This window comes from Erigeron canadensis, chromosome 1 (genome assembly GCF_010389155.1).
Source record: "Erigeron canadensis isolate Cc75 chromosome 1, C_canadensis_v1, whole genome shotgun sequence".
Taxonomy (NCBI): Eukaryota; Viridiplantae; Streptophyta; class Magnoliopsida; order Asterales; family Asteraceae; genus Erigeron; species Erigeron canadensis.
Window position 1 is genome coordinate 23,437,369 of NC_057761.1, and position 72,089 is coordinate 23,509,457.

General features: G+C 36.8%; 4 protein-coding genes across 4 annotated transcripts; 3 read left to right on the forward strand and 1 right to left on the reverse strand.

Moving 5' to 3' along the window:
- The first annotated feature begins 12,809 nt into the window (after positions 1 to 12,809).
- On the forward strand, positions 12,810 to 13,403 carry LOC122578378 (protein RESPONSE TO LOW SULFUR 3-like). Its single transcript, XM_043750330.1, has one exon. It carries the CDS (start codon positions 12,904 to 12,906, stop codon positions 13,246 to 13,248), a length of 345 nt encoding a protein of 114 aa, XP_043606265.1. The 5' UTR covers positions 12,810 to 12,903; the 3' UTR covers positions 13,249 to 13,403.
- A 2,872-nt stretch (positions 13,404 to 16,275) lies between these two features.
- Positions 16,276 to 16,731, reverse strand: LOC122587433. Its single transcript, XM_043759602.1, has one exon. The coding sequence runs from the start codon at positions 16,729 to 16,731 to the stop codon at positions 16,276 to 16,278; it is 456 nt and encodes a 151-aa protein (XP_043615537.1).
- Positions 16,732 to 31,689: 14,958 nt separating this feature from the next.
- On the forward strand, positions 31,690 to 32,220 carry LOC122587456 (uncharacterized mitochondrial protein AtMg00860-like). Its single transcript, XM_043759637.1, has one exon. It carries the CDS (start codon positions 31,690 to 31,692, stop codon positions 32,218 to 32,220), a length of 531 nt encoding a protein of 176 aa, XP_043615572.1.
- A 21,852-nt stretch (positions 32,221 to 54,072) lies between these two features.
- Positions 54,073 to 54,789, forward strand: LOC122587464 (F-box protein At3g07870-like). The gene is made up of 2 exons (XM_043759649.1): positions 54,073 to 54,076; positions 54,275 to 54,789. Exons 1-2 carry the CDS (start codon positions 54,073 to 54,075, stop codon positions 54,787 to 54,789), a joined length of 519 nt encoding a protein of 172 aa, XP_043615584.1.
- Positions 54,790 to 72,089: the final 17,300 nt, after the last annotated feature.

A 72,089-nucleotide genomic window follows, 5' to 3' on the forward strand; every position in this document is an offset into this window, starting at 1 on the left:
GATATGTAATGATATGTATTCTAATGTCGCAAAACGATCTTTATAACGTTTTAATTAGACAAATGCTTTCTAAACCTTGTGTATTCTTACTTAGCTAATTCGTTAACTAACACTTGTTTCTTGAAATGTGTTGTCCCCTCAGGTTTAGCAAGCTAAAGGTTGTTGATGAAATAAGGAGAGGCATGGGTAGATAGCAAGTGATGATGACATTAGTTTACCCATAGTTGCTACTCCATCTAGACTTTGATTTATGTTTTTGCAATTTTTAGATTTGGAATGTTTGATGATTGGTTGCTTTATGTTGGGCAATCAATGGGTTTCCATTAGACTTATTCAATGATGTGATGAGTAACACCTTTTGAAAGAATAAACCAAACTGAATTTTTCTGGTTTGGACTTTTAAACGTTTTTCCGCTCTCTTTGACACCGTTAAGTGAAAAATTTTGGAAATCCATATTTTTAAATGTTGGGTGTTACAAGTTGGTATCAGAGAAATGGTTTAAGTGAACCAAGAACTATAGGTTTACCATAGGAATTGGACTTAAACCGATAGAGGACATGTAGGGCTTAAGTAGGTATGCTTAGCCATTGGAATGAAATGCTTTAGGATGGGTTTGGGACTGAGTGAGGGTGTAGATTGAGGCAGGAATGTGTTTATATGTTGCTAAAATTTATGTTAAGTAGCCTTAATCTCTTTGTTCTCACTTTAACCTTTGCTAACCGACGTCATTGCATTGTAGACATCATGGTTAACACTCGTACTAACAGTCGACGTGAGAGAGCAGCTCCAAGCAATGCCCAAACTGATCAAAATGGGGCTGGAAATGGTGTTAACCAAAGGCCTCCTCGAATGCCACTTCCAGGTGTACAACTCACTAGGTCAGAAATTGATCGGGCAAACCCAGTGATTGAGCAGATTCCTACCCGAGCTGAAATGCACGAGGAATTGAGGGCTATTCGAGCTCTTTTGTTAAGGAATGAGAAGGAATTGGCTCAATTGAGGGCTGAAAAAGAAGCAAGCTTGCAAAGGAACGAGCACACGGATGGAAACTATTCCAATCGCTCGAATCGTGTTGAGATATCTGCTGGAGGGTCATTGGTTGCTCCTAGTAATGTGGTAGCTGAAGGGAATGGTGTGGAAAATGGGGTGGAGCCTCGTGTTGTGGTTGCTCATCGTGTCCACAACTTTAAGTATGAAAGTTTCAAGAAGTGTGGTGCTAAGAAATTTGATGGCACACTTGATGCAGTGGGTGCAATGGAATGGTTGGCTGCAATGCAATGGAGATCAGCTACGGTTTCCTTGACTCCTGAGGTGCTTGCTGCTATGCCTTGGGGTACATTCAGGGAAAAGTTTCTGGAAGAATATGTGGGTACACGTGAGTTAAGGTTGATCGAGAAGGAATTCAGGGCTTTGAATGCTAAGCCAGGTGCCATAGGTGAGTATGCCCGCTCATTTACAAAAAAGCTCCAGTTTGTAGGTCGTATGGTACCCAGAGAGATAGATCAGATCGAAGCTTACTGTGATGGTCTTCCTGCCAGCTATCGTGGCCTCTGCAGGCAACATACTACGTTGTCTGCTGCTATCAAGGAGTCTAAGAGATTGGATGATGATTTTAAGTCTGAAAAAGTGGCTACAAAAGATCATGATAAGAAGTCCGGGTTCAAGAGGAGGTTTAATGGGTCTTCAAATTCAGAAAAACGGTTTAAAGGAGGTTCTTCCTCCCATAAAGGTAAGGATGATAAGAAGATTGCTCCATGGTGTTCAGCTTGCAAGGCCTCACACAACGGGTCATGTTCTGAGAAGACAAAGAGATGTGACAAGTGTGGTATGACGGGCCATGCTACCTCAGTGTGTAAGGATAAGACTCGTTGTTACAAGTGCCAGGAGACGGGCCATTTGATTGCAGATTGTCCCGTGAAGAAGAAAGAAGATGAGAAGAAGAAAGATCAGCCCAAAGCTAAGTCTCGTGCCTTTCAGATGACTACCGACCTTGCAAAGGAAAATGATGAGGTAGTAAGCGATACTTTTCTTGTTAATTCAAAACCTGCTTCTGTTCTTTTTGATTCGGGTGCAAATAGGTCTTTTGTGTCTACCTTATTTGCTCTTAAACTTGGAAGAGTTACTACTCCTCTTGATTGCTCTATAGAAGTAGAAGTTGCTAACGGTACTATTAGTGATATACGTGTGGGCTACGATGATTGTTCTATTGAGATTGAAGGTCGTGCCAGTCCGGTCCAACTATTACCTACTACTCTTACTGGCTTTGATGTAGTGATAGGTATGGACTGGTTATCTCAAAAAAATGCCACCATTATTTGTTCCCAAAAGATCGTGAGTTTTCCTACTCTTGATGGTAAGATCATTTCTGTGTATGGTGATAAGAAAAGAGGAACCATAAAGATCATCAATATGATGAAAGCTCTCAAGTGTATCCGACAGAACAAGAGTCATTTTCTTGCCTATGTCATTGATGCACGAAAAGAAAAGTCTTCCATTTCTAATGTTGAAGTAGTTTCTGAATTTTCTAATGTGTTTCCGGATGATCTTCTCGGTATTCCTCTTGACCGTGAGGTCACTTTTCAAATTGAACTCGTACCCAGTGCCACTCCTGTTGCAAAAGCACCATATCATTTAGCTCCTACAGAAATGAAAGAGTTCATGTCTCAGCTTCAAGAGCTACTTGACAAAGGTTTCATACAACCAAGTTCCTCGTCTTGGGGAGCTCCGGTTCTCTTTGTCAAAAAGAAAGATGGCTCTATGCGCATGTGCATAGACTACCGTGAGCTGAATAAGCGAACGATTAAGAATAAGTATCCTCTCCTGCGCATTGATGATCTCTTTGATCAGCTTCATGGTGCTTCCTACTTCTCTAAGATCGATTTACGGTCCGGTTATCATCAATTAAAGGTCAAAAGGGAAGATGTATCCAAGACAGCTTTTCGTACATGTTATGGGCACTATGAGTTTCTTGTCATGCCATTTGGGTTGACAAATGCTCCAGCCGCTTTTATGGATTTAATGAATCGGGTATGTCGCCCATTCTTAGATCATTTTGTGATTGTTTTTATTGATGATATCCTGATTTATTCTAAGTCTAAATAAGAGCACCGTGAGCACTTAAGAGCCGTCCTTGAGGTTCCCAGGGAGAAGAAATTATATGCTAAGTTCTCCAAGTGTGAATTTTGGCTTCGAGAAGTTCAATTTCTCGGGCATGTCGTCTCTTCCGAAGGTATTAAAGTTGATCCCTCAAAGATTGAAGTTGTCTCTAAATGGGAACAGCCAAATACACCCACTGAGATCAAGAGTTTCCTTGATTTAGCGGGTTACTACCGAAGGTTCATTCAAGATTTCTCTCGTATAGCTAAGCCCATGACATAATTGACAAAGAAAGGGGTGAAGTTCGTGTGGGCTGAAGCTCAAGAAAAGGCTTTTCAAATGTTAAAGACCAAGTTATGTGAAGCTTCAATCCTCACCTTACCCGAAGGTACCGATGATCTTGTTGTTTATAGTGATGCTTCTATTTCAGGTTTGGGTTGTGTTCTTATGCAAAGGGAAAAGGTTATTGCCTATGTCTCACGTCAGTTGAAGCCTCATGAAAAGAACTACCCGACCCATGATCTAGAGTTGGCTGCTGTGGTGTTTGCTTTGAAGTTGTGGAGGCATTATTTATATGGCACTAGGTGTACCTTGTACACCGATCATAAAAGTTTGCAATATGTTTTCACACAAAAGGAAATGAATGTAAGACAACAGAGATGGATGGAACATCTGAAAGATTATGATTGTGAGATTAAATATCATCCCGATAAAGCCAATGTGGTGGCGGATGCGTTAAGTAGGAAGGTGCAGAATTTCTCTTGTAGATTGATGAGCATGGTCGTTCAAGCCAAGTCGGGGCTACTTGATCGTATCAAGGAAGCTCAAGTGAAGGCTTTGATGAAGGATAACATTGATAAAGAGAGTATTGGAAAGAAGAAATATCTTGCCATGGAAACGAACAGCCGTGGTTTCCAAATGTATAAGGGTCAAATTTGGGTACCATTGCTTGATGGTAATCGAGAATTGATCCTGGAAGAAGCTCATAGGTCAAGATATTTCAGTTCACCCCGGTGTTACAAAGATGTATGCAGATTTGAAGCCTATCTATTGGTGGCCAAACATTAAGGGAGAAGTTGCCCATTTTGTTGAAAGGTGTTTGACTTGTGCACGTGTGAAAACTGATCATAAAAAGCCATATGGAATGTTGCATCAGTTGGAAATTCCGGAATGGAAATGGGATCATATAACTATGGATTATGTGACTAAGTTACCAAGGACTCCTAAAGGTAATGATATGATATGGGTTAGTGTGGATAGATTGACGAAGAGTGCTCATTTCCTAGCAACACGTCAAGATGTACCCTTAGCCAAGATGGCAAAGATGTACATAGATGAAATTGTGTCCAAACATGGTGTACCACTATCTATTGTTTCAGATCGAGACTCGAGGTATGTATCTAGTTTTTGGAAAAGTCTTCAGCGAGAATTAGGTACTAGAGTAAACTTGAGTACCGCCTATCATCCTCAATCTGATGGGCAAAGCGAAAGAACAATCCAAACGTTGGAGGATATGTTGAGAGCTTGTGTACTAGAGTATATGGTGGAGCATGGGATGATTATTTGAAACTGATTGAGTTTTCTTATAATAATAGCTATCATGCAAGTATTGGAATGCCACCATTTGAAATGCTTTATGGTAGAAGGTGTAGGACTCCAAGTTGTTGGATGGAGCCCGGTGAAAAGCAAATTACGGGTCCTGAAATTGTAGAGATCACAGCTGAAAAAGTTAATGTTGCCAAGGAAGCACTTCGTGTGGCTAGAGAACGACAGAAAACGTATGCTGATAAGAAAAGAAGGTCAATTGAGTTCAAAGTCGGTGATTTGGTGATGCTGAAAGTCTCCCCTTGGAATGGAGTTATTCGTTTTGGTAAGAAAGGAAAGCTAAGTCCACGATTCATTGGACCATTTAAGGTACTTCAATGCATCAAGGATGTGGCTTATCGATTGGAATTACCTCCTGAATTAGATGGAATTCATAGTACATTTCATGTATCTTATTTGATGAAGTGTTTGGCGGATGAATCTAGTGTTATTTCCATTGAAGATGTAAGCATTGATCTGAGTAAAAGAATGATTGAGGAACCGGTAGCCATACTTGGAAGGAAGCAAAAGAAGCTACGCCGGAAATTGATTGACCTAGTGTTGATCAAATGGAAGCACACTCATGGTGAAAGCATGACATGGGAAACCGAATCCGTGATGAAAGAAAAGTATCCAGAATTGTTCATTTCTGAAGTGATTCCAAGGACGAAATCCTCTTAAGGGGGAGGTAATTGTAACATCTCAAACTTTCCGTGTTTGACTATTTGACCTTTCGTTAGTTAACGTTAGGTTCATTAGGTTATATGTCCTATATGTGATTAAATGATCTAATGCTTATATGTTTAATGTGCAATAATGTGAATGTGATGTTTAATGAAAGTAATCAAAGCGACGTTAAGTAATTAGGTGCTTGTTAGTGTGTTAAGACTCCCGGTAGAAAGATAAACTAAGAAAGTTAAGTTTAGAACTTGAGGGGTCCTAAGTGTAAGATTTGTAATGGGTGGCCAGGGATTAGATGGCAATTAGGAAGCCCTAATTTCCACAAATCTGCTGTAACGTGTGTGTGAGAAAAGCCCTAGCCAATCCCCTTCCCTCTCCAAACAAAGATCCATTCGTTTCGTGCCGTTTCGATCAAGGATTGTTTAGATCTTGAGTCCCCTACGTCAAGTGCAGGTAATATAGATGATTTCCCTTGATTTGTGATCATATGATTCAACTTTATGGATTTAATTCAGTTCTTAGTGTTTGGAGTATGGACGGGGGTTGTTGATTATCATTTGTGATTAATTAATCAAGTTTCGATAGTAAGAATGGTTGTTTAATGTGACCTAATGATCCATTTTTGTTAACAACTCGTTCATGGAGTAATTGATGGGGCTAAATTATCAATTAGGTCTTAAAAGAGTCTTCTTTTTGGTGTAATAGTCAAAAAGGGACTATTATCTGGAGTGATGGTAATTATAGAGTATGTGACACGTATTTAGACTGTAGGTCAGTTTAGTTTCGTTATACTCATAAATCGGTCCTATGTTGATTATAGGTAGTCGAGAATACTTGCAAAGCTCGGTAACTTACGATTATCAATTGTTGTACGCTTCTACGAGGTAAGATACACTATTTTGACACGCTAAGGGTTCAACAAAAGCATGGTTTTCGTATTATAACTTCCTTAATGGTATTTTGTTACTTATAAGTATTCGGGAGTACACGGGAGGTTATATGGGCTATGCAAATGACCAATGAGGCCTGAAATGTAGTCCCAACGATATGTGATGTTGTCTTATGAAATGAAATGCAATGTCTTATGATGAATTGATTTATGACACTTGTTGATGAGTATTGAAATGTGCATGTTTGTATGGCTTGTTCATCTAGTTTACTAGACTTTTTAAGTTGCCATGTCACGTGCACGTTTAAGGGCCCAAACGTAAAGATGTATAAATGTGATGATTGTTTAGGTTGTGTAAACACCTAAACTATATGTGATGTGAAATCGAGCTCGTAAATTTAACGTGAAAATGTTAAGCTTAACCCGTACTTGCCCTAGCCCGGTTAAGTGCGTTGATGTGATTGCTCGGGTGGCTTCTTACAACGAGGTATAACGTGAAGAGTAATACGGGAGATGTTACCAGCCCCATTGTCATTGAACATACGGATTACTCCTGGAATTGGCTTGCCATTCCTTAACGACATTGATGGACAGCTGTAAGGTGTGTTCATCTAGTCGGGTGTGACTTCAGTTACACTTAAATGATGTTATGATGTGTTATGTGATGATGTTAAAGATGTTTAGGCACAATTAGGGTGACCTATTTTGTATGAAAGATGATGAATGAGATGATATGTGATGATATGTAATGATATGTATTCTAATGTCGCAAAACGATCTTTATAACGTTTTAATTAGACAAATGCTTTCTAAACCTTGTGTATTCTTACTTAGCTAATTCGTTAACTAACACTTGTTTCTTGAAATTTGTTGTCCCCTCAGGTTTAGCAAGCTAAAGGTCGTTGATGAAATAAGGAAAGGCATGGGTAGATAGCAAGTGATGATGACATTAGTTTACCCATAGTTGCTACTCCATCTAGACTTTGATTTATGTTTTTGCAATTTTCAGATTTGGAATGTTTGATGATTGGTTGCTTTATGTTGGGCAATCAATGGGTTTCCATTAGACTTATTCAATGATGTGATGAGTAACACCTTTTGAAAGAATAAACCAAACTGAATTTTTCGGGTTTGGACTTTTAAACGTTTTTCCGCTTTCTTTGACACTGTTAGGTGAAAAATTTTGGAAATCCATATTTTTAAATGTTGGGTGTTACAGAAACTCATTTCTTCCAAAATAGGATGAAAATCAAAACATGAAGTAATATTTCCCAAGGAATATATATATCTTCATGTCTTCAATGTCTTTTTTCTACCAAACAAAAATGAGTTTTGATAGGAAAACCTAATAAATAGGCATACTCATTAACCTATCATTAATTAGTAAATATTTATCTTCCAATTTTACCCTCTATATATCATTTCCAATTTTTTTTCACACCTAGTGATATTCATGTGTCAATATTTTTAGGTTAATGAGTTATGTTAATTTATCATTTTTCATAGATTATTAAATCAATCTTAAAATCAATTAAAAAAAAACTAATCATATAATGACATTTGAAAGAATTAAAAAGTAAAATTAAGGAAAAAACTTAATGGAATCCACATATAAATATTTATAGGATTTTTTATGAATTAATAACTTTTTATATAAAACACTAAAAGTTTTAGTGTATTAAACTAAATGAAAAGAATATTGTGTAAAATAGATGCGAACCATTATTCATTCATGTAGTGAAAGCAATTGTGGAATATAACCAACATAAAGTTATGGTAAGGGTACTTCCTAGTTAGCTCAAGTGGTTGAGCAATTGCCTTACAAGCAAGAGGTCTTGGGTTCAAGAGTTGGGAAGTACATAGGAAGTCTTTCTATGAAGACTTGACTTGGGTATACCCAGGTTCAAGTCTGAGGGGGCAGGGTTTATCCCTATTGATCGTCGTGCCTTTGGACGGATTAGTAGGGGGTTTTCCCCCCATCGGGTATTTGAAATAGGCATTTCTACTTCGAGGGAGCTCTCTAGCGCGGACCCGGTTAAGACAACGTATGCTAGACCTCCCGCTGTCGAATCGCGACACGAAGTTCTCAAGCGAAATTCACATTTCAAAAAAAAAAAGTTATGGTAAGGAAAACACTTGGTGACCTTAAGGTTGCAGGTTCAATCCTTTAAGGTTCCCGTTACCAATGAAGTCTATATCGACATATGAAGTTTAAATACGCGGGTTAGATCCTCCAGATTGCCCAGATCATGTAGGATTATGATGGAGGTATTGTACCGGCATTATATGACTTATTCGGGATGAGTCGATGAGTATCCAATTGTGGTACCAGGGCTAAAGTTCTCTCTATTACCCTAATATATAACCTAAGTGAAATGGAAACCAATATGGCAAATTAATACATTCATTGAACACCATTAAAAAGATAATAATATGTGCAAGAATTCTTCTCAATATGTCTATCTTCGTTGTAGTTGATAATACCTAATAATAAATAAATTGTCAAATTTATTTAAGTACAAATATTAGTTGGTACTTCATTTTCTATATCTACTGGAACTTTAAATTCTCATATATGTATTATTTAAAATACTTATAATATGAACATAAAACTTTGATGTCAATTCATAATTGTTGAAAGTTCTCAATTTAGTACGATATAATTACTATTTGTGTTTTTTATTAACATGAATTACTTAAGAATTTAATATATAGTAATTTTGTATTTAGTAATTTAGGGAATAAAGCTAAAAAAGGTAGATGATTTAAACAAAGTTATCTAAGGGCTAAAATTCAACCTTGTTCTTCATCCAAGGGCCATGACTTATTTAAAATTGAATTTAGGAGGTTGTTTTATTGTTATTGAGAGATATATATAGAAATAGTAAGCAAATACTAAATCATAATTTCATTTCATTCTTTGTCTCGGCTTCTTCGGTATACATCATTTTCCGCCTTCAGAAAAAACCTTAAATATCGTCATTCATTCACTCAATAGATATATCCTTCATAAACAGATGAGGTCTTCATCTTCCATCCTTGTTCCTCCATCAACAAAAATATAAATAATGTTATGTATTAGGTAAGATTTCTTTGAACTTTTATATCTTTTTAAAAAGAATTCAAGTATAAGGATTTATATAAAATGTATGTTAATAAGTTTCTTAACAAGCTAACCTATGATTATTGTCTCTTATTCGTGTTTGAGAAAAATAACAAAATTAATTATCGTGTTCGTTTTTTACCCTAAAAGTTTTGTATCTTAATAGGTTTTGTATTACATGTTATCTAAGTTTTAAACTCATTCAAAAGAGTTTTATTTTTGTTGTTTTTTGTTTCTTAAAATAATAACTAAAATAAGGAAAGAAAGAAGATAGAATAAAATAAAGGTAATGTATAGTTAATCTTTTCATATGAGGTCTGAGGGCAACGCCCTTAAGAGTGGGGTCTAAGGGACATAGCCCATTGTTGACATTTTTAATTTTATTTTATTTTCGTTAATTATTTAGGTGAAAATTTCTCTAAAATTTTATTTACGACATTTGAGAGGTTAGTTTTGAAATTTTGAAAACACTTGTAAATAATCGTTTTCAGTCTCGTTATTAATCTCATCTTCTTCATTCTCGTCATTCTCTTCTTTAGTTCTTTTCTCTAAAACACATATACACCGAAAATTCTCAATCTCTAATTGTATCTCCGTTGAATAATTTGAGTAAACTCCTAAATTTGATTTAATTTGAAAGTTACTACACGCCTTCAGAGATTTTTGTTATTCGGTTTGGCTTTTTGTTCGTTTGACTGTATATCGTTAACAGGAAACATAATACTGGAACGAAGCAAGACTATTAGATCATCCCTATTGGGGCTAAATTTGTTCGGTCGGTCATGAAATTTAGGTGGGGCTCGTCCAAAACTTCACCAACCCGTTCATCTTATCCAACATGCGTCGGCTAATAATTTATTATATTTTGGTAGGGACAGACTGCAATAACCATGTATTATATTGTAAAAACTTTATTTTGTATTTACACGTTGTTTTAACTTTTAAACTTATGACTTGATTTACCTATATATTATAATAAAAAGAAATTTAATAAGTAATTATCATATTCCTATCACTAAAGTAATTTAAATATTTAAGGTGAAACTCAAAACTTTATGAATATTTTATAATTTATAATTTTTTTTATTTTATGATGATAAAGAAACTTTTTAAACATAAAAGTGATTTAATTAATTTGAAAAAAGGAAATGTAAATTATAAAAGATTATTGTTGGATTTAGTTGGGTTAGATAGTTTTTAGAAAAAAAATTTAGTTTTTTAATAAATATTGTTGGTGAGTTAGTTTGTGAATGTGAATAGTCTTAACCCAGCCCTAGTTAATTATTTATTTATGGGAAATATTAATCCTCCTAACTAGTTGGTCTAAAAATCATCCTAACAACAAGATGATAACATGTGAAAAAATCAGGAGGCAATACTTGAAAAGAGAATTAGTGGATACCACTTGTCACCTTCTTAATGTATTAGGAGGATTATTAGACTACCCACGTCAGTGAACCAATCCAACTCAATCTTCAATTAAAAATTAATTTCTCCCTCTTCCACCTATACAACCCAATCTAACTCAAATTTCTACTCCCATCCACAACCCAACCTAAACCAATTTTTTATTATATTAAAATGATTTATTATTTTATAATATTAAAACTTTTTATTATAAACTAAAATAAATACATTACTTTTATGGCAAAAATCCAAATTAAATAGTTTTATAAAAAAAAACATTTTTTTAAATAGCTCTGTTTTTAATAAAATTTATGTCAAAATGTTTGGAACGGAAAAATAAAAAATACTTTGTTTTTTATATTTTTAATAAAAGTTATAAAATATAAGATATTAAAGAAAAACTAATAAGACTTATAATTAATTATATACAATAAAATAATAAGAAAAGTCCTCCAATGAAATGTTGCCACGTGGCAAGTACGATGTAACAAACTCTCAAAACAACTAGCTCGTTTTCGAGGCTTCGTCCTTTTGAGTTTTTTATAATTTAATCTTCCACAATACAAACTAAGGTTCACTTATAAAGGTGTTTGCTTTGGAAGATTTATCATTTTATTTTATTTATATATATATATATATTTTTTTTAAAAGTAGTTACGTAACAACATTTTTACGTTTTAACTTATTCAGTTATAATGGTCTTGAAAAACGTCATCACATGCGTGCAATAAAATAGTACTAAACATTTTTCTTTTTTGGAATAGCAATAAAATAGTAACATTCTTGACCTCCACACGTTGTCTTCTGGACTTCTGGTATATTCCGGACACCCGCACACCCACCTTTTCACCACATAATTTTTTTCAAGTGGTAGATTTACAATGCCCACATTATTTTACCTTTCATTACATTACGTTACATTCCATTACGATATTTTTTTGAAAAAACACATACAAGTATAATGTATTGAATAAAAATTTAGTTTTACCAAATTCTGGAGTTGACAAAGTTTATAAGAGTAAAGTGATCATAAGTTTATATAACGTAATAATATATGAAATTTTGAATTGGTACAATGTGGGCTGTGGCAATGTTAAAAACTTGATAAAGTTCATATTTCATGACATTATCATGCTCTTTATACGTGGTAACATACTAATATACACAATCCGTGGATTACCAATGACACTAATCTAATCCACTTATTTACCTGTATTCATATTTTTTTCAACCTATTCCGATAATTCATATGCTTTTTTCAAGTTTAGCGTGTTATGATGTAATCAATGATAACATACAGTGAAATTTAGAATGCTTTGAAACGATGAATACGTACCATGGAACTTTTACCAATTATGTACGTAAAGTGAAAAATTTATCTTTCTTATGCCCGATTAATTAGTCATAAACTTCGATCATATTATTGGTCAAAAACTTGACTTTATATTTGTAAGCTTAATTCAAAAAGTAGATCTAACACATAGATTGTGACGGATTAAGATAATAAAAGTTGAATTTTAACATGTGTAATAAATTTATAATTACCAAAACAAATACAAAATATTTTATGCAAAAGATTCTTATTTATTAATTTTCACCGATTTATTCCACAACCAACATGTAAAAAAGTAAATCGCGTAATACTATAATCAAACAGATATCAATCGTGATTTGCAACAGCCACCGATTTTTATATTACATTTCTTTCCCCCATATTTCACGAAATTTGTGAATATTTCAATATTGAATAACACGTTACATATGAAGTAGTTGAATTTACCATTACTCCGAATTCAGCGGAATATATGACTTTTTGTTCAACATTCAAAATTTAAAAATGTCAACAAAAATCTGGGAGCCATGTTGAATCATTTCCAGCCACATAAAAAGATAAGAATAAAATAAGAACAGGGAGCATAAATGTAATACTTCAAAAACATCAAGGTCTAAACTGTAAACCAAACAATATACACCCAGATACATTGAACCTGGACACCCCCATTCCCCGCCTATAAAAACAACGTGTACCTCTAAACAGAATCACCAAAATAACAAACCAACACACACAAAATCTTTCCCTCTGCATTATTGTATAATTTCATAAAAAAAAAAAAAATCTATATATAATAAAAATAATATATAATGTCTCCAAGTATTGCGGTCCCGTCGGTGCAAACGGTGCGACGCACAACAACAACAAATGTGACGCAAGAAGAGATGTTGAAAAGGAGAAACGAGGAATTGGAAAGGGAATTGAAAAGGAGTTTGGAAAGAGAAGAGGAAATGAAACGAGAATTGGCGAAAACGTGGCAGAGGCTGCGCGTGGCGGAAGATGCGGAGGAGAGATTGTGTTCGCAATTAGGAGAGTTAGAAGCTGAAGCTGTGGATCAAGCGCGTGAGTATAGAGCGCGTTTGGTTACGCTCATGGAACAACTTTCTGTTGCTCAAAAAGTTATATCATCATCCGGGAGCGTTCAGGGTTTGTGATTATATATATGATATGATTATATTTACACATATATATTGTGAGAGAGAGATTGTAATTGTAATGTTTTTGTGTAATTTAGACGATGATGTGTAAATTGGTTTTTGTTAAGAAGGTTGATAATAATGGATCGTTTTTGAGATTCGTTATTTTGCAAGTCGTTTGAGATGAGTTAATATCGTGACATTTTGTATGTCGGATAGATTTTTATTTTGTTTTTAATTAAAGGTAAATATATATCATTTGTTTGTTTGCAAAATGGTGTCAAATAATTTTGTTGAATCTGTTTGTGTTCGTGATCTAAATTATTTTTTCCTAACGCTATTTTTCGGGTAATATGTTATGTAGGGGTCAGTGATTCGATTCGGGTCGGGTCAAAAATTAAATATTATTATAATAAATAAAAGTTTCAATCACTAAAAAACTAAACATTTGTCCAAGACAAGTAAACATTAAAAAGAACAAACGGTTGGTACCTGGTTCGATTCAATGAAGAAATTAGAGTTCAGTCTTTCGATCTTTAAGAACTTGGGCTAAGTTTTTTTAATTAACTAATAGGTTTTAGTTTGGGTTAAGTAATTTTGAATGAGCTTATGTAAAATGTAATGGATCAATTTTATTTGCTTAGTATATATAAAAAAGTTTTCACAATTAAAATGGAGGGTCGAAACCGAGTATATTGAAATTTTTCTACACGAAAACAATATACCCCTAAATCGCAAAAAAAAATTCGGGGGTCGGACGCCCCTCCCGGCCCCTATATAGCAACGCCCTTGATGCCAATGGCAAAAGTATAGTTGATTTCATCATCAGATTGATAATGGTTAAATGTTTTACAACACCATGTGGTAGATAAACGGACAACAACCTGTGTCGTTACCTCTTTCTGAATAACAAATCTTGTCCTACTAAAAATAAACCTCGTTACCTCTTTCTGAATAACAAATCTTGTCCTACTAAAAATAAACCTTTGATCCACAGGAGTAAAAAAATTGCTATGAACGACCCTTTTTACTATATTGAGAAATTACGACGAGACAAACTACCTAAATAATACTTCGCGAACCGATGAGATGCTGCCTTCGGAGTTGGTTGGAAGAAGCGTCGACAAGTAAATTGGTTTCACCTTAGAACAAAAAATAATATAAAAAAAAATGTTACACTTGCAAACAAAATAACAATGTTTACAAATATGTAAGACATCGATATAAACCAAAACTGTTTAACTCATTTTATTTTATCTCATATATTTTATAAACCAAAAATATATTTCATATTTTTATTCTCTTTCCTCGTGTTATTTTATACACATTGTGTAAGCAGTTTATTTTTTTATTTATAAATTTAACACTTGTAATTAAAGAAAGGGAAGTGATATATCTACAACTAAATTTAGCCATCCACAACAATCCATGCATTAAACAGTTGTACACTGTGCTATAAAATATATGTGATTGTTGTAGATGGTTAAAAATTGATGTAGATATATCACTCCCATTAAAGAAAGTTATATAACACACACGTCAAAATACCACAATTGTTATAAACTCGCTTGACAAGTTGACATAAGATAAACCACATAAATAAAAAAGGTCTGCCGATGTCGATATATAGTACGTGCAACACTAGCGGGATAAGTTTAGAACTACACAGTAAGTTTTGTTTACGAAAGAGGAGATATAATGATTCATCGGTTTCGAGTAACGATCTTGTGGGACGAGTCTGTGAACGAGAAAGAATCATGTTTAGCAAAATTCAAAAATTCAATAATGTAATTTATAAAAAAAGCTACATTTAACAAAATTTTAAAAATTAATTCTAATTCGTAAGTAGTGAATCGTGTGATCGTGTCAGGATTTTGGCATGTTTTATGAGGTTTTTTAAAGCCAATTTCATTATTTAATAACAACAAAAAGTGACAGAACTACCGAGTATTATTAAAATCAACGGGGTTTATGCCTTTACTCAAACTTGCCTATCATTTATCTTGTTATCAAATCGTAAAGAAATGAATAAATCCACAGAATATTCCAATTATCAACAGTGGCCTGTATTATTCACTCTAAGGGTGGAGGGAGTGGAGGGTTCATCCCTCTCATCTCCCTCTAATCATCCAATTAAATTACTCCATATCATTTCAACTCTTCAACCTTTTATTCAACCTTCTTTTAGTGGTAACCATCACTCTCAACATTTTCTTCACATTTTAATAATTTATCTTTAACATTATAAACTTTACATAATTAACCTTTTTAATTATAATTAACCAAGTATATAAAGAAAACACATACATTTCATTTAGCGATTAAAAATTTAAAGATACAAAACATAAAATAAAGTAAAAACACATACATTTCATTTAACGATTAAAAATTTAAAGAAACAAAACATAAAATAAAATAAAAACACATACATTTTATTACGAATAAAAAAAAACTACAAAAATAAATCGGCAATTAATGTTGGTTGAGCCATCGGGTCGTCAAGATGGGATAAATTTAGTCTCCCAACGTGCTCTGTAAGATCATATCGAAGACGATGATGAACATCTTCATCTTCTATCTCATCCATTGCATCGTGGTTATAAACCACTTGAACTCCCGTATCCATAATACTAACCGGTGATATTGCCCTTCCATCATCCTTTATAATCATGTTGTGCAATATAATACACACGTGCACGATGTTAGTAATCTTGTCGACCGTCATCGCTCGCATTGGCCGACTCAAAACCCCCATTTTCCTTTCAAAACACCAAAAGCTCTCTATACATCTTTTCTTGCCGATTATTGAACTTTCTTGAACTTCTTGTCATTTGTTTCAGTCGGATATGGCATTGCCTTGACATGAGTCGCCCACCTAGGATAGATTCCATTGGTAAGATAGTATCCCCGTTTGTAACGATGGCCGTTTACAGTAAAAGACGAGTCAGGAGCCGTCGAATTTCGCTCCCTTATATACAATGTCGATTGATTCAAGACATTTATATCGTTGAGCGACCCCGGAGGACCAAAAAAAGCATGCCAAATCTAAAAGTCTTGTGAAGCAATGGCTTCAAGCAAAACCGTGGGGTATGGATGATCACTTATCTTGTATTGTCCATTCAACGCTTTAGGACAATTTCTCCAAAGAAAATGCGTACAATCAAGACTTCCTAGCATTCCCGACATCTTGTGTCTCTGTTCATGCACTTCGTACAACCGGGAAACATCATGACTAGTTGACCTACGTAAGTACTCGTCATGATATAACTCGATGACCGCGCTACAACAATGATCAAGGCTTTCGCGAGAAGTTCTCTCTGCCATGCACAAGTAGTCATCAAAGTTATCTGGAGGGTTGCCCGTTCCAAGCTGTTCCACCGCGGATGTGCATTTTTGTATGATAGCTAAACTCTTTTTTCTCGACCGATCTACACGCTCTTGAAAGTAAACGAAATGTTGCTCAATATCACTAACAATCTTTAAAAACAACCTTTGACTCATTCGAAATCTTTCACGAAACTAAACCGGGCCAAACTTTGGCTTTTCAACAAAGTAGTCAGTAGTCACGCATAAGCGTTTCGGTTGAGCTTGTCGTGTCGTCTTCAACCGCGTCAAGAACACTTTGCAAAAAAAGTAAGCTACCACCCGTGGATAAATTCGGAAACGACAAAGGAATTGATAATTCCGAAGCCGAAAATATCTTGTCGTGTCATTTTACCCCCTGGAGCGTCCAAATTTACACTGGCAGTCCGTTGAAAATGTTTCATTTTGCCCCCCTTCTCCTTCAGCTCCCTGCGAGTTGAAAGCTCGCGCATCCGAGCTCGCGTCCATCTCCCTCGCTTGGTAGCCGAAACTCGCTTAACCCACCCAACTTTTCCCCATCTCGCGACCGAGCTCGCTGTCGGCTCTCTCCCCCCAAATGTTTACAAATATAATAATATAATCTAAGGGGTGAGTTATTTTGAGAACCCATAAAAAAAAACTCAAGAACCATTCTGTACCCAAATCATTCAAAATGTTTTATTTCAGAAACCGTAAATCGTTAGACGAAACAAAAAGCATGGGTAGTCTTAAAATTTCGTCCTCTTTCATTAGAGATCCAATTCGATATACTTTTGACGACTTTCTAATTTTCGTTTTCTGTTTGGTACTTACACATAACTTACACATGTGTAGGTTGAACTTACACATGTGTAGGTTGAACAAAAATTATGATTCGGAATGGGCTTCGCCCTTAAGGATATTCATAAACCAAAGCTAGTGTGGGTTATAGGTCATAGGGTGATAGGTCATAGAGGGTGATAGGTCATAGGGGGTGACCGGTGATGGGTGATCTACCTAACGGGCTCCGTCCTTAGCCGCTATGGCTCTGCCATGGACTGACGGGTTCCGCCCTTGGCCACCATGGCTCCGCCATGGATTGACGAGCTCTGTCTTTAACCTTCATTGTTGCGTACATATGTTCATTTACTAATTTACATGTGAAAACAATGATCCTACACATGTGTAGGTACACAAGTACAAGATGAAAAAATAACTAAAATTAAAAAGTTGTCAAAAGTATATCGAATTGGATCTCTAATGAAAGAAGATGAAATTTTAGAATTACCCATGCTTTTTGTTTTTTTTTAACGATTTACAATTTGTGAGATTAAACATTTTGAATGATCAGAGTGAATTTTATTATTTAATTGAAGAGAGAGAAAAAGAAAAAAAATGTGTGGCATAGAATGGTTTTTTGAGTTCTTTTTTATTTGTGGGTTCTTAAATAACCCTTTCTCTATAATCTAATAAATTACGCAAGTATAATGTAAAATTATGTTTTTCGCATCGATCTGGTTCCCGAATAAGTATGAGTAACAATATATTTTAATTATATTTTGTTGGAACCACGTTAGTGTGACCGTCACTGATCATGTATCATTCCTGATATGATAATTGACGATAACTGAAATCCCTATGTCTAGTAAATATATAATGGGCTTATTTACTCTTAAAGACGTAGTATAGGGTTTCACATTAGGTGATTGTAACTAAGAGGACTAATGGTACACACATTAAACATCAAAGGGGTTGATTGTGTAATTACTCTCATTATAAATAGAGGGTAATTAACCCTAAGTTAAGGTTAATCTCTACACACATAATACCCTAATTTTCGTGTGTCTCTCTTCTCTAAATTCGTGCATCAAGTTACATCCGAATTACTCATCTCATTAGTACTCAATCACCTTGTTATGGGACCCCGAAATCAATATCAATTTTGCTTTATGCTCTTACAGGTTTCACAGAACGATTGGGGATGTTTTATCATTCGAATCAAATCATGTTTATTCCAACATATTTTGTATACGGAAGAAACTAAGGTAAATAACAAAACTCATTTCGTTGACATAGGCATGAGCAGTAAACTAAAATTTTTAACTAATATAATTGTTACAATTCTCTTTAAAACAAATTATGTATTTGATACATACAATATATGTGTTTAACAAAACCGTAAATTGGTTTTTTTTAAAAAAAGGAAAGAATGATTATTATATTTTTGTGTAACGTGATCGAGCACAATCGGGTTTATATTCTATCAAACATATATGATTTGGGGAAAGGATTGACTCAAGTTACTCAACGACTAGTCAAGATCGCTTTAACTTGACTCATCAAGTTATTTGTAACTTAAGGGAATCTCTACCCATATATGTGAAGCCTTAGGGTGTTCGGTATGAGTGAATCAAAGAGAATGAAAATGTAATAGAGAATGAATATAGTGGGAAAGAGAATGAGTATTTGGAAAGAGAATTGATTCCGTCGTTTGGTACAAGCAGAGAATGAATATATAAAAAATACTAAATTTTAAATAATAATCAAATTTAATACATATAACATCACTAAAACAAAAAAAAAAATTAAAAGTTTTCATTCCCATCAATTCTCTACATTTCATAGAGAATTGAGGGAATGTAATCGATTCCCTATTCTCAATTCTTTCTCATTCTCCATTACAACCAAACATGAGAAGTGTTTCTCATTCCATTTCCACCTTTGCATTCTATTGTACCAAACATTGCATTATTGAATCAAAAGTCTCATAAAGTGGGGATGTTTTAAATAAAACGACATGTAGCATTGAATTCCACCCATCAATAGTGGCCTGGTTACACAAATAAAATGTCGATATGTGGTATTCTAGACCATCAATAATGAGCGCATTATTCTTTATTCGATAAGAAACAAGGGGGGAAAGTGTGATGGAAACATGGATTGGATGAGAAAAAAGAAAACCATGATTGTGATTGGACGAAAAAAGAGATCATTTATTTTGCAAAATATCCTTGAAAATGGATTATGGAAAAGATTACACGCAAACTGTCACCATTTGGCCACATTTTCCTTGTCGCGCTTTCTCATTCTCACTGTCATATATGATAAATAGTAATAGAGTAGTAATTACCTGAAAAAAAGTGAAACTTAATCTAATGAACTTACGTAAATGTTCAAAAATAAATAAGAAAAAAACAAAAAGAACTTGCATAACCCATATAGCTTCTTGAAGCTCAAGCCGAGGGGAGGATTCGCTCAAGTTATTTTCCTAACTTGAAATCTTGACCCTTGATTAAGATTCGAAGATTATCCTTAAATCTTGACCATTGATTTTCATTCAAATGTCAAAATTAGCCTAACATCATGTTAAGATAACTTGAGAGAATCTCATTCCGTTATAAAGACGGTTACATTTAATATGTAAGTTATTTATGCATTTATTAATTTGTTAAACATAACCCGATGTTATATTTATCATTTCCTTTAATTTAAATGTTTCCAACTTGCTCTAAAAAGTAATTTTGCAACTAACTTATATGTTTAGGGAATAAGCTACCTCTAACTAAAATTATAATTACAATAATCAAAGAATTATTAAGTTTAATACATGAGAAAATGTAAAACCAACATTTTATAAATCGTTAGCTAGAATTATTACATTTATTGTAAACTTCAATAAAAAAAGAAGAGTAACTAACAATCTGACACCCATTTAATGTTGTCTATGACAGATTTTGAGTCTTAATAGTTCAACTGTGTAAGGAAGAGTTGCACTGTACACAGTCTTACCTCAACCAATATAGAGAGGCGACTTCTATGTTCTATCTAAATGATAGAAAAGGACCTCTGGTGTTGTTAAATTGACACAAACCATTACTTATAGTTGGTTAAGTATTTGTTTTGTAGGTATTCTTTGGATATGAAGTATCAAGAATTGGTGCAGAGGGACTAAAGTTGTGCAATGCTGAAAGACACAAAGTTTGGACTAAAAGTGATCAAGACAAGGAGTTGGAGGTTAAAAGATGTAACTTCGAGTAGTATATATACTGGCTTACTTTAGGGATAGGGTTAACACAACAACCCTCATCTGCTATCAATCGATATTATATTTCTCTCTAATATTTTCTGTATTCATATATATATATATATCATATCGATATATGTATTCTTCTGTTTTCTAATAATCATCATTTAGATGATTATATATATGTAATAATAACTCTATAACATTTAATCTTTTTCATAATAATCATTCGTATAAATTCTGGTATTATTGCTTGATTCAAAATCGAATAATTTTTTTCTGGTTTCTGGTGATTTATATATTTTTACATGGTATCAAAGCCAAGTTCGGTGATTGTTGGTTATTGATTCGATTTATTTTCAGATCCGATTAGATCTAGGGCGTATTTCATCTGAAACCCTAGATTCTAATTGTTTTTGGGTTTTTTCGATTAACTTAAGGTTTCATCCGAAAACTTTGGTTTATATTCTTCCGCTGCTATCATTATTGTTTTGCCTCATTTTTTCCTTGACTAAGTGAATCAAGGAAAAATTAGCGTTTCTGGATTTCATATCAGATCCTGATTACTTCTCTTGACTAAGTGAATCAAGAGGAGAATTATGGTTCTTCTACCATCGGCATAAATAGCACTGTATTGTATTCTTGTTCCCTATTTTTTTTTGTGTTCGTGTTTGATTCTACTTTTACTTTCTTCTCGATCTGAATTTTTTTTTAGATATATATATATATATATAAAAAAATTTTCTTATCTCTTTTCACATAAAATCAATTAAGCTAATACTTGACCTGCCATCATACGAGTGGTTAGGAATCCTGTCACTAGCTTTTTTGAGTGATTGAGATTTATTTTCTTACAATTTTTTTTGGAGAAGAAGGTATCTGTGGTTTCTTCTGTGTGTTCTTGCTATTTGTGTTTCTGTGTACTCTGTGTTGTTGATTGGTTTCATTATCTGTTTATATTTGTTCTTATTTGGCTATCTGGTTTATTTTTGAGTTCTTTATTTTTGCTTGAAAGATTGTTTGTTCTGACTAGTATTGTTTACTTGTATTTAAATCTGGTTAAAAATGGTGAATACTCCACCTGGTTCTGTTCATGGTAATATTCCACCTGGTTCTGTTCATGGTAATACTCCACCTGCTTCTGTGCATAATGAAGAATCTAATAATGAACATGATTTTGAAACAACTAAGATAAGTAAGCTTGATTTTGGTGATCCTTTATATTTGCTTTCCAGTGATACTATTAGTACTCCACTAATTGGGTTTAAATTGCTTGGAACTGATAATTACAAAGTGTGGTCATGTGCTATGGAACTTGCTTTGCATACTAAAAATAAGATAGGATTTATTGATGGAACTTGCTTAAAATCCGAGGATAATCCTGTATTAGCTACTCAATGGGATAAATGCAATGCTGTTGTGCTTAACTGGATTCTAGGTTGTGTTTCACAAGAACTTTATCTTGGTCAAATTTTCTTAAAAAATGTTGCTCTTGTTTGGCAAGAACTTAAAGACACCTATGATAAAATAGATGGTTCAGTTATTTTTAATCTTCACCATAAAATTAATTCTTTGACTCAAAGTGGTGCCTCTTTATCTGAGTATTATCACAACTTGACATCTTTGTGGAAACAATATGATTCTATGATTACTTTGCCTGTTTGTTCTTGTGCTGCTTCTGCTACTGTTAAGAGTCATACTGATATGATGAGATTAATGCAATTCTTGATGGGTTTAGATGAAGTTTATATGGGTGCTAGATCTAATATTTTACTCAAAGACCCTTTGCCTTCTGTGAAAACTGCTTATGCTATTATCTCAAGGGAAGAGTCACATAGGCCTGGGCTTAATGACAAATCTAACCACTCTGCTAGTGCTTTTGCAGCTAAGTCAAATTTTTCAAAAAATCCAAACACTAAAAATGGTCCTTATAGACCACCTTTTGATTCTAAGAAAATTGTGGATAATCATTTTGAGTCTAAAAGAACATTTGATAATAACACAAGGAATTTTAGACCTCTTAATCCTAATTTGCAATGTACTCATTGTAACAGAATTGGTCATACCATTGACAGATGTTTTCAACTGGTAAATAAAAGGAATTTCAATCAAAATAATAGATTTACTAATAACAATGCACATGTTGACTCTTCCAAACCTTCTTCTTCTTCTTCTTCTTCTTCTTCTTCTAAATCTGCTGTTATTGATTCTGCTAATCTCTCTAATAATCCTACTTTAACCACTAATCAAGTTTCTAAGTTGCTTAGTCTTTTAGATGTTCCTTCTGGCTCTTCTTCTGGTCTGCATGCTAATATGGCAGGTATTAACAGATTTCCTTTGTGTAGTAGTTCTTGGTTTATGAGTTGTAATTCTATGTTACTAAAAGCTATAATTAAATGGATAATTGACTTTGGTGCAAATCAACATATGACTGTTTCTGATAAATATTTGACCAATGTTGTTGATATTTCTAAATTACAACTTAAAACAGGTCATCCTAATGGTACATCTGCAATTGTTCAAAAGATTGGTAATCTTGTTCTTGATAATGGGATTGTTTTGTATGATGCACTTGTTGTTCCTGAGTATTGTGTAAATTTAATGTCTGTCCATAAGTTATCTAGAGACAATAACTTGTTTATTGGGTTTGATCCTTCTGAATGCCACATTCAGGATTTACATCAAAAGACTATTATGGGGACTGGTAGTGAGCAAGGTGGTTTATATGTTTATGATGATGATGTGTCTAATTGCTCTTCTGTGGTATGCAACTCTGATCAGGCTCTTTCTGTGTTTGACAAAAAGCTGAATTTCCCTTCTAGTTCTATTGGTCCTTGTGATGTATGTCACAAGGCCAAGCAAACTAGGCAACCATAAGTCAAAAAAATTGGGGGATTTGATTCATCTAAATGTCTGGGGTCCTTATAAAGTTTCAAACAAAGATGGTTTTAAATATTTTTTAACTACTGTAGATGACTACAGTAGGGCTGTTTGGACTTTTATGATGAAAAGTAAATGTGAAGTTTATAATCATGTATCTATCTTTCTTAATATGATTAATACTCAATTTTAAATCAAAGTTAAAGTTGTCAGAAGTGACAATGGTTCTGAATTTGTTAACAAAGAAATTTCAAATCTGTTCACTTCTAAAGGAATTGTGCATCAAACTTCTATACCTTATACACATCAACAAAATGACATTGCTGAAAGGAAACATAGACACCTTCTAAATGTGGCTAGGTCTCTTATGTTTCAGGGGGGAATTCCTTTATACTTGTGGAGTGAATGTGTGTTAACTGCTACTTATCTTATTAATAGAACTCCTTCTTCTATTTTAAATGGCAAAACTCCTTTTGAATTGGTGTATGGTTCTGAACCTTCTTTACAACATCTTAGAGTTTTTGGTTGTCTTTGTTTTGCTACTAGGTTAAATATTTCTGACAAGTTTGATTCTAGGGCTGAAAAAAGTGTTATGATTGGTTATTCTAATTCTAAAAAAGGTTACAAATGTTTTAGTCTTGAATCAAAACAAATATTTTTTTCAAGAGGTGTTAAATTCTATGAGAATATCTTTCCTTTCACTATGAAGTCAAATGAATTTATTTCTAAAAACAGTTCTTTAAATCAATTAAATTTTTTTAATATGTATGATACACCAATTTGTGAGGACAATGCTAGTCCCAATGATGATGAAGGAGGCATAGATAAGAATGACCTAGTTGGAGGTGAGCTCCATCATAACTTAGGCAGTCCTTTGAGGACTACCAGTTTTGGTGTTGAGCATGCAATCAGTAGTCATGAGGATGATAATAATATTTCTGAGGGATCTTCTAGCAGCTCCTCTGATTATAATATTGATAATCTATTTTTAAATATTAATGAAACTGATGCTGAAATTGATAATCTTAAAAGATCAAATAGAAGTTCTAATCTTCCAAATAGATTAAAAGATTTTCAACTTGAAGGAAAAGTTAAGTATCCTTTAAAAAAGGTTGTCAATTATGCAAATCTTTCTCATGATCTTTTATGTTTTGCAATATCTTTACATAAAAGTTTTGAGCCTTCTACTTTTAATGAAGCTGTTAAGGATAATAATTGGGTTATTGCTATGAATGAGGAGATGGAAGCTTTACTTAGAAACAACACTTGGACTCTAACTAAATTGCCTTCTGGTAGAGAACCTATAGGATGCAAATGGATTTATAAAATAAAATACAAGTCTAATGGTGAAATTGAAACGTATAAGGCTAGACTTGTGGCAAAAGGTTATAGTCAAAGGGCTGGTATTGATTTTGATGAAACCTTCTCTCCTGTTGTTAAGATGGTTACTGTAAGATGTTTATTAACTGTGGCAGTGTCTTTTAATTGGCCTCTTTATCAACTTGATGTGAATAATGCATTCTTATATGGTGACTTGAATGAGGAGGTGTTTATGCAACCTCTTCCTGGGTATTTTCATAAAGATAGTAATTTGGTATGTAAATTGAATAAATCTCTCTATGGCTTAAAGCAAGCACCTAGACAATGGAATTATAAGTTGTGTTCTGCTTTAATTGAATATGGTTTTGAACAAAGTAAATCTGATTACTCTTTGTTTACAAAAAAGAATGATAATGTGTTTGTTGCCATGCTTGTTTATGTTGATGATATTGTCTTAACTGGTAATAGTCAAGATAAAATAGATAAAGTGAAGTTGTTCATGAATTCTAAGTTTAAAATTAAAAATTTAGGAAGGTTAAAGTATTTTCTTGGCATTGAAGTTCTTGAAAATAATTCTGGTTTGTGTTTATCTCAAAGGAAATATTGTCTTGAAGTGTTAAATGACTTTGGACTTCTTGGTTGTAAGCCTGTTCATACTCCATTTGAGATGAATTTGACTCTAAAATCTGATGGTTCAAGAAGCTTGATAACATAACTGTTTATCAAAAGTTAATAGGAAAGTTGATTTATCTAACTTTAACAAGACCATATATAAGTTATGTTGTGCAATGTTTGTCTCAATTCATGCATTCTCCCACTCAAGATCATTTGAATGCTGGATTAAGAGTTTTAAGGTATCTTAAACAAGCTCCTGGTAAGGGTTTGCGTATTCAAAAGTCTGATAATTTTACTTTATCTGGTTTTGTGGATTCTGATTGGGCTAGGTGTTTGACTACAAGGAAGTCAATCACTGGTTTTGCTATATATATGGGTAATAACTTGATTTCTTGGAAAAGTAAGAAACAAAACACAATTGCTAAGTCCTTTGCTGAAGCAGAATATAGGGATTTGGCAAGTGTGACTAGTGAAAGTATTTGGCTTTTGAACCTTATGAAAGACTTTGGTGTTGTAACAACCGTCTTATAAATGTTCTAATTAAGTTCTTGAAGCGTACTTTCGCCACTAGAACAGCCAGACAGTTCAATTTGATTAAGTTCTTAACGTGCTTTAGACCTCAATTATGTGCTTATATGAAGGTCAATTTGATCGTAAATCTTGATTGATATGACGAGTTCATAATTATGTGCAATGAAATATTAAAGTTCGGTTCATAAACGTTCATGTTCATTGAAGTTCTAGTTCAAAATGTTCGCAAATAGTCCTTGCATGTATGGAGTTCATTTATTATGGTAATGTATATAAAGAAAAGGAAGAGAACCCTAGAGGGAAAAACAAACATACTCCATCTTCTTCTTCTTTCTTCTTTCTCATTCTAGAAACACATAGTGCAGCCACATTTTCATACACTAAATTCATCCTTTGATTTGGTGTTGTTAAACCAAAATCATTTGTACTTTTAGCATCCTAGTGATAATCAAAACATATTTCCGGAATCAAATTTCAGGTAACAACAACAAATTATGAGTTTTTGATCAAATTAAAAGTGTACTTTTTCAAGTTCATGTTCTTGATGATTTGGTCCAATTTTGATATGAAATCATGTTAATGATTAATGGGTTTGTGTCTAAATGTGTTTAATAACTTTGGTGTGAACAAATTTGGGTCATAACATGCTTTAATCTACAAAACCCATTTTTGAAAGTTAAGGAAAACTTGTTCTTGATGTGCCACACCTTGTTCATGTTATAGATGATCTTGAAATCGTTAAAAGTGTTAATGGTTAATGTTATTGTGTGTATATGTACAAGTTCTATGTTCTAACAAGTCCCGTATTCGATCTAGATCTTTGTGTGATGTTCAAGTTCATGTTCAGCCCATTCAGGACCTTGGGACGATCCTGGAGGGACGATCTTGAGCCCAAGATCATCCTAGCCAGCCCTCTTGGTTCATGGTTCATATTCGTTCGATCTTGTGTGGTGTTGTGGTGTGGTTGGTACGTTTAATGGGTAATCGATCCTTTGGATTGGTTTAGCTCAAACAACTTATTCTTAAAATGATCATGTACCTTGTTCTTGTCCTTGGATCATTAGGACAATCTGCTTCAAGTCCATTAGGACGATCTTGAGCAAGTATAGCTAAAACGATCTTGTGCTTGGAACTTAAGACAACCTTGAAGTCTTGTGAACCTAAGACGATCTTACACCTTGTCAAATGAAACGATCTTGCATTCAAACCAGTAGGACGATCTTGTGCTAGTCCTGTAGGACGGTCTTGGGTCAGCCAGAACGATCTTGAAGTACAAAAACCCTAGGACGATCCTGAACATGTCCAATGGGACGATCTTGACAACAAAACCCTAAGACGACTTTTTGCATTCTTAAGACAACATGTACTTGTTCTATATCGTACCACACTTGATCCTTGAGAACATCATTATCACTTGATTAAACACATCAATGGCTACTATTTAATCTCAAAGCTAGTTCATGAGCCGATCTAAAACAACGTACAAAGTGCAAACCCTAATTAAGTACATTTAAGACATGTTCTATCTTGATTATCAAAGTACGAGTTCTATGAACAATTAAATCAAGCTCTAAAGGCTAAAGTTCATTATTAAAGACAAGTTCAACTCATTAGCACGATAAGTACTTATGTGTGAGTTCAAAGACGTTCAGTTCGAGTCCAGTTCATGTACTTAAAGTTCATTTAAAGCTCTTTTGAGTCAAAACGTTCAAAAGATCTTCAAAGGACCAAATCATCAGTTCATCAAGGACATTTCAATGATTAATTAATCACATGAACTAATATATGTGCTTATTTATGATCAATATGTACTTAGGCATCCATCAAGACGATTGCGATAGATATACTTATCTATCTTTATGCTTGTTCTCGTTGCTAATACTACTTGTGCTTGTACCAGATCATTGTGAGTTCACTAATCCCCCTTTTGTACATTTGTTCAAAGTTCTTTATCGGGGACTGAAAAGCATGAAAACTATTTTGTACTAGTACTTATGTTCTTGAACTATCTTACGTACTACAATATGATCTTGAACTACTTATGACATGATTATTAAATTGTTTAAAAGAGTATTTGAGTCTTGAATGGGCAGGATCTTAAATGCATCTATATCTCTGTACTTGATCTTTATCGTGTTGTAGTTCGTACATGTACTTGTTCAGTCCTTGTTCGCTTCATATCCCAAAGTTCAGGGAATGAACCTTAGGTAAATATGGACAACGCTGTTTAGGGTAGGCCCACCCTCATTCTCCACAGTTCAAGAAGATGCATATTACTTGTTCTTGTTCATGTCATTGTTCTGACATAGATCTTATTTTGAAGTACCTGAGCTATATGAGCATACTATTACATTAAAGTTCAGTTTAGGCCAATCGGTCTAGCAGTGACAACTTACCTAAAGTTCATTATATGTTCTTGTTCAGTTCATGCTATTATAAAGTACTTATGTTCCACGTGAAAATCTTGATCTAGTTCCTGTTATTACAAAGTACATTGGTTCAACGTACAAAACTTATGTTCTTTTTCTTATTATACATATATACGTATATGTAAACTAAAAGTACATTATGTGAATCTCACCAACTACTTTTGTAGTTGACCTTTTGAACTTACATGCTTTCAGGCTAGGTTCATAGTTCTTAGCATAGGAGTCTTCCTCTTAAGCTCATCTCTTTTGGCGATTGTTCGAGTGTACAAGTTCAGGAGCTATGAAGACCTCCTTTGTTTGTTCTGTTCAAGACTTGGTACTTTAAGACAATTTGTTCTGTCTTTTGTTCATTGACTATTTGAGTTCATCTCATGTTCTGTAATAACTATCGTACTTCTGTTCTCTTTTAATGATTAATGGCTGTGTTGGAACTTGTACTGTGTGCAATTGTGCTTATCTGTACATCCCGTATATTCCGCTTTAGCGGGGTGTTACAATTGGTATCAAGAGCCATGGTTATAGTGAACACCGACCTTTTTCCTAAGGAAAACTCGAGCTATAACTTGAATCCACTCTGAGGTGATTCTTTGATGACCGGTTTGAGTAGTAGGTACTCTTATCCTAATTAGATGTAACCTGATCAACTACATATAATTACGATAAAAGCACCTAGGACCTCAAGGAGTGTCATTGAAGGTGTCACCCATTTCTTAGAGCTCTATTAAGAACTTCGTGCAATCTCGTTCTTGATCATATCAGTTCTAGTTCATGTTCTAGTTCATTGGTTCTCTTATAGTTCATTCGTTCTTGTAAGACATAGTCCTTATCGTATGACCGACGACTGTTCTTGTTCATACAATGTGCTAAAGACGATCTTTTATTAACGTACTACGTGCTTGGAGCTATAGACTTGTTCGAAACGTAATCGAGTTCATATTTTCGTCTTATCAGGAGATATAAGGAAGGATGCCTGCTAAACGGGGAAGAAAACCTAGAGTTGCATCCGCTGTTGAACCCGCTGTTGAACCAGCTGAACCTGAACCAAGTGCTAATGCTACTTTCAACTTCACTCTAGAAGATGTAGCGAACCTCATCACTGACCGCATGAATACGATGATGCCGAATCTTGCTACTCAAGTTGCTCAGATGCAAGAAATCCCCCTGACTGAAAGTACCAGAGTTACCCAGAGCAAGAAAACTCAAGAAGGGCCTGAACAGAATCAAGAGGCGAACAACGATTCTGAAGGTGCTAGTCAGATCAATACCCAAGCTGCTACTGAGGGCAGAGTCACCCGGAGTAGGGGTTGTTTGTTCAAGACCTTTACTCAGTGCAAACCCCCAGTATACACAGGGGAGAAAGGTGCTGCTGAACTGTTGATGTGGTTTGAGAACATGGAAGAAGCCTTGTACCACACTGAGACCACTAAAGACAAGATAGTGGAGCATGCGACCAGCCAGTTTGACGGAGCTGCTAGATCTTAGTGGACTGGCATCGTCACTACTGTTGGCAGGATGACCACTTATGCTCACTCTTGGGAAGAACTTCAGAAGATGATGAGAGCTGAGTTCTGCACCAAAGATGCTTTGCAAGAGTTAGAACAAGAGTTTTGGGATTTGAAGATGGAAGGATTAGAGATTGAGAAGTATATTCCGAGATTCAATGAGCTTGCTAGACTTGTACCACACTTGGCTTCTACTGAGGAAAAGAAGATCGATCGTTTCATTTGGGGTTTGATTCCTGGGATCCGCCATGACCTCACCAGCAAAGGCCCCAAGAAGCCACTGTACTAGCTAAGACTTTGACTAAAGATATCATCAGATTTGGAGGGTTGGCTGAAAATGTTGAGAAAGGGAAGAGAAAGGCTAAAGAAGTTGTAGAAAAGAAGGTTGAGCCCCCAAGTAAGAAGGGGAAGATCTTGAAGAACTATGCGGTGACTGCAGTGCCTGAGCCGACTAGATACTCGGGAGCTTATCCTAGGTGCTCTCGTTGTAACCTTCATCACACTGGTGCTTGTCCTGTCTGATATAAGTGCCAAGGAGTTGGGCACATGGCTAAGTACTGCAATGCTGTGTCAGCGAACTTGATTAGAACTAACCCACCGCCAGTGAACAAAAATCCTCAGATGAGAACTGTTAGACCTCCACTACCACCTGCTGTACCAGTTTAAAGAAATCAGAACCAGATCCAGAACCCCCAAGTTTAGCGTGTTGCTTATCCACGCGGGCCCAGAACCCAGAACCAGAACCATCAGCAACAACAAAACCAACAAGGCCCTGCTAACGCCTGTGTATTTGCTCTGAACGTTGAGGAAGCTCATCAGAACCCTCGGGTTGTGACAGGTACTTTTCTTTTGAATGATCATTATGCTTCCGTACTATTTGACTCCGGTGCTGAACGTAGCTTTGTTGCATTAGACTTTAAAGCTAAGACTGACATGAAAACTGGCAAACTAAATGATAAGTATGTGGTATAGTACGCAAATGGCCATAAGTACGGCACTAATGAAATTGCTCTAGACTGTCCTTTGATCTTAGTAGACAAGAACTTTACAATTGACCTAATCCCTCCTGAGATTAGTAGTTTTGACGTTATCGTGGGAATGGATTGGCTATCCAAACACCATGCGACTATTTGTTGTCACGAGAAATCAGTTCATATACCGCTTCAGAACAGCGACATCTTGATCGTACAAGGCGATAAGTCCACGAACGAACTTAAAATCGTCTCAGCCATGAAGTTCCGTAAGTACTTAGACAAGAAAGATCATCTTGTGTACCTAGCTCATGTCATTGATAAAAGTGCTAAAGAACTAAAAGTTTGAGACATCCCCATTGTTCGGGACTTCTCAGATGTCTTTCCTGAAGACTTACCAGGCATTCCACTTGTTAGACAAGTCGAATTCAATATTGATCTTGTTCCCGGTGCAGCATCAGTCGCTAAAACACCGTATCGTTTAGCTCCTCCTGAAATGCAAGAACTGTCCAATCAATTGCAAGAACTTTTGAGCAAAGGCTTTACGTCCTAGTTCATCCCCTTGGGGAGAACCGATCTTGTTCGTTAAAAAGAAAGATGGTTCAATGAGAATGTGCATAGACTATCGTGCACTGAACAAACTAACCGTTAAGAACCGGTATCCTCTACCTCGCATAGACGATCCGTTTGATTAATTGCAAGGTGCCTCGTACTTTTCTAAGATCGATCTACATTCGGGTTATCACCAGATTTGTGTTCATGATGGTGACGTCCCAAAGACAGCTTTTCGTACTCGTTATGGTCATTACGAATTTCTCGTTATGCCATTTGGTCTGACTAATGCTCCAACGATCTTTATGGAATTAATGAATCGTGTCTGTCGTTCGTTCTTAGACAAATTTGTTATTGTGTTCATTGATGACATACTCGTGTACTCTCGGAAGAAGACTGATCATGAACAACATTTACGTTCTATTCTTCAACTTCTTCGAGAAGAAGAGTTGTACGCTAAGTTCTCTAAGTGCGAGTTCTGGCTTCGCCAAGTACAGTTCCTTGGCCACGTCGTAAATGATCAAGGCATTCATATCGACCCGGCCAAGATTGAAGCCATTAAGAAGTGGGAGGCCCCGAAAGCTCCTACCGAAATTCGTAGTTTTCTCGGATTAGCTGGTTATTACCGTCGTTTTATTGAGAACTTTTCTAAGATCGCACTACCCTTGACTCAATTGACTCAGAAGACCAAAGACTTTATTTGGGGTGAACAACAAGAACGAGCTTTCCAAACCCTAAAAGACAAACTGTGTGAAGCACCTGTTCTAGCTTTACTAGAAGGCACCGAAGACTTTGTCGTGTACTGTGACGCTTCACATCAAGGTCTAGGCTGTGTACTGATGTAAAGAGGCAAGGTGATCGCCTACGCATCGAGACAACTCAAAGTGCATGAAAAGAACTATACCACCCACGATCTAGAACTTAGAGTAGTTGTTTTTGCCCTAAAGATTTGGAGGCACTACTTGTACGGAACTAAATGTACTATCTTTACCGATCATAAGAGCTTGCAGCACGTGTACAACCAGAAAGAACTGAACATGAGGCAAAGGCGTTGGGTGGAATTACTGAGTGATTATGATTGTGCAATTAAGTACCATCCTGAAAAGGCGAATGTAGTAGCTGATGCTTTGAGCAGAAAAGAACGAGTAAAAATCTTATCCATTAAAGAGGCAGATCGTACAGACTTAAGACAACTTGTGATCGAAGGCCAAGAGATTGGCGTGAGATCAAAAGACAGCATAAATGCAGAGCGGTTAGGTCCAATCGCTCAATAGCTTGAAGTTGATGATGAAGGAGTCAGGAAGTTCAAGAACCGAGTTTGGATCCCTGCAGTCAATGGTGTTCGAGAGATCATCATGCAGGAAGCTCACAGTTCAAAGTACTCGATTCATCGGGGCGCAGACAAAATGTACAAGGACTTGAAACTAGACTACTGGTGGCATTTTAAATACATCTATATCTCTGTACTTGATCTTTATCGTGTTCTAGTTCGTACATGTACTTGTTCAGTCCTTGTTCACTGCTATCAATTCATATCCCAAAGTTCAGGGAATGAACCGTAGGTAAATATGGACAGCGCTGTTTAGGGTAGGCCCACCCTCATTCTCCACAGTTCAGGAGGATGCATATTACTTGTTCTTGTTCATGTCATTGTTCTGACATAGATCTTATTTTGAAGTACTTGAGCTATATGAGCATACTATTACATTAAAGTTCAGTTCTGGCCAATCGGTCCAGCAGTGACAACTTGCCTAAAGTTCATTATATGTTCTTGCTCAGTTTATGCTATTATAAAGTACTTATGTTCAAAGTGCAGTTCTTGACATAGTTCCTACTATTATAAAGTACATATGTTCGAAGTGCGGTTCTTAACCTAGTTCATATTATTGTAAAGTACTTATGTTCCACGTGCAGATCTTGATCTAGTTCTTGTTATTACAAAGTACATTGGTTCAACGTACAAAACTTATGTTCTTTTTCTTATTATACATATATACGTATATGTAAACTAAAAGTACATTATGTGAATCTCACCAACTACTTTTGTAGTTGACCTTTTGAACTTATATGCTTTTCAGGCTAGGTTCATAGTTCTTAGCATAGGAGTCTTCCTCTTAAGCTCATCTCTTTTGGCGATTATTCGAGCGTACAAGTTCAGGAGCTATGAAGACCTCCCTTGTTTGTTCTGTTCAAGACTTGGTACTTTAAGACAATTTGTTCTATCTTTTGTTCATTGACTATTTGAGTTCATCTCATGTTCTGTAATAATTATCGTACTTCTGTTCTCTTTTAATGATCAATGGCTGTGTTGGAACTTGTACTGTGTGTAATTGTGCTTATCTGTATATCCCGTATATTCCGCTTTAGCGGGGTGTTACAGGTGTACATTCTGAAATTCCAATGAACTTGTTTTGTGATAGTAAAGCAGCTTTGCAAATAGCTGCTAACCCTGTTTTTCATGAAAGAACAAAGCATTTTGAGATTGATCTTTTCTTTGTTAGAGAAAAAATATGTGCAGGGGTTATCAAAACTAATAAGATTAAGTCTGAACTTAATATAGCTGATATTTTGACAAAAGATCTAGGTTCAAAGCAACATGTTTTTCTATGTTCTAAACTTGGGTTAATAGACATGTTTAAGTAATTGTTTGAGAGGGGATGTTAAATTGATATAAACCATTACTTATAGTTGGTTAAGTATTTATTTTGTAGGTATTCTTTGGATATGAAGTATCAAGAATTGGTGCATAGGGACTAAAGTTGTGCAATGCTGAAAGACACAAAGTTTGGACTAAAAGTGATCAAGACAAGGAGTTGGAGGTTAAAAGATGTAACTTCGAGTAGTATATATACTGGCTTATTTTAGGGATAGGGTTAACACAACAACCCTCATCTGCTATCGATCGATATTATATTTCTCTCTAATATTTTCTGTATTCATATATATATATATATATATATATATATATATATATATATATATATATATATATATATATCGATATATATATTCTTTTGTTTTCTAATAATCATCATTTAGATGATTATATATCTGTAATAATAACTCTATAAAATTTAATCTTTTTCATAATAATCATTCGTATAAATTCTAGTTTTATTGCCTGATTCAAAATCGAATAATTCTTTTCTGGTTTCTAGTGATTCATATATTTTTACAGGTGTTTGTATGAAGTGAGGATCGAACTCATGACCTCTATTTCCAAAATCAACAAATTTAATCACTTGATCTAGTCATGTTACTTACAATTATTGTAAATTCTGATAAATGTGGGTAACTAAGTTGGAATAGATAAAAGTGTGTTAATCACTTGATTTAGTCATGCGACATATATTTACATTTACTATAAATTATGTAATTCTGTAAATTCTGTAATTCTTGTACCATATATGTTAGAAATCTAAAAATAGTGATAAATTGTAATTTAAGTTAGTGGATGTTATTGTAGTTAAGACATGGTGAAATGATTTCTAAGGTTGAGAGACTAGGAGTGTAAATTAGCTTAATTGTAGATTTAGACTATAAATACCCTCAACTCATTAATAATCATAAGCCTTTGATCCACTTTTACATACAACTTATTCAAATCGTCTCTCTTTCTCCCTCTCTCTCTCTAGAAAATCACACACACTAAACACACCAAGAACACACACACTTGAACCGCCATTGTTGAGATCGAATCAATAGTAGAAATCATGTTATTACATGTGGTATCAGAGCAAATATCACTTTGATATCGATCCATAACTGTTTTTGATCTCAAATTTCATTCAAAATCAATAAAAAAAAAAACTGATTCCACAAAAATCGTCCCTGTTTCATTATAATTCTTCATTCAAATCGCATAAAATCATTAGTTTTTGTTCACCAATCGATTCCTCATAGCTCAAAACATATACCTGTTGAATTTTACGTTCCAATTCGATCTAAATCTCTAAATTGAAATTTTTAGTTTTGGCGCTAAAAATTGGGTTTTGATTCTGTTGTGTTATAAGCTGAATTGTGTATTAGGATTTGTTGCAGTCGTAATTACAAATGTTTTGCAAGTGATTTCACATTCTAACACTCAGTAAATCGAAAGTTATTGAAGCTTGAAAATTCTTCAATGGAGTTTTTACTTTGTGTTCTGTTGGAGAAGAAGACCTCAAAACGATCTTCACTAGGACGATCTCTTTAAGATCGTCTAAGTGGTTGTTTTTCCATATTTGATACATTTTGTGTTGTGGCTTGTAGGACGATCCTCACAAGATCGTTCTAGCAAGTGTGGTTGTTGGAAAAGTGTTGTTTGTGGCTAACTGATCCATTTTGGATTGGTTTGGTCAAAATTCAAAGTGTTTAAACTTTGAAAAAGAGTTGGCAGAAACTAAGACAATCTTGCCAAGATCGTCTCAGTTACCTGACACTAAAACGATCTTGACCAAGATCGTCTCAGTGTTTGCTGTTTGTTTTGTTGGTGTGGTTGATCATTTGAAGTTGTTGTGATTGGGAATCACACACTTCCTGGGTAACTGATCATTTATGATTGGTTTTGCTCAAATCTAATTCCTTCCAATTCAAAACAAATCTCTGTCCAAAAATTCTCAAAAACACTTAGAAAAATTTCCAAGTCTTCTAAAACAATCTTATCAAGACCGTTTCATTTCCTTGATTAAAATTCCAAGACGATCTCTTTTTAGATCGTTTCATTTTCAAAGTTCTTTATATTTCAATTTTTTTTTCCAATTTCCTTTAATTCCTTTTCAATTTCCATTTCCAAATCACAAAATCATTCCTCAATTTCAGTTTCATTTCATACTTAGCCAAATTTCATCAAAGTTCATTCAAGACGATCTTCTCTAAATCGTCTTACTCTTCTTAATCCTAAAACGATCTTTTCCAAGTCGTTCTAAAATTCATTCATCTAGGACGATCTCTTCCAAGACGATCTTATCCTAAAACGATCTTCTCAAGATCGTTTCAACTTCTGAAAATTTCAACTTTCATTCTAATTCAAGTTCCAAATCAAATCTCTTTCAAATGGCTTCTCGTGAAGCTTTGGCATTAGGTTCTGACACAAGACCTCCAGTTCTCTACCGTGGTTCTTATGGACTATGGAAGAAAAGATTCTTGCCATTTCCTTTCTTTCACTTGTTGTCTTCGACTTCAACTGGAAGGTCTTCAGATTTAAGTCTTCAGATCTCAACTGGAGGAAGTCATCAATTGCTTAACTGTACAATGCAACTGGACTTCTAATATTTCGGACAATTCTTCATGTTCTCCAGATGCAGCTAGAGAGCTCCAGTTTATAGTCAAAACTGGACCTAACAAATTCCCCCTAATTGTCCTGAAATATTGTCAAGTATTTTCAAACTTGTTTCTATACAAGTGTAAGTTTGAAATACTTGAGTTTGATAAAACCTATTAATTTTCCAATGCATTCTTATAGATCATCAAATGCCTTGGGTTCAATTTTTAGATGTTTGTAGATTTATCACTATCTATCTTGTGGGTTACAATCTGGCAACTTGTATATACAATAATTTTACATCAGTTACAAGAAAGTAAAATAAAATTACAAGTAGATAGACAAAGGTTAAGAATGTGGCCCTTCGCCAATTTTTCTTTTCTTGGCAACAGATGAAATCGGTTGTTTGTCTTCCTGATCAAATCCCAATCTTTCTTCAACATTCTCTTTGAACTTGATCAGGTTCTGCAGTATATACTCCCAGCCTTTCTCAAACTTGTTCTTGTATTGCCTCTTGGCCAAAATATCCAACATCTCCACATGTTCAGAATGACCATACTGATGAATATCAGGATTTTCAGTCGTTCGAGTTGGTCCACCAAAGTATTGTACCTTAACCACATAATGTCTGGCACCTGGCTTGACTGAGACTTGCACATCTTGAATTTTGCCCTTATTATGCCTTCGACGCAGTACATCTTGCAAATATGTTCGAGCCTCATATTCATTTGTCAGCTTGATCTGGCTCGTGCTTAGCTTCTGAGTGGCTGCTCGAATATCATCATTGGTTGGTTCAGAAGGTTCCACCCAAGTCCTTAGATTGGCATCTCTGGGCAATGCCTTAGTCTTATGTTTCTTTCCTTTGACCTTGGGTGGATTCAATACTTGGCTTACAATCTTCTTTACTTGTTCAGTCCTTTTCAAAATCCCTTCTGACCTTATTTCCTTAGCCTTCTCCACTGATACATTTAGACAACCAGCATCAATTTTGGCCTCATCATCTTGATAATGTTTGTCCAGTTCAACCTCCAGCATTTCATTCACACATTTCACAATCCTTGCATCTTCTTTTATTTTCTTGTATTCCACCAATTGTATGCCAAGGAGTTGTGCGTCAGTTGCATCAACAAGGGTGAGTAGGAAAGATTTCCTAGATTCTTCTTGATTAATCTTCATTTGTTTCTTTCTTTCCTTAACCAGATACCCAATCCTTGCTAGCTTCTGACTTTCACTTTCAGTAACTGGAGACAATTGGTCAATATTTCCAGTTTCTAATAATGGTGCATCAGTGGCCAGCTTGTCAGATTCATCAGTGGCCATTGCCTTACCTTTATCAACCTTCCCCCTTAGCACAACATCATCAATATGCCCACCAGCTTTAGTACTGGTGGCAGCTACCAGCTCTTTCCCAGTGGTTTTGGGAACTTCAAGGGCAGTAGAAGAAGTATGCACAGATCTTTCCCCTTTGGCAGCATCTAGCCCCTTACGAATACTATCAAAATCTGAAGGGCTTGAAGGCAAATTGGCTAGAGGCTGCCACGACTGCATATCTGTACACTGCTTGAAAGTCCCACAAACCAACCTCATAGTCCTCCACAGATGATTGATTTCCTTAGATTGAGTCATAACATTTTCAAAGGTGTGCACTTGACTCTTTTGTATGTCAGTTAAAATCTTCGTATCATCTGGCGAGAGACTAGAGGGAACCATCTCATGAAGAACTTCCTTCAACAAAGTCTTCAACTCTTCATTCTTGTTTCTACCAGCTTCAGTTGTCAGATTGGTTAGAGCAGTAGAGTGTTCAGATACCTTGCTTGCCAGAGTATCAAGACTGCACCTCAACCGATCAATCTCAGATGTTATGGGAGTGAGATCAACCTGGGGCGCTGCAGTCTTGGTTATCTCAGATATCACCTTTTCCAAAAATACTTGTTCTCTGGCAGCCAAGGTGTCTTCAATCTTCTGACCAACTGAAGTGGCCAACTGGTTACGAAGCTCAGTCACATTAAGACCAGGTTTTTCAAAGAGCAACTTAACCTGTCTTTCAAGTTCCTTCACATCCACCTCTGAAGATCTAACAGTATTAGTTAGTAGGTTGGTGATGGAAGATGTGACACCAGTTTGGGTTAATGCAAATGCCTCCCTTAACGATGTTGCCAGTTGATTGCAGGACTGCACCAACTCATTGAGCTTGCCAAACACTAAGTCCTCATTAGCAGAAAATTTATTGATCCCCAGGTCAATCACTCTAACATTTGTGATATACTCCTTCTGGTACCTGGAGAGGGACTTAGCATTTTAATCAAGTGCCTTTTGAATCTCATTCACCCTCGTAAGAAGGTTTAAGAGGTCGGATTGAAAGGCAGCAAATTGACTATCTAGTGACGGAGGGGAAGGTTTCACTGGACCTGCTTGAAGGACTACAGGTACAACTGGAGAAGGTAAAATAAATGATGGTTCACCAGTTGTAGTAGCAGCAGTTGAAAGAAGAGGAGTTGTTGAAGAAATGATGGGAAGAGATTCAAGTTGTTGTTCATGCTGAGAAGGCTCAGGTGTGAACGACGGCGACGGTGGTGTTAGGATGTGTCTATTTCTAGGCACACCTATGGAAGATAGTAGTTGGCGAGAGGCGAATATAGGAGGTTCTTGTAAGCTTTCTGGTAAAAGAGGTGAAATTGAAACTTGGCGATCTAGGGGTTGATCAGAAAAGGAAGGGAGCTGATCATGATGCATCAGCCATTTCCTGATCAGATTCAGTTTCAGAAGAGTCTGAGGACTCAAGCTGAATTTCACCCTCAAATATGCCTAGATTCATAAATGATAGGAGTGGCTGAACAGATTGCTCAGGCTCCTGATGACCAGTTTGAGTTTTCTCAAAGGTTTCACCAGTGGTCGGAATTACTTCCTGAAAAGAGGTCACTTGTGCCTTAACCACAACTGCTCTTTCCTCAGTCGTGGCATCATTGGCCGTAGAATCTGGAACCTCGGTCTCCAGCTGTGACTGGCCAGAGACTTCGTCAGTTCGTGCAAGTGTGTCAGAAGTTTGGCTCTGCAAGTTGAGTGCTGACACGGACTCTACTCTGGGTTGGGCTGACCGAGTAAAGCTTCACCACTCTCTCCTAAAGAAGTTTTGAGAGTGGTTGCTTGCGGTTGTTCCCTTTGACTTTCTTCAAGTATTTGTTGGGAAGCACCTGAAGGGCTAGTTGGGGTACTAATGTCAATGGCACGTTCTGACCTTTTCTTACGACGGGTTTTTGACCTTTGTGCCTTTGGAGCAACCTGAAGACCTATTGGGAGGTCTCCAGGGTGGGTGAAAGGTTGGACTGACACACTGGAGCTGGTGGGGTTAGACTGTTGCCCAGGTTCAGCAAGTGTCACATTACCAGCAGACGAACTAGAGGGTCCCTCATTATTTTGAGGCCCGCCCGGTTGTCTTTCTGACTCACCTGGTATTGGTGCATCAGTTTTAGAGAATGCCAGTATCATTCTCGGAGGAATCTGGACCTCGTTAGCAGTGGATACAAGGTTGTCCAGATTTCTCAGTAATTCTGGCACAGAGTAAAGAGACTGAGTGTTTATATATTCGTCTCTGCCCAGAATTAGTTTGAAACAAAGAGATAAAAATCGAGAGAAGGGGATACATGGACCCCTATTACCTTTCAACTTGAAGACAAGGCTTCTAAAGAAGATGCTTGCGAAGTCTACTCTCAGTCCATACCAAAGGCAATATGCCATTTCTGCCTGGAAGGAGTTTATCTGGTCCAAACCACCAGAACTCCCTCCTAAACTCTCCACCAAATGAACCATGAAATATTTCCAAGAGGGTGAAAGCCCTCTCAACGTTATTGACCCATTGGTTCTCAATACTCCACCTTCCAAGACTTCATTATTGCCCATGTCAAGAAAGACCTGGCGGAAGTTTATATTATTGGGGATCACCACTGGACGTTCATCAGTTCTCCAGTAATTGAGGTTAAGGGCATCCCTCAAAGTCTCAGTGGTGATGGTACACGGGACTGACCCATCCTTTAAGGTGAAAGAGATGGATGAGCAGTCAGGCGATTTAGAAGCCATGTACCAGAACTCACACAAGTAATCATGGTACATCTTGTGTGGCTTCAAGGAAAAGGCATCGCTGAGTTGGGAATCCTTGAAGAAGGATTGGATTTTCCCAATTAGAGTATCAGCGGCCTGTTGCCCTTGAAGAGATGCTATAGGGTTGTTTGGATTTAATTTAATTATTTTGGAGTTCATGGGGGCCCCAACAGCATGGTGAACGTTATCAGATGGAACATACTCAACAGTGAGTAAGTTCACATCACGAGAACGAGAGGAAGAAGATGAAGAAGATTTAGGTGCCATTTGATCAGATTGGGAAAGTGAAATTGATTTAGGATTTAGGGTTTTGGACTTAAAGAAGAAAGAGAGAAAGGGATCTAGAATTTTGTATGATTGGAAGAGTAAATGAAGGGAATGAATGTGCGAAGTAAATGAGAGAAATGTTTGGGTGGGGGTATATATAGGTAATATAATAATACCAAAATATATACGAAAAGATTTTCAATCCCCAAATTTTCAAAATTGTGTTTTAAAAGATTTTTAGAAAATTTGAAATTCAAAAATAATTAATACCATCTCATCAAGCATTAAATGCTATGATGGCTGGTATTCCCACGTGCCCACTACCTGCAACAATCCCCATAAAACCTGCATTCCTTTTATCAAAATGGTTTTGACACGTCAAGTGATGGTTGGGAGTAGGTTTAGACACTTGAGTACCATCACGTGTCACAAGTATTGACCAAGTATACTTACCGTTATGACAATCTGGTTGACCACCAGTTTGAGATAAGACCAAACATGTACACTGGAGAGTGTCCGGTGCCAGTTTCAACTGGAAAGATTTTCCAGTTGCAAAATTTTAAACAACAAAAGAAACAAATTTTAGTCAGTTTCACCTGGAGAATTCCCCAGATGCATTTTGAACAAAAATAAGTTTTGGTCATAAAAACATTTTGAGTCTATTCCCCCTAGAATGAAGAACCCAATTCAAGGATTTAACATTCCCAATTCGCTGATGAGATGTTTAAAAGTTTTTTCATCAAGAGGTTTTGTAAACACATCAGCTAATTGTTTGTCAGTGGGAATGAAATGAATTTCAATATCTCCTTTCATAACATGATCTCGAATAAAATGATACCTGATGTCAATATGTTTTGTCTTGGAGTGCATCACCGGGTTGTGAGATATTGCAATTGCACTGGTGTTGTCACAAAAGATTGGGGTTCTGGTATATTTCATACCATGGTCGAGCAACTGGTTTTTGATCCAAAGAATCTGGGCACAGCAACTGGCCGCAGAAATGTATTCTGCCTCAGGAGTTGACATTGAGACCGAAGTCTGCTTCTTGCTTGTCCAACTCACCAGTTTTCCCCCTAGGAAGTGACAACCTCCAGTTGTAGACTTTCTATCAATCTTACAACCTGCGTGATCTGAATCTGAATAACCCATCAGATCTAACCCTGAGCCTTTGGGATACCAAAGTCCAAGGCTAGGACACCCTTTCAGGTACCTAAAGATGCGCTTAACAGCATGAAAATGTGACTCTTTAGGGTTAGCCTGAAATCTGGCACATAAACATGTTGCAAACATTATATCTGGCCGACTGGCAGTTAAATACATCAGTGAACCAACCATTCCACGATACTCTTTTTGATCCACTGATTTTCCATTTGGGTCAGAATCCAAATTTAAGGGTGCTGCAATAGGTGTGTTTTTAGATGGGATTGAATCATATTTGTATTTTCTTAACAAATCTCTGACATATTTTTCTTGGTTAATAAATATACCTTCCATGGTTTGTTTAATTTGTAGGCCTAATAAAAATGTTAATTCACCCATTAAACTCATTTCATATTCTTTTGACATGATTTTTGAAAATTTCTCACACATTGCATCATCAGTCGAGCCAAAAATAATGTCATTAACATAAATTTGTACCAGCAAGATATTACCTTTTTCCTTTAAGATGAACAAGGTACTATCAATTGCCCCTCTTTCAAAACCATTTTTGATAAGATGTTTGGTCAGTGTGTCATACCAGGCTCTTGGGGCTTGACGAAGACCATACAATGCTTTGTTAAGTCTGTATACCCAGTGAGGATGCTTTTCATTCAAGAACCCTGGTGTTTGCTGAACATACACTTCTTCTTCCAACGTTCCATTTAGGAACGCACTTTTGACATCCATCTGGAAGACCTTAAATTGCAAAAGAGCAGCATAAGCCAAGAAAATTCTAATGGCTTCAAGTCTTGCAACTGGAGCAAAAGTTTCATCAAAATCAACACCTTCTACTTGACAATAGCCCTTGGCAACTAATCTTGCTTTGTTCCTGATAACATTGCCATCTTCATCCATCTTGTTTCGGTAGACCCACCTCGTTCCAATGGGTTCCTTTTTTAACCCTGGAGGACAAGGAACAAGTTCCAAAACATTGTTCCTTTCGAACTGGTTAAGTTCTTCTTGCATAGCCTCAACCCAGCTTGGATCTGCCAAAGCCTCGTCAATCTTCTTCCGTTCAATCAGTGATAAAAAGGTGACGTTCAAGCATTGTTCACTTGTGGCTCTTCTAGTCTGAACCCCACTATCTGGATTTCCAATAATTTGCTCAATGGGATGAGCAACTGTCCATTTAGTGTATTGACTAGGTTGATTTTGTACAACATCAGTGCAAGACACCTGACGATCTTCAACAGTTGTGGCAACTGAAGAAGGATCAGCCCAAACTACTTCAACTTCTTCATCAGTGTCAACTGGCGTGTTGACATGATTATCTTCAAATAAAGGCATATTTTGAGGAATTGGAGAAGTCTGAACTGGTTCTGACGTTGTTGTGGCACGAACATCTGATCCAATCACCAGTTTCTGTGGTACATTGAAACTGATGGAGGGATAGAATGAAGTGTCGCTGGAGCTTTTCTTTAGTAAAACTGGTTCCAAGTCCTAATGACTGGAAACATCTCTTGGTGTATTGACTGATTGATGAACTTGATCAGATACACCAAAATCAACTGGGACAACTGGAGATAAATCAAGGCTTGGTCTTTTATTGATTGCTTCATTAGATTCATTGAATGTGACATGAATTGTCTCATGTACCTTTTGGAGTCTATAATTATAAACTCTATAGGCTTTTCTAATATCTGAATACCCCACGAAAACACCCTCATCAGCCTTTGCATCAAACTTTCCTAACTGACTAGAATCATTTAAGATAAAAACTGGACAACCACATACATGAAAATATCCAATATTTGGTTTGCGATTCCTGAGGACTTCATAGGCAGTCTTCCTATGTCTCTTGACATATACTGACCGATTTTGGGTATGGCAAGCAGTTGCCACAGCTTCAGCCCAAAAACAGGTGGGAAGACCTGATTCAGATAACATACTTTTGGCAGCTTCAATTAATGTGCGATTCTTTCTTTCAACCACACCATTTTGCTCTGGAGAACAAGCTGATGAGAAGTTCTGAGAAATGTCAGTGTCAGTGCAGAATGATTCCAATTCTTTGTTGATGAATTCAGTTCCATTATCACTTCGCAACTGACAAACTTTCTTGGTATACTTGAGCTCAATTCTCTTGATGAGAGAGATAACTTCACAAGGTGCATCACTTTTTGATCTGATAAATACCACCCAACAATACCTGGTGTATTCATCAATAACAACTAAAGTGTATCTTTTACCAGCTTTAGTTTGAACATTCACTGGACCAAAAAGATCCATATGAAGCATGTGAAGAGGTTCAGTGATACTGAAGTTTTGCCTGGTCTTGAAACTGGCCCTTTTCTTCTTGCCCATCTCACATCCTGGACATGGCTTCTCCTTTTTAAAGGAAATTAAAGGTATCCCATCCACCAGTTATTTTCTTGACAACTTATTGATATTTTTGAAATTAAGGTGGGATAACCTTTTATGCCACAGCCAGTTGGTGTCCTCATTTGCCTTAGCATAGAAACAATGCTCTTTTGGAGCTGGTTCCATGTCCATTATGTACACATTCCCTTTTCTTGGTGCAATCATCACCACTTTCCAATCTTTGTTAAATATGGTGCCTTGAGCAATATCGAACAACACCTTATATCCATCGTCACAAAGTTGACTGACACTTATTAGGTTATATTTCAAACCATTAACAAATGCAACTTTAGTGAACTGGACCTGTCCATTGTCAATGACACCATATCCTTCAGTTTTCCCACTTCCATCATTACCAAATGTCACTGTCGGTCCATCTTGGACAGTGAACTCTTCCAGTAGGGGCTTACATCCGGTCATAGTCCGGCCAGCAGCGCTGTCCAGATACCAGATATTCTTCTTTCAATCGCCCTGCACATCCAAGTAGATAATTAGTTATTTTTGTGAACCCATCTTTTCTTGATGGGTCCATCAGACTTCTCTTGAGAAGTCTCAACAGATTTACTTGGGTTGGAACTGGAGGCTGGAACTGGAGGATTATTTCCAGCTTCAGGAGTAAAAACAATTGGTTTGATGGGAACAACAACATCCCCCTTTTTTATTCCAGATTTTGCTCCTTTTTGAGCAGATTGATTTTGTTTTTGCTTTTGCTTCAATGGAGGAGTTTTAACAACTTGTTTTTTCAACTGAAGAAGACGAAGCTCCTTCCAGATTTTTTATTCTGGCAGTACAACTTTGTACTTGCCTAGACAAATTTTGGATTTGACTTTCCAGTTTTAACAAAAAGTTGTTTTCTTCAGGCTGCTGGACCTTGGACTTGGGTTCAGCAAAATTTTGAGTCTTTGGAGTTTTGGGCTCTTTGGACTTTTGAGGTAAAGGATTATCACCAGTTTCCCTTTTAAATGGAGCTTTAGCCTTCTTGGCTCCAGTTTTGACCTCAACAGGGGTGGTCTCAATGGATTCAGATTTGGCAATGTTAGAGGAGTCATAAGGAGTCTCAACTCTAACTGATTCTGGCATTTGGTGAATTGTGGGTAAAACAGCTGCCATCTGAAGATCACCAGATTTCCAGGCGGTTTTTTGAGCATCAATGGTTTTTGAAAAAGCGTCATAATTTTTACCAGATGCTTGTACCCAAGAATTGATAACCATGTGTTCCTTTTCAAGATCAAATTTTAGTTTTTGGTTATCTCTTTCCAATGACTCATTTTTCAAATCTGACTCCTTGAGAGCCAACTGGACACTTTGCAAATCGTTAATTTGACCTTTCATGTTGTTGAACTCAATTAAAACAGTTTCCAAGTATCTTTCACAGTCAGTTCTCATAGTTTCAATAAATAACAGATCGTCATTTAATGATTCAGCAATATCCAGTTTTAATTCTGTATCCAATTCAACATCATAATCTCTTACCTTCTTTAAAATGATGTCCACCCATCTTCCAGAAACAACATCATCTTTCACCACTGGTTGTTGATTTTCTAATGCCATGAAACACACATCTCTAATCTCTTCTTCATCATCAGATGAATCATCAGAGAGTTCCCATTTTCCTTCAGTTTGAGCCATCATGCACTTGTTCTTTTCTCTCTCTTTTTCTTGTTCAAGAGACATGAGAGCAATTTGGGCCTTAAGTTTCTTGTATTTGGCCTTATAATCATCAGTTTTAACAAAATTTGGGACAACAGGACCAGTTTGGTTGTTCATCTGACTAGATCTGCATTCCTTCATGAAATGACCTTTCTTACCACATTTGTAGCAGATAAGATTGGCCTTATCCAGAGAATTTGAACTGGAAGCATTATTGGACCCATTAAATCGATTAGATTTATGCTTGAACCTGTTAAAGGTTTTAGCAATCATGGCTACCAGATCATCATCGTCAGTTTCCTCACAACCATTACTTAGATTTGTGGTTAGGCCAGAGTTCAATAAGTTGTTTAACATCTCCTTCATAGAATGTAACTGGACATTCTCAGCAGATATTAAAGCAGCACAAGGTTTCCCAGTAAGGTTGGCAACCTTGGAACTCTGAGCATGGTTTAAAGCATCTTGCTCAGCCAATATTCTTGCAGCATCATTATCTTCAGTGAATCTGAAGGCTCCATAAAGGGAAGCAAGAGTATGGCTGTGCAAGGTCTTACCTTGTCTTAAGACAAGAACCATGTGTGCCCATTTGGATGGCAAAACATCACAGAATTTCTCAAGAAAAATATCCTTATCCTTCTTCACTCCCAAGCTTCTAAGTTGATTAATTAGGCTAGTAAATCTGGTGTAAGTACCAGTTAAACTTTTATTGGGAAGAGCAAAGAAGGATTCATACTTCTTGTTAAGAGGAACCTTTCTGGTGACAATGGTGTCATTTCCTCCTTCAAACTGGAGAACTAATTCATCCCACATAGATTTAGCACTGGGAAACAGCACAAGTGTTGGAATTAATTCGTCAGGGACAGCAGCAAGGATCATGTTTTTTAGTCTGGTATCAAGATCAACCAGCCTGCGATCCTCGTTTGACCAATGTTCCTCAGACTTTTCCCTGGTACCTCTTCTCCCAGTAGGGTCAAGAAGAGGGCTAACACCACTGGACATGGGTATATATGGTCCATCCTTAAGGATTTTCAACATATACCTCTCTATCCCACCAAAATGCAAGAGCATTCTAGCTTTCCATCTACCAAAGGTCTCACCATTCCCATCGAATTTAGGTACTGGAGTGTTGGATTAATGTACATGGACGTGGTTTGCTCCAGGAGTAGGAGGAGGAGGAGGGTTAGTATTTAAAGGAGTTGTAACATTAGGAGTAGATTCATTTGGGCCAGAACCATTCTCACCTTCAGCAGCCATCGAAGCAGACCTAGGTTATAGAATTGAAACAATTCAACCTGCCCGCTCTAATACCACTTGTAAGTCCCAACTATTGCTAGATGGGTGCTGAAGACACCTCTATGTCTATGGTGAGAGTACTTTGCAACACAATGACTTAATCTGGACGAGACCAGTTTAGAGTGATTGTGTACCAGGTAATCTGGAGGTTTACTTATTAAGGTGACAAATGTAAATAAGTAAATACAATGCAATAGATATAAGTGACAAGTAATTATATCGATGAGACAATATGTATTTTTCAAGCGTATTTTATTTATTGATTGTTAAATAAAATACAAGGTTGTTGCGGAATCAAGATAATACAAAAATGTAAATATCCTAACAACCTATGAAATACAATTGATCTATACTTGGAAATTCTCCTGACAATCGAAACACTTAAAGTTGTGAAGTGTTCCTTTTTGCGATTGAGAGAATATTGCACAAGTTCACCAATATTGCAGAATGTATGAGTTTGCAAAGTTGTTGAACTGCTTGGGCAAGGACCTCTATTTATAGTCAAAGTATGAGCATTGGGATCTCAACTTCAAGGTACAAATATGATTGACAGCACACAAAAGTATTAGTATATAATCTTTTGTGTGTGCTAAATAAAGTAAGACAAAAGGTTACTTTATTCAACCACTCTACATCTTTCTACTTTTATCCACAAACAAGATTATTGTCCGGTTAAAAGGATGTAGAGTAAAAGGTCCTCCTCGTAATCAGTGTAAAGCTTTGTAAAGGCATTTACACTGAAGGATCTCCAGTTGATTGATCTGGTGAAATGTCAACTGGGCTTCGCTGCCATTGCCATTTCCTTTCTTCCACTTGTTGTCTTCGACTTCAACTGGAAGGTCTTCAGATTTAAGTCTTCAGATCTCAACTGGAGGAAGTCATCAGTTGCTTAACTGTACAATGCAACTAGACTTCTAATATTTCGGACAATTCTTCATGTTCTCCAGATGCAGCTGGAGTGCTCCAGTTTATAGTCAAAACTCGACCTAACACAACAAATGTTGGCAATTTTTAAATATAAAATATATTTTAATAAGTTGAAATAAATAAAAGTAGATTACTAAAGGAAGTAGTCAATCTTTTTTATTTGATCCAACTTACCTTTTGGTCCATTTTTAGGCTTAAAGGTATCTTTTTGTTGATACATATGTGAATGGTTATGTTTACATATATAATAATTAAAAAGTTTATTGTTTTTAAAAGTTATATAAAATTTTTGAACTTTTTGGTTGGTACACATGTGAAAAACCTTGTTCACAAGTGTGTATATATTTTTTTAACAAAGTTCACAAGTGTACGTATGTTATATGAATTGCATTTACATGTGAACAAGTATACAAACTTTTTTGTTGATATACATGTGAATATCTTGTTCATAAGTGTGTATATATATATTTTTTTTAACATAGTTCACAAGTGTACATATATCATATTTGTGTTTACATGTGAACAAGTATTATATGTTCTAATGTGAACGCAATTCATATGATATATGTACACTTGTGAACTATGTTAATATATATATATATAATGACGAACAATGTCATTTGCATGTGTACTATCTTAGAAGTTTATGGTTTTTAAAAGTTGTACGACATTGTTAGAATATAAAAGATAAAATATAAGACTATCATAATTAGTGTAAAATAAAATATAAAGTTGATAATACATGAATATCCTCCATTGTTAATGATCTTGATAATAAAGACAGAATGTTCAATTATTCTTCTTATTATATTTTTACCAAAATACAATGAGACATATATCTATAGGCTTACGACTTGCCTATAACTAAGGAAAGAAATAAACACAATAAAAGAGTAATATATGGAGATAAATAACTCATATTTTCAATACTCCCCCTCAAGTTGGAACATGAAGGTTCGGAATGCCCAACTTGCCAAGTAAGAACTTCAACTGTTTGTGTCATGCCATGCCCAATTGTATTATATAATGTTAATTATTTGTGCATAAATTGTTTGTGCCGTGTCTTTTAAAAAAGATATCAAAATGTTAAATTTTATAAGTTTTTGACAAGGCCTAATGAAACCTTAAAACTATTTGTGTCGTGCCTTTTTTTTTTTATAGTTGTATGGTTATATTTAACAAAGTTTAAAACATACTATGTTAATGTTTTCATTTTCAAAATTTAAAATTGTTCAGTTGTGTCCTTATTTAGTTGTATGCCCCTTTTTTTTTCTTTATACTTGCATTGCTAGTTGTATTGCTATATATAATAATTTACCATGTTTATAGTTTGACTTTTAGTTTAAATTAGGATTGTATTTGTTAATTATTTTCAATGGTTTAGATCAAAAGTATGCTCTACCAACAATATATATATTTATATAATGTATACTTTCATTTTATTTATTTAGCAGGTATCAAGTAAAAAGCTTCAATTCAAAATGCAATTTGTTTTGTTCTCGGGATGCTAATTTTCTGAAGAAAAAAGCTTCAACCATGAGTTTCAGTAGGGATGCAACCAGAAAATTTTGCAATGTCCAAATTTAGAAGTCGTTTGTTATATTTATTAAAGTCGTTTTTATAAATTTTAAAAACAAATTAGGCTATGACTTGAAAATGAAAAGGAACTCTAAAAGAATTTCATTACTTGAAGACGATTTTAATCAAATTATCAAATGTCAACATTGACAACGCAGAATTTACTTTAGGTAATTGGCTAATTGCCAGCTTTGGAAAAGTCTGAATTTCAGCATAAGACTAATCAATAAGTTACTTATGGCAAACTCGGCTATATGGGACAAAAATATACAATATATACAGAACTTACGTTTCATTTCCTTCGTATAAAATTATAAACCAATTAAAAAAAATCTAGCTATCAGCCCAGCCCAATACCTTCGATTTGTCAGCGCAATAAATATACTAACCTACAGTAAGTCAATAAGTACATTAACCATACCAAATCCATGTTAATCTATGTAGAAATTATTAGCAAATTCATAATAATAATGTAGAATTAGTAATTTAAGATATTATTGTTTGTAATAATAATCTAGTATATGGAAAGAAAATCGGTTGTACTTGGCTTGCAAGTCAAGGTTCGGTTTTGGTATACAAGGAAAGTTACAAACTAGGAAACTAACTAGGATGTCCCCTTCTCTATGCCAATATAAATAGAGGAGGGGGGAGCCGGTATAATTATCCTTGGCAATAAGGGTCTATCTCTTAGATCAAATCTCTCTTGTACGTTCGATTTCTATCCTTGTTCTGTTTCTTTTAAGTTTTCTTGGTCTAACCATAGTCGATCTATATATCCCACATCCTCGATTCGATCGAGTAAACATTCATAAAGCAGCATGATCATTCCATCAAATATCATTACTCAAATTCTACACCTTCTTTCGTCCAAAACGATCGCCCGATTGAGGTGCGTTTCAAAGGGTTGGCTATCCCTACTTACAAACCCCAGATTTATAAAATCACATCAAGAAACCCTTAAACGTAATCACCTCATCTTCAGCGAGAATCATCGTGATGAGTTTTTGTATTCAAACCCTTTTTATCATGATGATTCTTGTATATTCTGTAATATAAGGAAATTCATGTTAATATGCATATGTAAGGATATATGTGTGTAATATGTGTTTTGAGAGAATATGGGAGAAAAGAGTGTTTGGATAAAAATAGTGTCAAATGCTTACAAAAGAGAGGAAGGTGGGGGGTATTTATACATGTATCCTATTATCACTAATACCCCTTCCATTCTTAGAAAAATAACAATTCAACACCATATTTTTAAAGATAACAATCTCCCCATTGGTGTTGAATTGTGAATGTTGCAGCGTCTTTGATCTTTATATCTTGGTGGACCATTTATGTTAAGGATCTTGTTGTTGAGTGACCTTGAAGCTTTCTCTCTGTCATCATCGTCATCACCCAACTTTGACTTGTTCGATTCTCAAGCATTCTATGTAGGCGAATACTCGGGTTTTCAGGTAAAATGCGGAAGCTTGGTATAAGATGCTGAAGCTTGGCTTGTTGTAAAGTTTGGAAGCTTGACTTGTAAATGAGTGAAAATTTGGTAAGGAAATGATTTGTCATTTTAACTCCCCCTCAACTTGTCATATGTACAAAATCTTCTCTGAATCTTGCTCCCCCTCAATCAATCACTCCTTTCAAAATGTACAATAAAAACATACTAATAGATCCAAAAATATTTGTCATTTAGCTCTCCCTCAAGTTGAGCATAATCTTCGGAGCAAGGAAATAGGGAAAGAATTAACTTATGCATTGTACTCCCCCTCAGATGGGCAATTCATTATGCCCCCTCTCAAAAGGATAATCAATCTCTGACGCTTTTCTCCCCCTCATGATGAACATGTATACGGTGTTCATCATGCAACAATGATTGATAGCATAAATGGTGAATGAAAATGTTTAATTATGAAGAAATGTCTCAATTAAACATGATTTGTACAGGTTGTACACAGAAATATGCACAAGCCATTTGACATGCACTTACTTTGAGAGAATTTTTGGAACCCATTTGAGAACGGGTCCAAAAGTCTTACATACTTTCGAAAAATACTGGTAAGTTGTGTCAATTTGATCCACACAGACTGAATTCCACAATGGTGTTTCATTTAGAATTAGTTTTTGTGGAATCAATGGTGATTTGAGGGTGGGAGTTGGAGTTTGAGGTTTGGAGTTTTGTGGTATATGTGAAAACCAACCATATTGATCTCTAAATCGAACGGTTTTAGTGATAGAATCCTTAACAACTCTACAAGTGTTGTATCGAGGAAGAGGTGTCTTGGAGAAATTAAGCACAGATTTCGAAAAGGTTGGTTCAAACTTTTGAAGTGGTGAGGAAGATCTATTTGGTGGTTCGATAGTAGTTGATTTGGTCTTTTGTGGTGGTTGTAATGGTTTTGGTGCAAGGTTTAAAAGTTCCGATATTGAATATCTGATTAGTTTCAACTCACTTGATTGAACTTTGGGTTTGGTGGGAAAATAGTTGTTTTTTAATTCTATGAGTTGATTCGGAGAAAGTGAATCGGGATTAAGAGGAGATTGTGAATTCAGTTGAGTTGACAGGGTTGCAAGTTGTGTTTCTAATGATCGTGAATAGGCTTGAAGTTGCTCGGTTATCTTCTGAAATTTTCTCTCTTTACTCACAAACAAAGTGGACTTGTTTTGTAATTCGTTGCGAAGTTGAGATATCTTTTCAAGCGAAACAAGTTCATTCGAATGAATCTTGTGGTGATTTGATCAGTGATTTGGAAATGAGCTTTTCTTAGTTGATCACATAACCGAGTAATCTTTGTTTGCAGAAGATCATTTGCCGACTTGAGCTCTTTGTTTTTCAATTTGAGTGTCTCATTCTCAAGCTCAATTAAATGGAATTTGTTAAAAGCATGTTGTTTGGTTGAGTAAATCTTTGCAATGCAAGGAGTGGTACGAGGTCGACTCATTGTAGTTAAACAACACGAGCATATCATATCTTCATGAAGTTTCTCTTGATCCAAAGTAGGTTTTGTAACCGTGGATGAAAAAAGCTCTCTCAAAATGGGATCACGTGTAAAAATGTCTTGTGTTGTATGGGTTGCAATTTTGAATTAGAATTTTGATGACAATCAATCAACGTAAAGAAATGTGGAGACACTCGGTATGAATACTGAGTATCTGGAGAAACTCGGTAAGCAAACTTGTGTGAGAAAATGAGAACACGTACCGAGTTTGTGAGAAACTCGGTATAAATACTTGTATCACACCACTACACAAAACACAAACAATAAATGAAAAAGTATGTACTGAGTTTGTAGAAACTCGATATCAACATTCCGGAGCAAAGTCACACACTTTAAGTGGAAGAGGCACACAAATTCGGTATGAGAATAGTGACAAAAGATGATGTCAGAAAATATTCCATGCAGGTACGATGTACTTTTTGTCAGAAAATACTGAGTTTGTATGATAATACCGAGTTTGTATCATACGTACTGAGTATCTCAAAATAAGATGAAAAACGAAGATTTAAGTGACGAATTTGATTATTTTGTGGAGAAAACAGAATATTAAGCAAGAGAAAAGAGATCTAAACTTATCTAAAAGAGATTACACACTAAAATGGTCAAAAATTTGAAGATTTAAAGGAAAGTAATGCATAAGGAAGAGAATAAACTCGGTATGAAGAACATGGCGATAGCAAACACGAATTTCCAACAAAAAGAAACAAAATCAGCCATGAAATAGCTTGTGGGTCATTCAAATACACTGATTTTGCTCTGATACCAAATGTAATATAAGGAAATTGATGTTAATATGCATATGTAAGGATATATGTGTGTAGTATGTGTTTTGAGAGAATATGGGAGAAAAAAGTGTTTTGACAAAAATAGTGTCAAAAGGTTATAAAAGACAGGAATGTGGGGGGTATTTATAAATGTATCCTATTATCACTAATACCCCTCCCATTCTTAGAAAAATAATAGTTCAACACTATATTTTTAAAGTTAACATATTCAAACCAACTAAATTACCCATTGAACCAATGGATTTTCATTATATAACTTTCCAAGGTTCTTGTGATGGTCTTGTCTTGGTATCTCATGAAGGTAAAAACATGGGTAGTTTTCATACACTCGTGGTTTTTAACCCAACTACTAGGGAATTCGTGTAATTGCCGCAATTAGCTGGTTATTATCCTCACCTGAGAGATCAGGAGGGCGTCGTTGTAGGCAGTTGCAATGCGCATGGAATTGGTTATGAATCAATTACCGATGATTACAAGGTTATTACTCTCACTTACATTCAATATTGTACAGATGATCCTGCTGATTGGGGTAGACGTCGGGTTACCGGTACTACCACTCGTATGTCTATTTATAGTCTTAGAAGTAATACATGGAGGCAACTGTTCATCGATAGTCCTTATGAGTTTCATTATACGTCTCATGTTGTTTATCTTAATGGACTTTTTCATTGGTTTTATAAAAAGAAAGATACAGATCATTCAACGGTACGTGTTGCTTTTAGTTTAAAAGATGAGTGTTTTTGTGAAGTCCCATCATCCAGTTATTGTAACGATACAAAAATCATGTCCTGTTGTAATTGTAAACTTATTGTCCTTGGTGGAAAGCTTGTCGTTTATGTGAGTTCCGAGCACCGATGGTGGCCTGGGATTTTTGAGGTTTGGTTAATGAATGAATATGGCGTTAAAGAATCATGGATTAAGATTCCGCATGATATCTTTGATGATGAATTTCGCATGGTGAACCCTATGATTTTTGATGACAATGGCAAAATTCGGGTGGCCAACAAAGGCCAAATGTTCATATAAGATTTCGAGAAAAGAACTTATAGTAAAAATGTTTATATCTGGAGTTTTCATAAGTTCAGGCTTATTGGTAGTTATGTTGAAAGTCTTGTTTTACTAAAAAAAAAGGATACAACTGATGTAGAACAAATCCTTCATAGTAGAACAAAAAGAGAAAATGTATACTCAAAAGCTACAGAAGTTGCTTTACAGGAACACTTAGACCTCATTTGCCATCCTTTTTGCTACAAATATTTACGGTTTGCTAAGATTTTGAATGATAGAAAGGCAAGCTTAAGAAAGAAAGAGCGGGGGAAATAAAGGAAAGACCGAAGAAGAAAAGAAAAAATGTGAAAATATCCAAGAAATCCATCTTTATATAAGAAGAAGATGACCTCACCTACGATGATGTCTCTTAAATACGGTTGAGTCCCACAACGTGAAATCCTGGCTCCGCCTCTGCTCGTCGATTTTTTGGGTTCTGCTTTGTTGCTTTCCCGGAACTTCATGTATACACTCTGAGCATGTTGGACTCAAATTGTACAAAGGATTCGCTGGTCTTTTGTAGAATGAAGACTGATGGTGTTAACTCTTCGGTTATTATCGTTGTCATCTTTTTGAGGAGAAGGTATCTATTTGATAATACAACTGATCATTAGTCTTGGTTTTATATAGTATTACAATGAACACAGCTTGAAGATTCTCAACAAAGACAGATACATCAGTTTTCAAGAGCCTCAGAGCAACGTCTGACAATTTGAAGTATCAGATGCAACCGAAATTCATGCAACTTTTGGCATCCAAACAGAGCAACATCTGATAATTTGAAGTGTCAGATACACCCGAAATTCATGCAACTTTTGGCATCCAAACAGAGCAACATCTGATAATTTGAACTCAAAGTATATGTCCCAAAGAAGCAACAAAAGGTGTTGACTAGTGAACTTAATGTTGGTCAATGTCATGGCTTGTTTAATTAGGATCATAATAGTGGACTACTGGACTGGTCTGTTTTTTATTTTTTATTTTTTTAATACTTGGAAGTATAATTTTTTAGTGCTAATTCAACTTGTTGTGCACTATATTGATACCAGTTCTGTCTATTGCTCAGTCACGTATGGGGCTGTTATGGGTCAAAAAAGGTCCATGGATTTTTGCTGATAAAATTCATTTATATATTAACTCAAGTGTTTTGCTTGTTACCAATGGGCGTGGAATTCGTTTTTTTTTCTTTGTAGGCTTGGAATTTGAAAACTATTTGTACAGCCGATTAGTATGTAAGTTTGGGGTGTTTTGGTGGATCGGACAGCGATTTCCTGTTGGTAAGAGTTTTTCTCCCTTGTACGCCGGCGAGAATATGTTTAGATCCCAATGTTATTTCAGAGATCTTGTGTGTGGTTTTGTTTAGTCTTTCTCTTCTAAAAGTTGGATCCCTTTTCTATTAGGGTTTTCCCCCTTTTATAATGATGTTTCGTGAAGGGTTAGTCTTCACACGCGTTTTCTGCCCCCTATCTTTAGTAACGATCTCCCTTATTTAGGGAAATGATATAACGATATCTTCTTTGTTCTTATCTCCTTTTACCCAGGCTACGTAACACCCTAGGTAATTTCTTAATCTACATCCTTCCCAGAGTGGGGCTTACCCTGGGTAGCAGCGGGTATGTCTTCAAGCCCCCCAGACTAATAGTATGATGTGCCAAGATCATGTTTTTAGTCTCCGCGCAATAGTCATTCCTGGGAGCCTGTTGTCTTCTAGAAGGTCTTAGAAGGGGCAATTTTGGACGAAATTGAATTTGTAGTGGGCTATTGTGCAAATTGATGATAGTGCGTCTCGTATCCCGATATAAGGTGAATAATCGAATCTGGCTTATTATATTTATCTCGTTGGTGACTGATTTTTTGTTTTCTTCTTAAATAAATTAAGTGGAATTGCCGAAAAAAGAGGAGTGTTTTCTGCAAGCATGGTCGGATAAAAACTATCAGCCAAAAATTCAAGCTCGGTGCAAGGTCGTATTTTGATATGGTAAAAATCCGCCGGTTGGAGTCAGATCTGGAAGTTATGAAGCGACGCTTTAAAGGTGGTGGCCAGAACCAAAGTTTTATCTATACTGTTGTTGATGATCGACTTCCTAATGTCCAAAGTTTGAAGCACGTTCTTGATGCGAGAGATGTCCAACTGCAAGTCGCTCGGGATGGGATGGTGAGTGGAGAAAATCAAGTGCAGCTTCTTCGATCTGAACTGTCTTACCTGCAAGCTAAATATAGAAAAGTGATGACGAAAGTAATTCCATTTGTGCATCACTTGACCAAGGTGAATCCGTGTGCCGGGAAATCACTTGTTGATCAAGTTGCTCATGATGATTTTGATATTTATAAAATATGCCCGGATTCTTCAACCTGGTCGTAATTCGGACTTGTTATCCGGGTTAAAGTTATTATGCTGATAATCGGGTTTTTTGTTACCGGTTTCATACTTTTGATGCTCCAATTTGTTATTCAAGTTATGATTCTGGCGACTATGGCCGTTTTTTTTTTGTATACTGGAGGGTTTATAACCCGTCCTTGTATCTGTCCGGTAGGCGTCCCCACCGTTCTTTAACATTCCAGGCCTGTAATTTTAAATAGTGCACTTTAATTGAAATAGAACGTTTATTTTATTCGTTCATAAGAGCTGAAGGTCTTCTCTTCTTTTCTCTTTTAATTTTTATTGTTGCTTTCTTTTAGCAATAAAACTTACGCAGGTTTGTCGTGTTCCATGTCCTGCTGACGGGATTGCCATCTATTGTTGAGAGCTTATAGGCGCCATTTCTGATGACTGTCTCAACCTTGTATGGCCCTTCCCATGTTGGTCCCATTTTCCCCTAGTATTCTACCTGGTTTGCGCTATTCAGTCGGAGGACATAATCACCAACCTTGAAGCTATCTGGGTGGACTCTTTTATTGTAATATTTTTCAATTCTTTGCTTATACGCAGCCTCCCTAATTGAAGCAATTTCCCTTCTTTCTTCCAAGAGGTCGAGGTTTATACGCATTTCTGTGTCATTGTCTTTTTCCTTTATGTTTGTCGTTCGACATGTGGAGACTTGTATTTCCACTGGTAAAACTGCTTCTGATCCAAAGGCCAGGGAAAATGGGGTTTCCCCATTACTTTGCTTGGGCGTTGTGCGATGTGCCCAGAGTACTAGTGGTAGTTCGTCCACCCAGCCACTGTAACTGCGGCTCAGTCTTTTCTCCATTCCTTTCACTATATGCTTGTTAATTGCTTCGACCTGTCCGTTACCTTGCGGATGATATACTGATGTAAATGATTGCTTATGTTCAGCCTTTGGCACATTTCTGTGAATGTACCTTCCGCAAATTGTTTCCCATTGTCTGAGACGATCATTTGTGGTAGCCCGAATCGATATATTATATATTCCCAGACAAAATTCTCAATTGCCTTTCCATTTATTGTTGCCACTGGTTTAGCTTCTACAATCAGGAATTTTACCTTTCCCGACGCTTTTGGTAGTGGCCCTACTATGTTGATTCCCTATTTTGTGAATGGCCATGCAGATGTTACTGATGTCATGTCTTGCTTTGGTAGTCTGGGGACATTTGCGTGTAGTTGGCATGCTTCACAGTTTTGTAGTAGCTTCAATGCAACTCTATGCATTGACGGCCAAAAATACCCTAGGCGTAGTGCTTTTGTTGCTATCGATCTGGGTCCAACATGTAGTCCACAGATGCCTTCGTGGATCTCGAAAACTATTGTTTCTGCATGCTTGGGCCCCACACAGCGTAACCACAGACTTAAAAATGCCTTCTTAAAAGGATTTCCTTCCATTAATTTATATTGTGGAGCCTTTATTCTTATTTTCCTTGCTTCGTTTGCATCCTCTGGGAGTATCCCGCTCACCAAGTATTCAGTTATTGGGGTCATCCAGGTTTTTCCCTCTTCTTTGACTAAATCGTGTACTTGCTTCTTGTATATAGATCGTTCTTTTAGAACCTCAATTAGGACCTTCTTCCCCAGGTGTTCGAACGTTAGTGAGGCTAGCTTGCTTAGGGCGCCAGCTTTCTTGTTTTGATTTCTTCGTATGTGCTCAATGTCGAAGCCTTCAAATTGTTCGATCAATTCCTTTGTCTTTCCTAAATATAGCTTTCTCGTTTCTCCCTTGGCTTCGTATTCTCATTTTACTTGGTTGGCTACCAGCTGTGAATCTGCGAATGCTTTGATGTTTCTGATTTTCATATCTTTGGCTATGTTCAGTCCTGCTATTAGTGCCTCATATTCTGCTTCGTTGTTCGTTGTTTTGAACTCGAACTTTAGGGCGTATGTATATTTTTTCTTGTCTAGGCTGATTAGTCGTATTCCAGCCCCGCAACCCTCCGAACTTGACGCTCCGCCTGTGTATAGTTCCCAGGTTTCAGAATCTGCTTCCCGGGTAACTACAAGTGTAATGGAGTGGGTTACTGAGTTTCCTGTTTACTTTATCTCGGTGATGAAGTCTGCTAGTATTTGTCCTTTGACTGCGTGTCTTGCTCTATACTCGATGTCATATGCTCCTAGCTAGATTGCCCATTTTGCCATTCTCCCAGACTTCTCTGCCTTTGCTAAAATTTGCCGCAGTGGCTTGTCTGAGAGTACTACTATTGGGTGTCCTTGGAAGTACCTGCATAATCTTCTTGCTGCGTGAACGAGAGCTAACACGAGTTTTTCCATTCCTGGGTAATTGATTGTTAGGTCCAGTTTTAACTAAACTGGAGCTCTCCAGTGACATCTGGAGAGCATGAGGAATTGTCCGAAATATTAGAAGTCCAGTTGCATTGTACAGGTTTAGCAACTGATGACTTCCTCCAGTTGAGATCAGACGACTAGAATCTGAAGACCTTCCAGTTGAAGTCAAAGACAACAAATGGAAAATAGAGATTGGCAATGGCAGCGAAGCCCAGTTGACAATCTACCAGATCAATCAACTGGAGAATCCTCCAGTGTAAATGCTCTTACAAAGCTTTACACTGATTACGAGGAGGACCTTTTTACTCTACATCCTTTTAACCGGACAATGATATTGTCTTTGGATAAAGATACAAAGATGTAGAGTGGTTGAATAAAGTAACCTTTTGTCTTACTTTATTTAACACACACAAAGGATTATTTAAACAATACTTTTGTGTGCTGTCAACCATATTTGTACATCGAAGTTGAGATCCCCATGCTCAATCTTCGACTATAAATAGAGGTCCTTGCACAAGCTGTTTCAATAACTTTGCAAATACAAATATTCTGCAATATTGGTGAACTTGTGCAATATTCTCTCAATCGCAAAAAGAAACATTTCACAACTCTAAGTGTTTCGATTGTTTAGGAGAATTTCCAAGTTTAGATCAATTGTAATTCATGGGTTGTTAGGATATTTACATTCTTGTATTATCTTGGTTCCGCAACAACCTTGTATTTTATTTAAACAGTAATAAATAAATACACTTGAAAATTACATATTGTCTCACCAGTTTATATGCTCGTCATTTATATTATTGCATGTATTAACATTCTGTCACTTTAATACTTAATTCCAGTTAACCTGGTACACGATCAAACTAAACTGGTCACATCCAGATTAATTGATCGTGTTGCAAAGTTCACTCACCATCGACATAGAGGTGTCTTCAGCACCCATCTAGTGATAGTTGGGACTAATAAGTGGTATCAGAGCAGGCAGGTTGAATTGTTTCAATTCTATAACCTAGGTCTGCTTCGATGGCTGCTGAAGGTGAGAATGGTTCTGGTCCAAATGAATCTAATCCTAATATTGCTACTCCTTTAAATACTAACCCTCCTCCTCCTCCTCCTACTCCTGGAGCTAACCACGTTCATGTACATTACTCCAACTCTCCTGTTCCCAAATTCGATGGGAATGGTGAGACATTTGGTACATGGAAGGCTAGAATGCTCTTGCATTTTGGTGGGATAGAGAGGTATATGTTGAAAATCCTTAAGGATGGGCCATATACACCCATGTCCAGTGGTGTTAGCCCTCTTCTCGACCCCACTGGGAGAAGAGGCACCAGGGAAAAATCTGAGGAACATTGGTCAGATGAGGATCGCAGATTGGTTGATCTTGATACCAAACTGAAAAACATGATTCTTTCTGCTATACCTGAGGAACTAATTCCTACTCTTGTGCTATTTCCAAGTGCAAAATCTATGTGGGATGAATTAGTTCTCCAGTTTGAAGGAGGAAATGACACCATTGTCACTAGAAAGGCCATTTCATGAAGGAATGCAGATCTAGTCAGATGAACTACCAAACTGGTCCTATTGTCCCAAACTTTGTTAAAACTGATGATTATAAGGCCAAATACAAGAAACTTAAGGCCCAGATTGCTCTCATGTCTCTTGAACAAAATAATGAGAAAGAAAAGAACAAGTGCATGATGGCTCAAACTGAAGGGAAATGGGAACTCTCTGATGACTCATCTGATGATGAAGAAGAGATTAGAGATATGTTTCATGGCATTGGAGAGTCAACAACCAGTGGTGAAGGATGATGTTGTATCTGGAAGATGGGTTGATATCATTTTAAAGAAGGTAAGGGATTATGATATCGAAATTGATTCAGAACTGAAATTGGATATTGCTGAATCATTGAATGATGACTTGTTATTTGTTGAAACCATGAGAACTGACTGTGAAAGATATTTAGAAACAGTTTTGGTTGAATTAAACAACATGAAAAGTCAAGTAAATGATTTGCAAAGTGTCCAGTTGGCTCTTAAAGAGTCAGATTTGAAAAACGAGGCATTGGAAAGAGATAACCAAAAACTGAAATTTGATCTTGAAAAAGAACATATGGTTATTAATTCTTGGGTTCAAGCATCTGGTAAAAATTATGACGCTTTTTCTAAAACCATTGATGCTCAAAAAACTGCCTGGAAATCTGGTGATCTTCAGATGGCAGCTGTTTTACCCACAATTCACCAATTGCCAGAATCTGTTAAAATTGAAACACCTTATGATTCCTCTGGCACAATCAAATCTGAATCCACTAAGACCAACCCTGTTGAGGTTAAAACTGGAGCCAAGAAGGCTAAAGCTACAGTTAAAAAGGAATATGGTGACAATCCCTTACCTCATAAGTCAAGTGAGTCCTCAACTCTAAAGACTAAAACCCCCGCTGAGCCAAAGTCCAAAGGCCAGCAGCCTGAAGAAAAAAACATTTTGGTAAGAATGGAAAATCAAATCCAAAATTTGTCAAGGCAGGTACAAAGTTGTACTGCCAGAATTAAGAATTTGGAAGGAGGTGCATCCTCTTCTGTTGAAAAACAAATTGTCAAAACTCCTCCTCAAAAACAAAAGATAAAACAATCTGCTCAGAAAGGAGCATACATCGAAAAGAAAAAGGAGGTCAATGTTCCACTGAAACCAATTGTTTTTATTCCAGAAACTGGAGAGAACCCTCCAGTTTCCTCATCCAGTTCAACACCTAGTCAAGCACATGGGACTTCTCGGAAGAAGTCCAGTGGACCCATCAAGAAAAGATGGGTTCACAAAATAACTGATCACTAACTTGGGTGTGCAGGGCGATCGAAACAAAAATATTTGGTATCTGGACAGCGCAGCTGGCCGGACTATGACCGGATGTAAGCCCCTGCTGGAAGAGTTCACTGCATGTGATGGACCTGCAGTGACATTTGGTAATGATGGAAGTGGGAAAACTGAAGGATATGGTGTTGTTGACAATGGGCAGATTCAATTCACTAAGGTTGCATTTGTAAATGGTTTGAAATATAACTTGATAAGTGTCAGTCAACTTTGTGATGATGGATATAGGGTACTGTTCGACATTGCTCAAGGCACTGTTTTAACAAGGATTGGAAGGTAGTAATGATTGCACCAAGAAAAGGGAATGTGTACATCATGAACATGGAGCCTACTCCAAAAGAGCATTGTTTCTATGTCAAGGTTGATGAGGACACCAACTGGCTGTGGCATAAACGGTTATCCCATCTTAACTTCAAAAACATTAACAAGTTGTCAAGAAAGCAACTAGTTGATGGGATACCTTTGTTTTCCTTTAAAAGGGAGAAGCCATGTCCAGGGTGTGAAATGGGCAAAAAGAAAAGAGCCAGTTTCAAGACCAAACAGAATTTCAGCATCACTGAACCTCTTCACATGCTTCATATGGACCTTTTTGGTCCAGTGAATGTTCAAACTAAAGCTGGTAAAAGGTACACTTTGGTTGTGGTCGATGAATACACCAGATTTTGTTGGGTGATATTTATCAGATCAAAGAGTGATGCATCTGGTGAAATTATCTCTCTCATCAAGCGAATTGAGCTCAAGTTTACCAAGAAAGTTTGTCAGTTGCGAAGTGATAACGGTACAGAATTCATGAATAAAGAATTGGAGACATTTTGCACTGACACTGGCGTTTCTCAAAACTTCTCGTCAGCTCGTTCTCCAGAACAAAATGGTGTGGTTGAAAGGAAGAATCGCACATTGATTGAAGCTGCCAGAAGTATGTTATCTGAATCTGGTCTTCCCACCTGTTTTTGGGCTGAAGCTGTAGCAACTGCGTGTCACACCCAAAACCGGTCAGTTTATGTCAAGAGACATAGGAAGACTGCCTATGAAGTCCTCAGGAATCGTAAGCCAAATGTTGGATATTTCCATGTATTTGGCTGTCCAGTTTACATTTTAAACGATTCCAGTCAGTTGGGAAAATTCGATGCAAAAGCTGACGAAGGTGTCTTTGTGGGGTATTCAAATATTAGAAAAGCCTATAGAGTTTATAATTATAGACTCCAAAAGGTACATGAGACAATTCATGTCACGTTCGATGAATCAAATGAAGCAATCAACAAAAGACCAACCCTTGATTTATCTTCAGTTGTCCCAGTTGATTTTGGTGTATCTGATCAGGTTCATCAATCAGTTAGTACACCAGAAAATGTTTCCAAACACCAAGTCTTGGAACCAGTTAAGGTAAAGAAGAACTTCTGTGACACCTCATTCTATCCTTCTATCAGTTTTAACCTACCTGAAAAACTGGTAATTGGATCTGATGTGCGTGCCACAACAACATCAGAACCACTACAAGCTTCTCCAGTTCTTCAAGAGATACCTTTGTTTGAAGATAATCATGTTAACTCTTCAGTTGACAATAATGATGAAGTTGAAGTAGTTTGGACTGATTCTCCTCCTGTTGCTGCAACAGTTGGAGATCGTCAGGTGTCTTGCACTGATGTTGTATTACACCAACCTAGTCAATACACTAAATGGACTGCTGCTCATCCCATTGAGCAGATTATTGGCAATCCAGATAGTGGGGTTCAGACTAGAAGAGCCACAAGTGATCAATGCTTGAACGTCACCTTCTTATCACTAATTGAACCGAAGAAGATTGACGAGGCTATGGCAGATCCAAGCTGGGTTGAAGCTATGCAAGAAGAACTCAACCAGTTCGAAAGGAACAATGTTTGGGAGCTTGTTCCTTGTCCTCCAGGGTTAAAGAGAGAACCCATTGGAACGAGGTGGGTCTACCGGAACAAGATGGATGAAGATGGCAACGTTGTCAGAAACAAAGCTAGATTAGTTGCCAAGGGTTATTGTCAGCAGAAGGTGTTGATTTCGATGAAACTTTTGCTCCAGTTGCAAGACTTGAAGCCATCAGAATTTTCTTGGCTTATGCTGCTCACTTACAATTCAAGGTTTTCCAGATGGATGTAAAAAGTGCGTTTCTGAATGGCACATTGGAAGAAGAAGTGTATGTTACGCAGACTCCAGGCTTCATAAATGAAAAGCATCCACATTGGGTATATAGACTGAACAAAGCTTTATATGGTCTTCGACAAGCCCCAAGAGCCTGGTATGATACTCTAACTAAACATCTTCTCAAAAATGGTTTTCAAAGAGGTGCAATAGATAATACCTTGTTCATCTTGAAAGAAAAAGGTGATATCTTGCTGGTACAAATTTATGTTGATGATATTATATTTGGGTCAACTGATGATGGAATGTGTAAAAGGTTTTCAAAAATTATGTCTCAAGAATATGAGATGAGTTTAATGGGTGAATTAACATTTTTCTTAGGTTTACAAATTAAACAAACCATGGATGGTATTTTTATTAACCAAGAAAAATATGTCAGAGATTTGTTGAGAAAATACAAATTTGATTCAATCCCATCAAAAACCACACCTATTTCAGCTCCATTAAATTTGGACTCTGACCCAAATGGAAAACCAGTGGACCAAAAAGAATATCGTGGAATGGTTGGTTCACTGATGTATCTAACTGCCAGTCGACCAGATATAATGTTTGCAACATGTTTATGTGCCAGATTTCAGGCAAATCCAAAAGAATCACACTTGCATGCTGTTAAACGCATTTTCAGGTACCTGAAAGGGTGCCCTAGCCTTGGTCTTTGGTATCCCAAAGGCTCAGGGTTAGATCTAATGGGTTATTCAGATTCAGATCATGCAGGTTGTAAGATTGATAGAAAATCCACAACTGGTGGATGTCATTTCCTAGGGGGAAAACTGGTGAGTTGGACAAGTAAGAAGCAGACTTCAGTCTCAATGTCTACTGCTGAGGCAGAATACATTTCTGCGGCCAGTTGCTGTGCCCAGATTCTCTGGATCAAAAACCAGTTACTTGATTATGGCATGAAATTTACAAGAACCCCAATCTTTTGTGACAACACCAGTGCTATTGCTATATCTCACAACCCAGTGATGCACTCAAAGACAAAGCATATTGATATCAGGTATCACTTCATTCGTGATCATGTTATGAAAGGAGATATTGAAATACATTTCATCCCCACTGATAAACAGTTAGCTGATGTTTTTACAAAACCTCTTGATGAAAAGACTTTTAAACATCTCATCAGTGAACTGGGTATGTTAAATCCTCATTAAACTGAAGAGGCCCTTCAGTTGAGGATGGTCCAGGTGATCCTTGATTGGTTGGAGATTGAACGCCTTGATGTACTCAAAGACTAGTCATTGATCAAATGGATCACATTTTTAGGGGGAAAAAGACTCAAAATATTTTTCAAATAAATTATTGAAAAATGCAACTGAAGGTTATCAGTTGAAACTGGCATCTAAATTTTCTTTTGGTTGCTAGTTTGGTCTTGTCTCAAAATGGTGGTCAGCCAGATTTCATAACGTTGTGTTTTACTTGGTGGATACTTGTGACACGTGATGTTACTCGAGTACTAACCTCGCACTCACGAACGTCACCTGACATGTCTTACGTGTCAAGACTTTTGCCGAAATGTACTGCACTTTTTATGGGTATTGGTGAAGTTAGTGGGTAAATGTGAATACCAGCCGTCGTAGCATTAAATGCTTGATGGGAAGTATTAAATATTTTTGAATTCTCAAAATTTTGGAAAATAACTTTTTACAAATTATTTCAAACTTTTGGAGACTAAAATATCTTTTCGTATATATTTTGGCAATATTTTTACTGCCTATATATACCCCCCACCAATATATCCGTCTCATTTACTTCTCTCAAAATTCCTTCATTTACTCTTTCAATCATTCACAATTCGAGATCCTTTTCTCTCTTTCTTCTTTAAGTCCAAAACCCTAAATCTAAATTCACAAATGGCTCCTAAATCTTCTTCTTCTTCATCTCGTTCTCGTGATGTGAATCTACTCACTGCTGAGTACATTCCATCACAAAATGTTAATCGTGCCACTGGTGCTCCCATAAGCTCTAAGCTTATTAAACTAAATCCAAATAATCCAATGGCATCTCTTCAAGGGCTCCAGGCCGCTGACTCTCTTATCGGGAGAATCCAATCCTTTCTTCGGATTTCTCCCCTCAGCGATGCCTTCTCTTTGAATCCACACAAGCTATTCCATGATTACTTGTGTGAGTTCTGGTACACTGCCTCTCTTTCTGAGGACTGCTCATCCATCTCCTTTTCTCTAAAGGATGGGTCAGTCCCGTGTACCATCACCACTGGAACGTTGAGGGAAGCCCTTAACCTCAACTACTGGAGACATAATGAAACTCCAGTGGTGATTTCCTCCAATATCAATTTCCGCCAGGTCTTCCTTGATATGGGAAATAAGGAGATGGTGGAGGGGGATGTGTTGAAGACCAAGGGGTCCATTACAATGAAGGGGCTTTCACCATCCTGGAAGTTCTTTATGGTCCACTTGGTGGAAAGTTTGGGAGGGAGTTCTGGTGGATTGGACCAGATAAACTCCTTCCAGGCAGAAATGGCGTACTGCCTTTGGAATGGGCTGAGGGTGGATTTTGCAGGCATTTTGTTCAGAAGCCTGGTATTCAAGTTAAAGGGTAACAGGGGTCCTTGTGTTCCCTTTTCAAGGTTTCTGTCCCTTTGTTTTATTCAGATTCTGGGCAGAGACGAGTACAACAACACGCAATCCTCGTTCTCTGTGCCAGAACTGTTGAGGAATCTGGACAACCTGGTGTCCACTTCTGATGAAGTCCAGATGTCCCCGAGAATGATTTTTGCATTCTCTAAAACTGATGCACCACAATCTGGTGAATCAGAAAGGCAACTGGGCGGGCCTCAAAATAATGAGGGACCCACCGGTTCGTCTACTGAAGTTGTAACTGTGGCAGAAGCAGGAGTCCAGGCAGTTCCTAAAGCAAGAAGATCCTCTAAAAGCAGGAGATCAAGATCTGGACTTGCTGCACCTGACCAGTCACAATCTGTGATAGTGGTCTCTGAAGCCGCTGCCGATGATATTGCAACTGAGGATAGAGCAGTTGTGGTTGAGGCACCAGTCACCTCTGTCCAGGGAGAAGATGCTTCGGCAACGGATCCTCAAACTGATGATACCATTGAGGCAACTCAAACTGGTCATCAGGAGTCTGAACAACTTGTTCAGCCACCCCCAACATTTATGGATCTTGGCATAAATGAGGGTGTGTTTCAGCTTGAGTCTTCGGACTCATCTGAGACAGAATCTGACCAGGAGATGGCTGATGCGACTATACTTGATCAGCTCCCTTCTCTCCTTGGTCAACCCCAAGAACCACATGTTTCAGTTTCCCCAACTCATGTACAAAGCTTAGAAATACCTCCAATATTCACCTCTCGCCAATCACCTTCTTCTATGGGTGTGCCTAGAAATAGACACATCCTAACCCCACCGTCGCCGTCGTTCACACCTGAGCATTCTCAGCATGAACGCCACATTGAATCTCTTCCTTTCATTTCTACAACCCCTCCTCTTCTCTCTACTGATGCTACTGCAACTGGAGAACCAGATATTGTCATACCTCGTCCAGTTGCACCTGTAGCTTTCTCAGCTGGTCCAGTGACACCTTCTCCTCCGTCATTGGACAGCCAGTTCGTGTCTTTTCAAACCGATCTCTCGAACCTTCTTGCGAGGGTGGAAGAGATTCAAAAGACACTGGAGAAGAACACCAAGTCCCTCTCCAGGTACCACAAGGATCATCTGCAAAATATTAAAGTGGTTGACCTGGGGATTAACAAGTTCTCTGCTAATGAGGACTTGGTGTTTGGCAAGCTGAACGAGTTAGTGGAATCCTCCAATCAATTGGCAATATCTTTAAGGGAGGCATTCGCACTGACTCAATCTGGAGTCACATCCTCAATATCCAACCTGCTGAACAATACTGTCAGATCTTCAGAGGTTGATATTAAGAATCTGGAAAGGCAGGTGCAAGAGCTGTGTAGCAAACCTGGCCTAGATGTGACAGAGCTTGGGAGTCGGTTGGCCTCTTCAGTGGGTCTCAAGATCGAAGAAACTTTGGCTGCCAGTGAGAGTAACTTGATAGAAAAGGTGATATCTGAGATCACCAAGATTGCAGTGCCCCAGGTCGATCTCACTCCAATAACATCTGAGATTGATCGGTTGAGGTGCAGTCTGGATACGCTGGCTAGCAAAGTGTCTGAACATTCAACTGCCATATCTGATCTGACCACTGAAGTTGGCAAAGGAAGGGCGGTTGAGCCTGACAGTGCTCAGGAAGTCCCTGCAACTGGGCTCTCTTCAGATGATCTCTCCATTCTCAAACAAATTTTAAAGAGTCAAGAGCAGACAAGTGGAAATGTAATGACTCAATCTCAAGAGATAAATCATCTTTGGAGGACAGTTCGCATGCTTTGTGGAGTCTTCAAAGAGTGTAAGACAATGCAATCATGGCAGCCTCTAGATCGCCTGCCCTCTAGTCATGCTGATTTTGAAGCCATCAGGCAGGGACTAGATGCTGCCAAGGGGGAAAGGTCGGTACATGCCCCTCACACTCTTGTGAAGACTTCAAGTAAAGGGAAGGAGATTGTGATGGCTACCAGTACTGAGGCTGGTGAGCAAGGGTTTGAGGTGTTTGATGATGTGGTGGTAGGGAGTGTTGACAAGGGAAAGGCCATTGCTGATGAATCTTTGGAACCAGCCACCGATGCACCAATGTTGGAAACTGGCAATGTCGATTTGTTGCCTCCAGTTACTGAAAGCGAGAGCCAGAAATTAGCAAGAGTGGGATACCTGGTCAAGGAAAGGAAGAAACAAATGAAGGCAAACCAGTTTGAATCAAGAAAAAATCTTCCAACCCCTCTTGTTGATATCACTGATGCTCAACTCCTTGGCTTGACACTTGTTGAATACAAGAAGATCAAAGAAGATACAAGAATAGTCAATGCACTGAAGGAGATGCTTGAAGTAGAACTGGACAAACACTACCAGGATGATGAGGCTGAACTGGATGCAAAGTGTTTGAATGTATCGGTGGAAAAGGCCAGAGAGATCAGATCTGAAGGGATTCTCAAGAGAACTGAGCAGGTCAAGAAGGCGGTCACCAAAGTGTTGAATCCACCCAAGTCCAAAGGAAGAAAACAAAAGGCCTTACCAAGAGATGCAAATCTGAGGACTTGGGTAGAACCATGTGAACCCACAACAGATGATATTCGAGCTGCTACACAAAAGCTGAGCACGAGCAAAATCAAACTGACAAATGAATCTGAAGCTCGCACATATTTGTCAGATGTACAGCGTCGAAGGCACAATAGAGGCAGGATTACTGATGTTAAGGTTTCAATTAAGCCTGGTGCCAAGCATTTTGTTGTTGAGGTACAATACTTTGGTGGACCTAAAAGGACTACTGAGAACCCGGATGTCAATCAGTATGGTCATTCCGAGCATGTTGAGATGTTGAGGCTGTTGGAGGGGAGGCAGAGGAAGAATAAAGTTGAAAGAGGCTGGGAGTATGTATTGCAAAATCTCATCAAGTTCAAGGAAAACATTGAAGAAAGATTAGGCCTTGATCCTGAGGATACTCAGCCGATTTCATCAGTCTCAAAGAGAAGGAAAACTGGCGAAGGGCCATCTGTTTAAGTTTTCCTTCTAACTATTATCTGCTTGTAATTTTGTGTACTCTCTTGTAATTTATTTGAAATTGTATGTATATACAAGTTGCCAGATTGTAACCTACAAGTAAGATATCTGATAAGATCTACAAACACTTAAAACAAAATCCAAGACATTTGATGATCTATAAAAATGTCTTGGAAACTTAATAGGTCTTATCAAATTCAAGTATTTCAAACTTAAACTTGTATAGAAACAAGTTTGAAAATACTTGACAATATTTCAGGACAATTAGGGGGAATTTGTTAGGTCCAGTTTTAACTAAACTGGAGCTCTCCAGTGACATCTGGAGAGCATGAGGAATTGTCCGAAATATTAGAAGTCCAGTTGCATTGTACAGGTTTAGCAACTGATGACTTCCTCCAGTTGAGATCAGACGACTAGAATCTGAAGACCTTCCAGTTGAAGTCAAAGACAACAAATGGAAAATAGAGATTGGCAATGGCAGCGAAGCCCAGTTGACAATCTACCAGATCAATCAACTGGAGAATCCTCCAGTGTAAATGCTCTTACAAAGCTTTACACTGATTACGAGGAGGACCTTTTTTACTCTACATCCTTTTAACCGGACAATGATATTGTCTTTGGATAAAGATACAAAGATGTAGAGTGGTTGAATAAAGTAACCTTTTGTCTTACTTTATTTAACACACACAAAGGATTATTTAAACAATACTTTTGTGTGCTGTCAACCATATTTGTACATCGAAGTTGAGATCCCCATGCTCAATCTTCGACTATAAATAGAGGTCCTTGCACAAGCTGTTTCAATAACTTTGCAAATACAAATATTCTGCAATATTGGTGAACTTGTGCAATATTCTCTCAATCGCAAAAAGAAACATTTCACAACTCTAAGTGTTTCGATTGTTTAGGAGAATTTCCAAGTTTAGATCAATTGTAATTCATGGGTTGTTAGGATATTTACATTCTTGTATTATCTTGGTTCCGCAACAACCTTGTATTTTATTTAAACAGTAATAAATAAAATACACTTGAAAATTACATATTGTCTCACCAGTTTATATGCTCGTCATTTATATTATTGCATGTATTAACATTCTGTCACTTTAATACTTAATTCCAGTTAACCTGGTACACGATCAAACTAAACTGGTCACATCCAGATTAATTGATCGTGTTGCAAAGTTCACTCACCATCGACATAGAGGTGTCTTCAGCACCCATCTAGTGATAGTTGGGACTAATATTGATCTCTGCTCCTTGCAGTATCCGGCTTACGAAGTAAATGGGCATTTGCTTCCTGTCTCTTTCTGTTAGTAAAACTGCGCTGACACATTCCGTGGAAGCTGCGAGATATATGAACAAGGTTTCTCCTTTTCTGGGAGATGTCAAGGTGGGCAGTTGTGCTATATGTTTTTTCATTTGCTCAAATGCTTTGTCTACTTCCTTTGTCCATTCGAATCCTTTCTTTATCCCGCAGTTCTTTAGTGTCCTAAAAAATGGTAGCTGTCGGTCCGCTCCTTTTAAAAGAAAACGACTTAGCGCTGCGAGCTTACCATTTAAGCTTTGGACTTCCTTTACTATCTTCGGGGCTGGGAGTTCAAGTATCTTATTCACCTTTGATGGGTTTGCTTGGATTCCCTTATTTGTAACGTAGTATCCCAAGAACTTCCCAGCCTCCGTTCCGAAAGAGCATTTTTTGGGGTTGAGTTTCATTTTTATCTTCCGCAGGGTATCGAAGGTTTCTTGTATGTCTGCATGTAGATCTTCCTCCGTTCTGCTTTTGATGACCATATCATCTACGTAGACTTCCAAGCTACGTCCAACTTGCTTATGAAAGGCCTTGTCTACGAGTCTTTGGTGCGTTGCTCCTGCATTTTTTAGCCCAAACGGCATCTTTGTGTAACAAAATGTTCCTTTGCTTGTATGGAAGGATGTTTTTTCTTCATCCTCCTTTGCCATTTGTATTTGATGGTATCCTTTGTAGG

What these genes read in the sequence shown, in the direction of transcription:
- LOC122578378 (XM_043750330.1), top strand. Translation starts at nt 12,904, where the DNA reads ATGTCTCCAAGTATTGCGGTCCCGTCGGTGCAAACGGTGCGACGCACA.
- LOC122587433 (XM_043759602.1), bottom strand. Translation starts at nt 16,731, where the DNA reads ATGAGTCAAAGGTTGTTTTTAAAGATTGTTAGTGATATTGAGCAACAT.
- LOC122587456 (XM_043759637.1), top strand. Translation starts at nt 31,690, where the DNA reads ATGAATCGTGTCTGTCGTTCGTTCTTAGACAAATTTGTTATTGTGTTC.